Genomic DNA, 72,089 nt, shown 5'->3' on the forward strand with positions numbered 1-72,089 from the left:
TTGTGGACAAGGCGTGAATAGAAGTGTTATTAATAATCCCGTGTTACTGCAGATAGGGAAATGAGTATATATTCTGAAATTCCTGGAGTGAAAATGCGGGAGCGACACTGCCTAAGGCCATTGCTGTTTATTTTCTAGGAGCCGTAGCTGCAGATTTGTGTGTTCTTCAATCCCTGTGATCCAGCTTCATGTGACATTCCTTGAAAATACGTATCTTCCAACAAGTGCGGTTGAAGTGTCCATCTTGTCCTTTATTCTCGCCTCGTTTAATTCAGGGCCCAGCCAATAAAGTCCTTGCCTCGGGTTGACCCGTTTTGATATTATTCCAATATGGTGATTACAAATAATTGTCAGGCTGCTGACGGGTCACACACTTGTCTCCGAAACTGTGTACTCACGCATGAACGCTGTAACGCTGTAAAGGCACCTGGCAATTAGTGAAATCACGCTTAAAGGGCTAATTTCTTTGTACCTGTGTGGCGAACGCACCTTTGTCAGAAAAACGACGAAGTAAGACACCAGATAAGTAAAAAGTGGAAGGAAATGTAACTGGTTTGTGGGACTCCGTCAGGGCACCAGGACGGCTGTGTCACAGAGTGCATGCCCGCGCTCCTCTCAAGATGGCCGCCATTGCCGCAGCAGCAGCAACGCCGCTTGAACGGCGATGGGGAAGAGAGCTTCCCATTGTCCCGAGCTCGCCAGACCGGTTTGGTCACGTGTGTCGCCTGAGCGCGGCGGAGGGACGAGGCGGCTTGGCGAGCGGCAGAGTGGCTTGGAAGACGGAGGAGGGTGGTCGTGCACCGGGGGACAGCTGAAGATGTGGTCGGCAGGCTGAGATCTCCAGGCCGAAGTCTTCGCCGGTCGAGCGACAGACGGTGCAAGTCCGTCAGGATCTTCGGCAGCGAGGTACCAGCAGCCCGACGCTCTTCAGATCGGGACCTCGGCAAGCACGCCCCAGATAAGCCTCGTGTTCCAGCCCGCTCTCAGAACTTTCCGCCGGACTAATCGCGTTTAATCTTTCATTTGTTTATCCATCGCGTGTTAATTTTTTTATGTTCTGTTAGTGTAGTGTTTGCCGTATTTATTGTCGCGTATATTTTTCATTTGTGTCGCGGATTTTTTGTTATTTCGCGAGTGTTAATGGTTCCCACGTGGTGGGCTTAGTGTCGCGCGAGTGGCGTCAGGGCGTGTGCTGTGTGACCCGCACGCCTTCCGCGAGCTAGGACCCACTACTGGAAGTTTGCATATTTTTTTTTCCAGTATGTCTTGGACATGATTTTATTTTATTAAATTGAATGTGTGTGTTTTACGTCGCCTCCCGTCTCATGCCTCTGGTTCACGGTCGATCAGGCGTGGACCTTATCGCCGGTCAGCAGTCGAACCCTCACTAAACGCACGCGGGGTGGGGTTGTTGTCGCCCCATCCCCTCCTGTTCGGAGAGTGCGAATTACCCCACCATCAATCCTTGACAGGCTGATGGGAAAAGAAAAGAAAAGGACAGGTACCATGTGGCCGGAATGACAACATCGCAATACGGAACATAGAAGCCAGGACACCTTGATGAGAATGAATAGCACAGCGTCAGTAGTAAAACCGCGCTTCTGGACTAGAAAGCACTGACATACAAAAGAAAAAGAAATCTGGCGAAAAGCAAAGGAACAGCACAATGCGATAAGAAGCATGGGCAGGTTTAACGCTGTGGTTTCCCTATTACCTGCGCACAATCGTGCCCAGGATAAACTAAAAGATAAGGAACCACGTTTATCTCTGTAGGGAAAGGTACACAGTTTCGTGTCTCTCTCTGCGGAATTCTCTCGCCGGATAGTTCTGTGGGACCACGGCTGTCAGAACAATTACATAGTTTTCGACTACGTCTTTTGTCATTGCGCGTCTAGGTAGAGCTCCGTTGTCGGTCTCTGGAAATTTTTCGCAAGGTCCTAACGATAAGGGTGTTACCAGTGCGACAAGAAAATACCCATAAGGGGGTATACATTTTTACAGTCTAGAGTAAGTTTCAAATCATGCAGATGCATTTTGTGCTGAGCCATAACTCACAACTCTAAGCATGTAAAGTGCTGTGCCCGCAGAAAAGGACTAAATAAGTACATGTGACATAACAGGGTGATTATTTTAGCTGCACAAATTTGTTTAAAAATTGCCTGTGGCAGATAGCAAACTTGTAATCCTTCATCTAAATTACTCGATCAGGGGGCCAATACTTCTACAAGAAATCAAAATACTTGAATAAATGATCAGCGTAATTACGTTAGTTAACTGTTTAATTGTTTAATTGTTAACATTACGGTTGCTATTTCAATCTACGAATTATAGCCAGTAAGTTCGGAAGGCGCATTCACTTGGAACTAATTCTAATGACTACACCGGTTTCGAGATATCAATTTTCAAAGTGGTCGACAATATACATTGGCGTTCTCTTAATTTTTTAAAGAAAACGCTGTTTTGTTCATTGAAGCACAGAAGGAACTGAAACTTCTACAAACAATTTATTGGTAATGTATTTATTTATTGCATATTGCCGCTGTTACGTTTCGCGTACGACGCGCGGTATAGCCGGCGCGGATGCAACGGACGCCGGGGCTTCATTCAAAGCGGCGGACATTTTGGCCCGTTCAACGCTGCCGTAACGCCTCCTGCCAAGCGCGTCCAGGCATGTTTCAATGCCACGTGTATTCGTGTGTGCGTGTGTGTGTGTGTGTGCATGTTGGTGCCCACGCTTGTCAAAGCGCGGCAGCCGGGGAGAGGAGCTTCCCAAGTGTGAAGCGAGGAGGTCTGACCGGCGTGTCTTCGTGTCTCTCAGCCTGTCCGTGCCCCGCATCACGTGCGCCTCTGACGAGGCGTTCCTTCTTCCCCTCGACTCCGAGAGTATAAAAGCAGCTGCTCCCGGACGCCGAGAGGGGCTCCGATTTCTTCCGTCGAGTAACGTGCTCTCCCGTCTCTCCACTTCGGTCTACCTGACCGGCCGCTCTTTTGCGATGCTAGAATAAACAAGTTGTTCTGTTAGCAGTCGACTCATGCTTTGCCGGGACCTTCGGATGCTTCCAGTTGTGCCCCAGGCCGCCAGGCCAACGCTACCCTTGGGGCTTGCGACCCAGCTGCAACAACTCGTGCCAGCGGTGCGATTGCAACACCGCCATCTTCAACTAAGTTTTTATCAGGGAAATGGAACCCATGATTGTGTGATAAGGCGCAGAATGTCGTACGGTCACTGAAAGGTAAATATTGTTCTTCTCTTTTTAGCTCAAATGGTTTGCTCTGAAAGATATGAAAACACTAGTGCTTCCTTTCTTTTGAAAATAATCCGACCTTAGCAATGACAACTACGACATTCACGGGCTTTCGTAATGACCACAGCTACTTTATTTCTGCGGCCTAGATTGTGGGCGTATTCCGTTCTTGGAGGAGCTACATGTGGGGCAACCTACCTATTGTCCGATTCCTGGGCCACGCGTCGTACTTAAACTCCAGGTGATTCACGCTAGGGTTTTCGTGGTCCTTAACTGTAAGTATTTGATTATAAGCAGAGAGCTTACTAACATGTGTCTGAGATATGAGACTACTCATAACATCGCATACGTGCTCAAGCAGCAACAGCTCTATTCAAACTTCAAAAGCTCATGCACGTGTGTTTCAGTGAAAGGATATATGATATAATGCCGTCTACATGGAATGATACATGTAAGATATAGTACTAGAAAGAGATTCACCGCCGTTAGAAAGGAACCAAACTTTTATAAAATTCCAGATAAAATACAAGCAAAAATGGCATCGGCTGATGGCCTTATAAATATGCAGCTCATTGGACAGCTTATTTCACGGAGAAGTAAGATACGTCAGCCATAAAACCTATCTGACCATGTCCAAAATGCCCCCCTTTTTTCACCTTGGTAGTACAGGACAGGGATGGACGCTCGACGGCACTATTTTTGAGTAACTGAAAGATAATGGTCCCAGTTATATGCAAGACTAAGCAAAAATAGACAATGCGTAGTCTGCCGATTGAAACAGTAGCGAACATTCCTGAGGTATTGGTCTTTGTCATTTTATCATTTCACTATAACGTGTCACAGATTTGTTTTTCTTCGTAAGCGAACGTGCGGATGGACCGAACGGTACGGATGGTAGCTTGTGTCAATGAGGAAGTGTGATGTAGAGAAAATAGGCGAGAGAATTAGTGTACTCCCCTGGTATAGGGTTAGCGTTGCCTTCCGAGAATGAAAAAAAAAGCGTTAGGCTTGCTTTTTGAGAGAGAAGCTTCTAGAAAGTTGGCGCAAATCTTGTGCAAACCACCAGATTCTGTAGCCGGGTACGAAAGTCGGTCGAAATGTAATATAAAAAAGTGCTCACCATGATTTCACTGTTGGCAATGGGTGAGGGTCAAGTCTGAGCGCATAAGCTTCGACAAACGTTTCGGCCTTAAGGAAGGAGGCAATACTTGAACAGAGAGAGAACTGTTCGACATATACAGCCGTTTCTGTCGTGTTGCAGGACTACTTCCTCGAAATATCTAACTGATTAGTTCCAACTGCAATATAGGGTTCTCATAATCTACCCTGCCTCCATCGGCTCTGACTTCTTGTTAGGCGTAATTGATACAACCCAAAGAGAGAGAGAGAAGGGATGACGGAAAGGCAGGGAGGTTAACCAGACTGAACAACCCAAAGAACACTTAGCTTAACGTAGCGTGTGTCCTCTTGCCTGTATCATTTGGCAACAGCCTGCAAATTTATGTGAGTATTGTCCTCCGCAATGAAGTGGCATGCAGCTATCAGTTTCAGGAGACTGGAGGAGAAGGAAGACTCTGGCCTTTTCAGAACCACAAACTTAACTGGCAACGGTTATTGACCGTTCTAGTTCAAAGCGAGAGCTTTTCTTTTATGGCTGCTCCGACCAATAGCTCTAAGAAACGTCGCGACATTTGCGAAAGCCAAGGCGAAAAGTTCTAGTCCATAGAAACGTTCCATAAAAGTAAGTTGAAATATGAGAACGTGTAAGGTTTCCCAAGAGGTAATGCGGTCATTTCGTGAAGAGTCTAAAATTACAAATTTCAGCTGTGCGTTTCACATTTTTCCGAATAATCATGCAAACAAAATAAATATCAAACTTGCTAACGTAAAAATGGTCGGGAAGCATATAAAGTGTAAACCAGACATTTTTTGCAGTAGTTCAGAACTTCACTTTCAAGTTACACCACTACATCATATACAAATCAAGAGCGTCTTGGGCACAGTAAAAAAATCACTATTCTTCGTGTAAACAAGGAAGTTTTACCAAAGCTCAGACCTTCCATGATGTCTTTCGTTTGTTCTGCAGCTGCATATTTTGCATCCAAGGCTACCTTCCATAAGGAACAGCAGTGCATAAATTGTTTCCTATTTTTTACTCATGTTGAAAGTTCAGCTAAAGCCAGTGACACACAATGCCTCGAAGCAGCCAACGATATGTTTCGAGTGTCATTCGACCGCAACGAAAATTCTCTTCACTTCGCGTTCCGCTTCGCGGCGGTGACGTTGGAAAAGCTTTTACTGAGTCCTGTTTACACAGGAATCCAATTTCAGAGAACCGTTGCAACGAATGGAAAACGTTTTTCAACCGTGAAATGTCAAACCGTTTGCGGCACTTGTCCGCACGCTGTCAAATTTTCGTGTTCCAGGGAAACTGAAGACAAATAGTATTACTCATTCATTTTAGATAAAGCAGTTCAATTGCATGTGCCCGGGTTTAATCAAAACGCTGTTGCTTCTCTGTAATACGAGATACGTCTGACCGTTCTATTTTCATTCCCTTATTGACTGTTACTGTTTTCTTTGCTGTCGCCTATGCGTTCTTCTTATAGAGTGAAACTTGCCATTCCTCATAGGGAGCTTTTGCAAGCGTATGAGAACACAATATCAAACATAAAATTTGTTTTCAGACTTTCCCCGCCACGCACGTAAGAAGCGGTTAAAGGGACAAAGACAAAACAATTGATGTCTAATATTAAAAAAAAAAGATAACCAACCGTGTCACGCAAACAATTAACTTTGATGGCTTTATGAATTCACTGGAGTTAGTCGTTCTTTTCTTCTATCATGAATATTTGACGTGCTGTAGCTGTTTGATAATTTTTTTATTGATTACCATAACATGAAAATTTTAGCAACTACTGGCAGCCGGCCCTTACAGAAAGAGCATTAGGAAATTGTTTAGCAACGAGCGATTTAAGAACGATTTTATTGCGCCTTCTCTATGAAGCAATTCTTGAAGTTATGTTTATTTCGGTTGATTAAAGTATGCCACGCCTATTTTATCAAATTGTCTTCAGATAAGTATACTCTCTTTCTTCTTGAATCGTTGTTAGTGTTATTAACCGGACATACGGTAAAACCGCAACACTTCGAAACTTCTATATAAAATATGTATTTTGATTTCAAAAGAATTGCATGCAAATATGACACTCTGCTGGCAAGCTTGACATAAATATTTACTAGCAATTATACGGCGAAAACCTTCAATTGCAAAAACTACTTAAGCTAATAATCTTCCGGGCCCGTTGTAAGTGCTATATACTGATGAAATTATGTCCTTGTATATAATCAGAAAACTTCTGTTTCTTAAATCTGCCGATTTCGCGGGTTCAACATTTACGATACACTTTCGAGTTCCTTGAGCCGTGAAAGAATAAGAAAACGCAGGCGATGTACACAGTTCTGCACACGCAGTCCCCAGGCAAATATTGTTGAGAAATTCTCCTGTAAACGTTGGCTGTACAGTCTTTTATATCCTGATCTTCACTTCTTCCTTCCACGTTTCTTCCTTTTCGTGTACTAACATCGTCGTAATAGAATGCTGTCTGCCTTGAACTACGGTGTGGTCTTGTCCTGGCATTGAAGTTATTTCGTTAGCTATAACCATTCGCATCATTCTGCGTGAGCGGACGTTCAGCGCACGTGTTTTTCTATTACACAAACGTTCTTGTGCATACCAAAAAAAAATTGCCTTAGCCACTGCGGTGACGCAGTGGTTGCGCGCTATTTTCTTTGGAATCTTTTCCAATTGTGAATTTTTTTGAGGTGGTGGGGTGGTATTCTCGCTGTCATGAACACATGTCCTTGCCTTCCTTGTGGCCTTTTGGGGACAATGGCTACGTGATTTCTTTAACTTCAATCACTTCCTTAATGACTTCTTTAATTAACTTATTTAACGATATTGTCACCAATCTAGCGTGCTCCTCCAGGAGGCAAGCATCGCGCTTCTTTGCTAGAAAAAAAAAAAAAAAAAAAGATAACGAGGTCACGCTCTCTAGCAATGGCCTCCTCCTTTCGAACCTTCAGCGCTAAGGTTGCGAAATTTCAGACCGAACTCGCTTCTCCAGGTCCTTTGTTGAATATATGTGCGAGATAAATGCCATTCAAAAAAAAGGAAAAGAAAAAAAAGCAGCTCATGAGAAACGCCGAAAGGTATCTCTTGTATCTTCAATGCAAGTACTCTGTACGTTACTTCCAATAACGAAAAGTTTTCGCTTACAGCCTGGGCCCGGAAGTGCGTGTACCTATGGCGACCGGAAAGCTACCTTGTTGAAGTTTTGCTTGTATGTTGAGTCGTGCAAACGACGCCCTTAGTAAGAAATACGCAGCATTGCATTCTAACAAGGGTTGTAGGAAAATCCGGCCCGTTGTAGTTCGGCGGAAACGTGTCATACCACAAACGGAAGCTGACGTCGGAACCAGGTTTCCATTGCGGTTGTGAAGCTGCAAACAAACAAACAAACAAACAAGCAAACAAATAAACAAACAAAACAAACGTGTCCCGGAAAGAAGCTCCGAAAGAAAAACAGCGCCACGTTCAGGTGTTCAGATGTTCCATCACATGCACTCGAAAAGTAAACAAATTCCCAGTCAGCTTTCTACAGCACAGCTAGCAGTTATATAAGCAAGTGACGCGTGCCTTATGGTTATTACTGGAGATTATTGCAATTGAGCTAAGCTAAGTGAGCACCATGGCTTTCAGCATCAAAGTAGGTGTAAACGAACAATACGCGCCGAATCGTTATAATCGAACTGCATTGAGGTGAAATAGCTGAAATGCTCATAGACGTCCTAAAGTAGGTCAAAGGTTTCAGCACGAGCTTTGTAGCGATAGTGTCAGACAATATTTATGCTTCAAAAGTCAACAGACAATGAAGCCAGGCATACGAGAGACAATATTTAAACATTGATTTCAAGTACCAAGGAAATTAATGTTGGCAAGGTGACAACTCGCCGGCCAGTGGTAGTCGCTCCAGCCGAAGCCAGACCTAGTGATCTTTCCTGTTAACAGATGTATATCGGGAATAAAATCCTGAAGTCTGCGAAAGCATGCAGCAAATTTAGGCACAGCATTTCCGTCTTTTAGTAGGTCTTCTTTATCCTTTCCAGCCAGTTTTCTTTATTTTTAAAACACCTGTATCATCTTTTTTTTTCTGTGTGGTGGGACGGTTACATGACAATCTGTTCCTTTTCTTTCATTTCAGTGACCGTGCAGTAACTGTGACAAGCTCTTTTTGATCTTACATTACCACCGTTGCCAAATTGGGTTGAGTATTTGAACTCGCTTTCATCTTACAGGATGGCCAACACAGCGGAGATAAGCGATCTTCAAGAAAAAGCTTTTCTTCTGCGGAAACCTAGTCCCCGTTTAGAGGCCACACGCTTTTTGTCCTGCTCTCGTCAACAACAACAAAAAGAAAACTCTTTCCTTGAAGCCAAGAAACACTAGGAAAACAAAATGGCAAGGATACCAACGAAGAGGAAGGGTGCTACGGCTGTATGAACGGCAATTTCTCACGCAAAACCCGATTACTTGTGCACTCTCGAATACGGAGAACATCCATCCGAAAATGAGCCACCTTCGCTTTCGAGTGAACATATCGTCATGGCCGCAACGCTTCCTATATGAGTCTGAATACATCGTAAGTGAATCCTACAGCCTTTTGTGTTAACATGAAATGTCCGTGCTCACCAACTTGATCTAATCAACGGCGTGACGTTACACTGGCAGGTGGAGTCATGTAGGTTCCTCAAAAAGAAATGAAGAGCAGTCCTAGATTAATCTTGCTGAGTAAGGGCGCGGCAAGGCATTGATTACATAAAGAGATAATTGCGACCAATCTGCCAGTTCGTATTAGTTTTGATCCGAAACGTTAGCATGACCAGTACATTGCAACACAAATCTGAAGGCATGGTGCGGTATTTAGACCTATTTGGCACAAGAATAGTTATGAAATTTTGTCGTGTAAACATTTGCTGTAGCAATAGAACTACAGTCTATTGTTTCAGTACCGATAAAAAAATATCTAGACCTGAGTACACGACACTGATATCGGTAACGTCACAACGAGCTGGCGCCAGAACTTCCCAGACCCTGTAGACACGCGCATTTTCGTTTTTGCTTGCGTTTTTCTGGACAACTGAGCTTTCAATCAAGGTATAAAGTACCAGGTTGCTATCATAGAAGTGTAATAATGCAGCTGAACCTAATGTTCCTGTTGAGTGTTCCCTAAAATATCGTACTTTTCGGCAGTCATAAAAAAAATCTGGGGCACATTTTTATGGAGAAGCGCAATCAGCTGTACTGCTGTCACTACGGTGAAAGCGCTCTATTAAATCAAGTGGCGTGTAGCAGACACATAGACTCCGCTGACAACAAAACGAACTCAAGAGTGCACGCAATAGGCGGCCGTCTTTCCCCATTGCCGTATGAACAAAAACCAGTATAAGATGGGAAAGCGCCTTTTGAAATTGAGTAATATTGTGCGATATTAAGAGAGCTCCCACGATAACAAGAACGATATTGAAATGGTAAATGCTCAAGCGCTTTCGTGCATATGGAGCTGCCAATGAGCTAAGAGATAAGCCACACGAGCGCAGAGCAAGAGGAAAAAACGAAATGTCTTGTTTACAGTGAACTTCCGGAACATGTATCTAGGCCTGATATGAAAACATCAGTACGACAAGTAAAAGGAAGCGGACTGCTTTATTTTGGTGCTCGTGCGCTTTTATTGCTATGTGTGTTGTTTAAAAAGGAGCCATAATTAAAGCCGTTTCGTTGATTACTTCACACAAGAAGTTTGGCGACACAAAGAACTGACTATTTGAATATATTAGGAAAAGGGGCGAAAAATAAAGCGCACTGAATTACCTTAACGGTGTCAAATCAAGCCTTTATTGTATTAACATAAGCGTATCGATCACGGCGAAAACAGAAAAAAAGTGAAAAAAAAGTTACAGAAATGCACACGAACACCTTTTTCTGCTTACGTCCAAGTTCCCGTTTAAGCAACAGCGCTACAAGCTATGAACGGGGTGACACATATCTGCGACCAAGTTAAATTACACTCTTAACAAAGGCAAGCGAAACTTGTAACAAATTATTCCGAACAACGCATACCAAACCACGCAGGCGCTCAGTGTAGCCCAGAGACTTTACCGAAGTAGTGGAATTTCTCAGAGTAAAATGCGTCAGAGAAATCGTAGAGTACGACTTACGCACAACCTACAGACATATAGCATCGGAGTGTAATTGGAATATACGAAAAAACGTAATTCTGTTACACGGAAACTCAAAAACGAGCCCCGTGTCCAGCATTTCTACCGTTCATAGAGCGGTGCGCCCAGTTATTTGCAACACCATGCATCCAGGTGGCGCTCGCCTCCGGGCATCCGCGGCCCACGCAAGAGGCCGCGTTTCTGCCGGAAAGCTTTCCTTCGTGCATAGCGTTCGCCGCCAGCGTTTCCCGATAAGCAGTGTGGTTACATAAGCTAAACTGCAGTTGCCTGGAAGCGCGAGAAGCAGTCAGGGATCTGTGAATGCCGTCGCGCTCCGCTCTTAAATAAGCAGCTCAAGCGTCCTCCATTTTTTTTACTGAGCAGTTTAGAGAGCTTACATGCAAGCGCGCTAAGCTTCTATGTAGGCTCCTTAGAGCACCTATGCGCCCGCCACACCCTGGTGCCATATAGTGGCCTATGTGGAACGGACAATAAACTTCAAGCTACGTACCCAGCCCGCTATTCGCTCGGTCTCGTCTTGTGTGCCATCGAGGTGCGACGCCGGTAGCGCCGCTGGCGGCATCCCTCGTTACGCCTGCCTCGGGAGCCACCATCTGGTATTTATTTAGGCTCCCTGCATCAGCTATGCGAGTTGCTTTGTAGCTTTCTGTTTTGCTGTTGCTGCTCCACAGCAGGGGTAGCCTTGTGGGATGCGTCGCACAAAAATGTAGACCGCATGTGTTGTTGAGCGCCGTCCGATCAGGTTATTCGCAATGATCCGAGCATGGGACGTGCCGCATCGTTCACAGTGGACCTGCGCCTGTCACCACTAAATTGCCTAAAAATAATGTCTAGTTTCCAAAATGGGACGCTGCATACATAAGGAACGGCACAAGAGTTATGCGCATCAAAATTATTTCGCGATAACGGGGATTTGTTTATTGTTTCTGCTTAAGCTTTGTTGCGATAGTAGACAGCTTTAGTTCCACGTAGGCACAAACGCTACGTGCGTGAAAAACTTGGGCGCATCTAAATGCGCATGCGCCAAACGCATGGGTGGCCGTCGTGTCCGACGTTCGTACGTGAAATCTCTGCCCTTGCGTTGCTTGGCCCACGTATACGTGACGTGCTTTGCGAGCTATTTAGCAAGCAGTGAACGGGTCAACATCTATAGCATGGACGCCCAGTTCGCGAAAAGCGAGAAATACGCCTTGGCTCCGATTACGGCTCGTTTTGAACGAACTTGGCTGGAGTAGCGTTCCCGCATGCCGGCAGAAGGTGCCAGTAGGCCACACCGAAAGAGCGATGTAAACATTTGACAGGCCTACACCAGCAGGCTCTTGCGTATACGTAACTATAAGCGTCCCATGGGTGTGGCACGTAGCGCACGTAGAAGTCTCACGTTTACGTTCGCGAAACTTCTGCGCACGTCAAATTAAAACTACCTAGTTAGTCACATGTAGACGAGCCGCTTATGCGATAGTGTATCCATTATTGTGCTTGTGTATCACTGGGAATGCACCATAACGCAAACATACCACTGGGCGTTTCTGCGAAATTGGTATCCGTGGTCACAGACAGCGTTGGTTAGGTGAGGCAAGGTTAGGTTTTATGCTACTTCATTTCCTTCTCATGGCAAAACAAACGTCTGCAGAGTTCTCGTTTCTAGTCAAGGCAATAGAAAGTGGTTAAACTGCGAGGGACGCATAATTACATATGTGTGCGATTCGACAAATTGTTTCAGAACCGGAAACTAGTCAAATATTGAATGTTAATTATAAAGCCGCCGCGTGATTGCATATGCTGTGTCCACTTGCCGCTGTGCTCGTACAAGTAGGGCTGGCGCCATACATTGAAAAACGAATCATTCCTCGCTGAGCAGGGATGCCAGCGTAAGTTCAAAAAGAGATGGCCTTCGCAGAAGTAGCGTAGTAAATTAAAGCAGGAAAACATGACCTGGGGTTAAATACATAATGATTTAGAGTGCAATCAGTCACAGGTTTACACATAGCGCACAGAGAGGGCGCAGTAAAAGAAACGCAAGCAGATTTACTCGTTCAGCGCGTTTTGCGTAAAAAATAGAACACAACGTAAGCACTTTGCAAAATAAGCCCAGAAGAAAGAATTTACGAAACTACCAAGGCTAGAGCATCTGACGTAAAAAAATGAAATTCGACAAAGAGAGAGAGAAAGAAGTAGAACAAAAGGCGAGGAAATGGCACAACTGGGAAGCAACTGAAAAGATTTAGCGCGCTTAGTATCGCGTAACAGGATAGCATTGAGGGCAATTAAACAAGTCAATAGCGATTCTTCAGAGTTGGCCTTCTCACCAGCTCTTAAGATAGCTCATCCTTACTAGCAAAAGCTAGCAAAAGTGGTTATCCTACATTTGAATTCTGGAATTTTATGTTTGTAATCAATTGGTGCAGAAGGATGATAATGCTGAAACATGTATTGTGCTCGCTGGGTGCCGCTTTGTGAGGTCTGAATAGAGTAGAGAAAGTTTAAACGTAGCTCAGCCTTGCGATGTTCCTGGGATTTACAATGTGACATCCCCTCCGTGGTTCCTTAGTTGCTTTTGCGCTGCACTGCTTAGCAAGAGGTCGCAAGATCAGATCCCGGCCATGGCTGCCGCATCTCTATGGGGCCGAAATGCAAAAAAAAGACCGTGACCCTCGCTTCGGATCACGCTAAGGTACCGCAGGCGTCGAAATTAATCTGGAGTCTCGGTCGTTCGGCACGCCGAGGAAGCCGTACGTGTCCAAGGACTCGAGTTCGTCACCTAGGCTGGGGTGCTTACGACCTCACCCCGCCCAAATTGCCGGACATTTAGAATAAAGTTTTCACTCACTGCCCCACTATGGCGTGCCTCATAATCAGGTCGTGCGTTTGGAACAGAATGCACCAGAAGATATTTTATTTCTTTTTCCACGTCATTTCCTCTGAATATGACATGCTCACTTTCTTTCCGTTAGTTGTCTTACTTAGGGACATACCTGGCAGCCACGTTCCGAAAGCTTCGACATTCTTTGTTATCGAGTGCAAGCGGAGGGTCCCATCTCGAAGTGCCTGAAGTGAATCCTGTCATCTTCTTTATCTCTTCGTGCTCTTTCCTCCACACTTCCTGCAGAAGAGTCAACGTGCATGCTGCGGCCCTCTTGGCTCACTGTGCCTTTCCTCTCTCTGTGTATGCGGAGTTTTTCCTATGAAATATGTCTGCGTGGGAGACCTTAACACGTTTCTTTTCATCAGTATGAATAAACATTTTTTCGCTCATTATCAGTTCATGTATAATACGTGCTTCTGCGTAATCCCAAGGGAAAACACAGTATTCAAAGATAAGCCGCACAGTGACAAATAGCTCTTACGCACGCAATCTTTGTGAATGGAGTTTGCGTCGGAATTATATATAGACACTGAAGGGGGGGGGGGGGGGGGGGGTCTGATGACACGACAAGCGAAATAATCTCAAAAAGCTGAAATTGCGCAAACAAGCCAATAAAAAAAAAAGAAGACTAAACGGCACCATGGCGTGCAAAGAAAACGGTACAGAATGAAGGCGCTTTTCTATTCGACGCAGCGTACCGGATTCGGCTTTGTAAAAGTCTTTTTCATGTTCCGCTCCTTGGGTTTCTTGTTTGCGCAAACAGTCCCTTTCACTCTTTCGGCACGATATCTGATTATTCGGAGGGAATATATTAGCGCCTGGGGGCATGCGCCATGGTGACGGCTCGGTGAGAAAGCATTGGTATGCTGCAGTAAGAGAGCGGCAAATGAGCGCCGTGGTCCATTTTATGTAAGAGTGCAGATTAGTCTGTAACAGCCGGAAGAGACAGAGAGAGAGAGAGAGAGAGAGAGTCATAGCCGATCCAGTGACGCATGCGCTTCTTTATTTGGTATAAGTATCTGTCAATGTTCTTTAGCTTATGTTCCACTTGCCTTGCCTTGCTTTCTCTCTTTCTCTCTTTCCAGGAATTCCGTTTGAATAATCATGGACGTATTTTGGTTTTACGTGAAGCTGTTTAAGTACATTGTTTTGGTGTACATATATGACACTATTGTACGAGAAACATACAAGTACATGCATATACATGGAACACACGCAGAATTTACGTATATAACGTCAACGTCAGGCGCCATCTTACAATGACTAACGCCCCATCTGGCGCCGTGGTTGGGCCCATTGCACCATCATATGCATTTGGTGTTCATTTATATCCACTTTTGGCCTCACGAAAAGTATAAGAGAACATGCAAACTTCAGTGCACATTGTTTCTTGTTTTTAATAAGGACCAACAGTTACCCATAAAGTATCAAAATGCGCATTCTAATAGGAAAGGATGTCGTGTTTTGCAGTGCACTCGCATAAACGAAAAAATGCCTTCGGTCGTTGCTTTTCCTGCACAACTGCGAACGAGCGTGGAACAAAAAAGAAAAAAAAAGAGAGAAGTGCTTTCCCCTCTGATGACCGTCTTTTGCAACAATGCAATGGGCGGCAATCACGACGGCATATGCAAATGAGTCTCATCGCAATGCAGCGGCCTCCAACAAACAAGCACGGCGGAGCCTATGAAACAAACAATAATAAAGGCGGTGTAACAAGTACGTCCAGGACCGTACGCAATTCGCGAAGATCATAGGGGAAGCATCTCGGTGGATGGTGCACATATTTCTTCAGGCAGGGCACAGACCATGCCTTCCATGAAAGGCGTCGTACTCGTTGCTTTGTTGCTTCGTCGCTTAGGCACACAAACATAGTTCCTAGATCACCCAGAATTGTTTTGGAAAGCAATGAACAGCGTCCTGAAGCAAACAGCATGCAGCAGACCGCTTGACGTTACATGACACACTTCGCCTGTACCTCTCACAATGCTAAACAAGCTTGCTGCAGCAGCAAAAGTGCACACAAGAGGAAAACACGCCCACGTGAATATATTGAACCGAGTACGGGGAAGTGAGGCGCTACTGCCAGATAACAGGCATTGTTGACCCACCTACACGACCGTGTCAGTTGTCGATTCCGAACCTTCTTGTTCACTTTTTGTCTTGATATATTTGATTCTTCTTCAATTTTTATTCCACGTTACTTTCGCAGTTATATTTTACTCAAAGAGGTTTTGGAATTGTTTTATTTCTCTTTGATTACGACTGCCAGATTACTGGGCGGGACGATTTATTGTTTCATTGAGTTCACAAAGCGGGAGCATGCCGGTGTACATTTGCTATTTAGATGAGGGCGCTGGCCTCGTACAGACACAGAAAACAGTTTGCGGAATCCAACATTCCTGGAAGACGTATAATAACAACAGAGAGGTAGCACACTCGCTCTTTGGCCAGAAAGTCAAAACAGTAAGCTAATGCTAACTTTCCTGGCCGATATATGAGAACTCCCGATATCAGGCTGTCTGTCGTCTATCATTACTTTAGACATTTTCTTCTCCAAGCTAGCCGAGGTTCACCAATGCCTAAAATTTGCGATGGTTCTAATTTATTACGGTGTAAACAATTTTACAAAGCTCGTTCAGAGCTTTGTCCGCTCCATCCTCCGAAATACTTCCATTGCTCAGTACAACGTGATGTGTGTTTTTGTATTCATTGCTCGAAAGCTTCTGTTCCTGTATAGGGATATTATGGCTTACGTCTCTCAGACATATATTTTAAATTACATGATGCATGAGTTCCACATGTCCACACTGGAACAATAATCTATTCACCCCTTTTTCTTCTAATTTATGATGTCACACGTACCGCTTGACGCTTCAATATACGTGTTCCCTCTGGCCGCTTTATTATGTAATGTGCAGGTTGCAAAACATTTGGACCATTAGAAAATTGTCATGGTGAGCAAAAAAGGGCTAGGAAGAGGCGCGCAGCGACCCTGCTCCTCGTAGGAACTGCGACGCCTTATTTCACGTTCCTTGTTTGGTCAGATTGGTCGGTCAGAGTCAGTTGGTCAGATTCGCGTACATTTGTGAACAACGTTTACTAGAAATATTGCGAATGGTCGAGCCGCATTCACGCTGTCGGCGCCTGCGCTGTTGTACTGTCCGGCTGACGGCGCATGCGCGGTGGCTGGTGCGTACGGCAACTCCGCGCGGGCGCCGTATCTTAAAAGCGATCTGCGATGCGGACGAAGTTCGCCGAGTGCTCGCAGCTTCCTATGTGCTGTGCTTTCGACGCCTACTTCGTGTTTGAAGCGAGAGGCAGCCCGAAGGTCCATTCTCTCGCTGCTGCTGCTGCACGCGCTTCCTCACTCCAGCGTGTCGACAGCGAGTGTCCGCGGTCATCGAGTGAGAGGCGCTCGTGTTTACCGGTGCGCGTGTGACCCCGTACTTGTTAATTTAGTCAGTAAGCGAGTGTTTACAAGTTTATAGGGCCGACGAAACTGCTAGCCCATGTAGTGGTTGCTCAGTGGCATTTGGTGCTGGGCGCCCCCAACGAAATGCGGCCGCCGTGGCCGCATTTCTATGGGGGCGAAATGTGAAAACACCCGTGCACATAGATTTAGGTGCACGTTGAAGAACACCGGGTGGTCGAAGTTTTCGGAGTCCTCCACTGCAGCGTGCCTCATTATCAGAAAGTGCTTTTGGCACGTTAAACTCCATAATTAAAAGTCAAAATGTTTCATTCACAATAAATATGAAATAGATATAAATACAATATATGATTAAATTATAGCACTGTAAATATATTATATCATAATATATTATGATAATAAGCACATTATATTATTATATTATATATAGTAATAATAACATATATGTAATATAGGCACGCAGGCTCACCGCACAAATTTTAAATTAGTATTGCGCATGCTTTGCTCTGTATATAGCGTTCGTAATTTAACGGAGCAAAACATGCGCTGCTGAAGTTATATTTAAGCTACTACGAAATAATTATACGATAGAGGTGTTCAGGGACGTTATATTATCTGATGTTCTGAAAACAGAAAACATCCGTAGGCTTTTACAGAATACACCAGGGGGAACGACATGTTTAAATATTCTTTGTTGCCTCTGGCAGAAGCTGAATAAAACCGACTTAGGCGCCTATACCCAACATGGAATTGTTAGTATAACTTACCTAACAAGTAGAAGGAGTGGTGCGTAATTAAAATCATTCGCCATCGCATGAATCTGCAGAAATTTTCATATTTTGTTAATTTCGCATCCCCCTTTTTTTAACTAGTTTGCCTCGTTAGTTGCCGTTGTGTGGATATATGTCATGCTCCGTTACCACAATAAATATTTATTCCTTTATTTTAACTTTAGGATAATTGCTGTAAGTGCCATGTTCCGCACCATTTCCTCTCCCATGTTTCCTCCTCAGATATTTTCCTTATCTTTGTATTATATTTTAAGCGTCGGATGTAATCAATGCACCTATTTACACAACCGTAATACATTTTGACGCGTTACGTACAATCTTTCCGTTCTTTTCTATTACATGCGTAACTAGTTGCACACCTCTTTGCCGACGTCCACTTTTCGAGTATTGCGCTGGTACCTGTCATATGGAAACATGCATTAACATTCCCAAAGTCCGCGTCTTTCTTGTATTATTTTGTTTATCTTTCGTAATGTTTTCCCTTTTTAATTTAACCCTCCTGCCAGGTTGTTCTTTCACCATGCCTTGTACTTAAATGCTGCGTGCTTACATCAATTCATATAAACAGTTTTGCCCTACTGTCAGGCTCTCGCATGGGTGTAGCAGCACTGAAAGGAAACAAACAAATAAATAAATAAAAATTTCGTTGACGGTAGGACCCTGAAGTCGGCGATGTTCATGCTCAATCTCGTGAATTATTGAGGAGCGACGCTAGCTGCATCACTGGCGATGCTGCTCATCCCGTCCGCGTTCCGAGCCCCCCCCCCCCCCCCCAGCTGCCAGGAAGCTTTTACTACTAACCAACAGCAGTTCCTTTCCGTGCGTCAACGCCTGTAAGTTAGGACACCGTCGTATGTGTTCATGCTCCGGTCAGCTTTAGCGCGGGGTAGGTAATAACTCTAAGCGTTTCGAAACTAACACGATGCCACCTACGACCAAGAAGAGCCCTCTATAAAGCTCCAGCTACAACTGACATGCGCGACAAAAAGAAGATAATTCGGGCCATAATTTGTAACGGCTTGCATCCACAACACGGAACTTTCCCTCCGGCGCGTCTGTTTTTTTTTTTTCTTGCTACATTTCTGCAGAGTGAATCAGAGTAAAGAAATTGTCGTTTATTACTACAAAAATATGTAGGCCTAAACTTAGTACCGCCGACCCTTAAGTACGCGCTTGCGAACTTCATTTGTGATGTCTCAAGAACTGCGCACATGTGCGTCATGGATGACAATGAAAACTTTGACATCAAATTAGCCTTTCTATGCCTCGTATCGACTTTGCGAATCAGAGCATACTGCGCGCAATCGTGATTACAAACCAAACACATCCCGAGTTTTCAATTTCTACACCCACTTCACCCAAAGTTGGTGGAATCGGCCTGTAATGCTACAAATAAATGCGTGATCTATGTTGCGATCGCACCCCTGTCTTTTGGCAGAGCATGCCTGTTCTCATCGTATTAGGCCGCAATTTTGAAGGCGAAAGCCTTACATTTTTATGTTTCAAGGTAGCGTTGTGAAGCACTGAAGATATCACGTGATACACAGAAAGCCAGAAGCGCACCAAAACATGTCCAGCCGTGTATAAGGAATGGTTAATGATTAGCAAAGTTAATAAATGATTGATGTGTGATTGGATTAAGCTGGATTAGGGTGGATAAAGGAGGATTAAGGTGGATTAAGGTGGATGAAGGCAAATTAGGGAGAGTAAGGTGGATTATGGTGATTAAAATTTGTTAATGTGGATTAAGGATGATGCAGATTAAAGTGGATTAGGAAGAATTAATATCTATTAAGGGGAATAAATGTGAATTAGGGTGGATTAAGCTGCCTTATAGACGATTAACGTAGGTGAAGGTGGATTGGGGTGGACTAAGGTGTATTTAGAAGGATTAAGGTGGATTTACGTGAATTACAGTAGGCTTTACAAGGCTATCGCCTTCGGGTCTCTTAGGCGATAGCTAAGGACACACGGGATTTTTTTTTTTATTTTTTCTCATTACCTTTTAGGCAAGAAGACATTTAGCGCTTGAAAAATCAATCCATTGCTCGGCTAGAGTGTACTAATTCATAAAGCATTTAGAAAGGCCATGCCATCAAGTTCTTGTGACCGTCCCATGTTTCATTCATGTGCTTCAGGACGTCGCGTCTATGCATAATACCTTCAATGAAATTTTGCCTCGCAGTTCTCGCACCTTCTCTGTCATTCCTAACATACATACGCGGTTTACTACACACAAGCGCCTCTCTTGCCAAAGACGCTCGTTGAAACGCTTAGTGCGTCCATCACGTGCCACTTTCTTACATCATTTCGAGGTGACAGCGAGCGCTTTGAAATGGTGTGCTATTCTGTACGACCTGCATTGTAGGCTCACATTTTAGACAGCACTGCTTTCGGTATCGGCCCAACTTTTAATGCGCGAGCACTCTTTGCCAAGTATCCCAGCAAAATCTCTTTGTCGCACGAAAAGTGTAATGCCTTACATCTGTAGAAAAAATGTATAATTTGAGTAGTTAGGCTACTTAATTGTTATATTAATGTAAATGTCGATGAGTGGTTGCGTTATAAGAGTTAAGGAACAACTGAAACAAAAATAAATCAATAAAAAGGGTCGGAGAGAATACCGGTACAATCTGATTTCTGCATATCTATATATACATAGGGCTCCATCAAATATGCCCAGGGGAACTCATAGTAGGGGTGGGCCAACTTAAAATATGCGGGTGGCCCATCTGTGTTTTAGGGGTGGGCCAAGTAAAAATTTTGGGCTGGGGCAAATAAAATTTAGGGCTTGGCCAACTTAAATTTGAGTGTAGGCCAACTTGAAATTTGGGTGTAAGCGAACTTAAAACTTGGGGGTGGGCCAAATTGAAATTTAGGGGTGGTGCAACTGAAATTCGAGGTTGGGCCAACCTGAAATTTGAGGATGCGATAACTTAAATGTGGTGAATTCGACATCTTGGGGTGGGCGAACTTGAAATTTGTGGGTGGGCGAATCGAAATTTAGGGTTATACGCGTACTTAGAAAACTGCACTGGAGTTTCTGCATAATTTTTCTTGCGCGAGGTTCACCTCTAATATGTGGCATTAAAAAAAAGTAAAGAACCATCGACGATGAATGTCAATGTAAACGAATAGGCGAACCATTCTGTAGTCGGCGAAAGCTTAAGATATACAGTACCACGTGTATAGTAGTGCTGAAACGAAAGAGTATTCGCATAGAATGCTTTTTGTATAGAATAGAGTATAGAATACTCTTGTCCTTGTCTTCTCTAAGCGCTAAACTTCGGCTATTCGAGATGAATGAACAGCCCACTCTGTCTCGTATAGCACCTCTGTCTCGTATAGTAGTTTTCGTTGGGCGAAGAACGCACGCCTTACCTCGCTTGCGCAAAAGCAAGCAAACTTAGCATCGGCGCTTTTGATGATGTGTGGTGTTTAGTGGCGCAAGGGCCAGGTTTGGCCAAAGAGCGCCATGATAGGTGTTAATGTTGGCGATGTATTATGGAGGATGTGACTTGGCTGCAAAGTGGCCTAAAAATAGTCGGTGTAAAGTGCGTAAAATCTACATGCTATAAAATTATGGCGATGATTAATGACTAATACTATGACCATTAAAATCCGTCGTAGGAGAATGATGCAAAATGGAAAATGTATAAGATAGTAAAATTACTTGGAGCACTGCTGCCTCGCCAGAGCCCTTGAAACACAAGGGCCTAGAGGCGCGTGCTATACGAAAGAGCTATCACAGCGGTATCCTCTGAAGAGAGGACCCGCTATGAACATGTGGGGCTAATAACATGCAGGACAACATCTTTCAGGAAACTTAGGACTGCGTTGGTATCAAATAGCGGTTCTGGGCCGAGTAACATTGCGGGATGAAGGGGGATCTGCTGCCGGTATGCTAGGGGAAAATGCTTCTTTCTCTCAGATTCGGCTGCCCCACACTCCAGGAGGACGTGGAGGATGGTCAGCCTCTCCCCGCATCTACCGCAAGTTGGAGGATCATTTTCAGTGAGTAGAAAGTTATGCGTGCCAAATGTGTGTCCTATTCTGAGGCGACAGAATAGGACATTTGTTCGCCGTGATTTTGTTACGGTGGGCCAAGAACCTAACTGTGGTTTTATCACGTGCAGTTTGTTATTTACTTCTGCGTCCCACATACGTTGCCAGTGATTTCGCAGTTTCCTTCTTAAAAAAGGCTTGAGGTCTGTGACAGGGACCGAAGCAGCAGGATTAACTGTATGCAAGGAAATTGATGTGGCCATCTGGTCTGCTAGAACGTTACCCTCGATGCCCCTATGTCCAGGCACCCAGCATATAATGACATGCTGGTTAGACATATACGCTCTACAGAGAATAGAATAGAGCTCAGTAATTACGGGGTTTCTGTGTTTACAGAGTGACTTCAAGGCTTTCACGACGCTTAGGGAGTCTGTAAATAAAATTGTTTTTTGAATATTTGATTTTCTTATATGTTTCACAGCCGACAATAGTGCATGGGCCTCAGCCGTAAATATACTTGTTTCAGGGTGCAGTACACCGGATTCCGAGAAGGACGGACCAATGGCTGCGTAGGACACCCCGGCATGCGACTTAGAAGCGTCTGTGTAAAACTCTGTGCACGAGTACTTGTACTGGAGCTCCAAGAAATGCATTTTGATATGTGTCTCTGGCGCATGTTTAGTGACCTCTACAAAGGATGTGTCACACTCTATCAGCTGCCACTCCCAGGGCGGTACTAGCTTAGCTGGAGGCATTAGGCGTTGTTCGAGAACTGGGACATCCATTTCCGTGCTAAGTTCTCTTGCACGCAGTGAAAAAGGAAGTCTCATAGAGGGTCTGTTATGAAAAAGTGTTTCACACGTCAAGTCGTTAGCGATTGTGAAACACGGATGTTCCTTATTAGAGCGAACCTTGAGAAAATACGTTAAGCTGATGTTTGTTCTCTGAAGATGGAGTGGCCACTCATCTGACTCTACATATAGGCTTTCAACAGGGCTTGTCCTAAATGCGCCAGTGGCCAGACGGATACCCAGATGGTGAACGGAGTCTAACATCTTAAGAGCGCTCGGTGCGGCAGAGTGATATACTACGGCACCATAATCTAACCGTGATCGAACTAGGCTCCTGTATATATTCAATAAACACTGTCTGTCGCTACCCCACGTTTTGTGGGATAGGATTTTAAGTAAGTTCATTGTTCTAAGACATTTTTCTTTAAGATGTTTTATGTGAGATATGAAAGTGAGCCTGGAGTCAAGAATAACACCAAGGAATTTGTGCTCTTTGTTGACAGGGATTTGTTGTCCGCCCAGTTCTACACAAGGATCTGGGACCAGGCCTCTCTTTCTTGTGAAGAGAACACAAGAACTTTTGTGGGGGTTGACCTTAAATCCGTTTTCGTCTGCCCACTTGGAAACCTTGTTCAAGCCCTGCTGTACCTGTCTTTCGCATACTGTGAGATTGCAGGATTTGAAGCCTATTTGTATATCGTCTACGTATACGGAATAAAAAATGGCAGGTGGTAGTGAAGCACGTAGCGTGTTCATCTTAACGATAAAGAGAGTGCAGCTGAGCACGCCTCCCTGGGGTACACCAGTTTCCTGCGTAAAGGGACGTGACAGTGCATTGCCGACTTTAACTCGGAAGGTACGATTTGACAAATAGCTATCAATTGTGTTCAGCATATTTCCACGGATGCCAATTTCCGACAGGTCTCGCAAGATACCGTAACGCCATGCCGTGTCATATGCCTTCTCCATATCGAGGAATATCGATAGGAAAGACTGTTTATGTATAAAGGCATCGCGGATATTTCTTTCTATGCGCACAAGATAATCGGTCGTCGACCGCCCTTCTCGGAATCCACACTGATAAGGATCGAGCATATTGTTGACCTCGAGGAAATGTATTAGTCTGCGATTTATCATTTTTTTCAAAAAGCTTACACAGACAATTAGTTAGAGCTATCGGACGGTAACTTGCCGCCAAGGAGGGGTCTTTTCCGTGCTTCAAAACAGGGACTACAATCGCTTCTTTCCATGCGGATGGGAGGTATCCGGAAGCCCAAATAGTGTTGTATAGTGTAAGTAGTGTAACTTGTGTGTCAGTATGTAGGTTTCTGATCATGTCATACATGACTCTGTCAGGTCCCGGTGCAGTGCTTTTGCATGTGTTCAAGGCAGCTTTCAACTCGGCAATACTAAAAGGCCGGTTATACGGTTCATTCTGCCTGGATTTTCGTATGATTGGCTTACGTTCTATTATTTCTTTATGTTTAAGAAAGGACTGGGAATAATTGATTGAGCTCGACACACGCTCAAAGTGCTCCCCAAGTTAATCTGCCTGGTCTTGCAGAGTTTCGCCTTGTGTGTTTACCAAAGGGTGGGAGTATGTTTGTCGCCCTCTTATCCTACTAACCCTGTTCCAGACTTTCGCCTCATCTGTGTACGAGTTGATGCCCGATAAAAAGTTGTGCCAGCTTTCTCTTCTAGCCTGTCGGCGGGTTCGCCTGCCTTCGGATTTTACTTTTTTAAAGTTGATAAGATTTTCTGCAGTGGGAGAAGCGCGTAGCAAACCCCACGCTTTGTTCTGTTTTTTACGTGCGATCCTACAATCGTCGGTCCACCACGGGACGCGCCGTTTGCACGAGAGGCCATTTACTTGTGATATGCATTTAGATGCGGCATCTATTATAAAGGCTGTAAAATACTCCACAGCAGCATCAACTTCTAACGAGGAGATGTTATGCCATGAGATACCAGTAAGAGTTCGAAATTTGTCCCAATCAGCTGTCTCAATCTTCCACCGAGGTGCCTGTGGTGGATTTTCGTTTTCTTGAGGTGTTCTTAGTAGTATGGGGAAGTGATCGCTTCCGTAAGGGTTCTTTGTAACTTCCCATTCAAGTTCAGGCAGTATAGAAGGAGAAACTATGCTGAGATCGATTGAAGAAAAGGTTCTGTTTGCTAGAGAGTAATATGTGGGTTCCTTCTTATTCAAAAGGCACGCACAACAAGGAAAAAGGAACTGTTCAACAAGACGACCTCGCGCATCTATACGAGAGTCGCCCCACAGGGAGCTGTGCGCATTGAAGTCGCCAAGAACAACATAGGGTTCTGGCAGTTCATCTATAAAGGACTGAAATTCATGTTTAGTTAATTTGTAATGTGGGGGTATATAAAGCGAGCAAATAGTGATGAGTTTGTTTAGCAGAACAACTCGCACCGCCACTGCTTCAAGGGGCGTTCGAAGCTGTAAAGGTTGACATGCTATACTTTTATGTGTGAGAATCGCAACACCACCCGATGATGCGATGGCATCATCGCGATCTTTGCGAAACGTAACATACGTACGGAGAAAGTTTGCGTGTCTGGATTTTAAATGTGTTTCCTGTAAACACAGCACTTTTGGATTGTGTTGGTGGATGAGCTCTTGTAGATCATCGAGATTCCTAAGAAGACCTCCGACATTCCATTGAATTATTTGTGTATCCATATTGGAGAAAAATTTGATGCTGTGTTTACGGAGACGGAGGTGACGCCTTAGGTTACAGAGCTCTTTCGAGGCCCTGTAACGGGGGTTCTACCCTTTCTGGAGCGTTCGAGGGAGCCTCGCCGCTCCTTAGGCGTTTGGTGCGCCTTGAGGATGGGTGTAGGGTCCATTGCCTCTTGTGAGGCGCCGGACACGTGCTCTTGCGAGCGAGATGTTTCCCGAGAGAGTCCCGCCTTGGAGGGCAAGACCCCTGCGCCCACCAGCCCGGAGGTCGATGGGGCTCCCTGAGGGATCTGGCTGCGCCGGCTGTTGCCAGCGCTGGAAGGGGCCGGGGAGGTTGGGGCAGCCTCGGCTGCGCCCACCTTCGGGGTCGATGGCCCCGTCTGCTGTGTTGGCGTAGCAGCGTTAGCTGCAGCCGCCGAGGGGGCGGATGGCGTCACTGCCGCCTCACTGGGTGTGGGTCGAACAGCCGCCGGAGACCGTTGTGGCGCTGCCCCCTGACGCGCCACATCGGCAAAGGTGTGCTTTGGCAGGAAGGATACCCGCCTGCGTGCCTCTTTGAAACTTATGTTTTCTTTTACTTTAATTGTAACTATTTCCTTTTCTTTCTTCCACGATGGGCACGACCGCGAGTATGCAGCGTGCTCCCCTTCACAGTTTACACAATGGAGAGAGTTTTCACAAGTTTCAGAGGTGTGCTCATGAGCACTACATTTCGCGCAGGTTTGGCGGCCTCGACAGCTCTGTGAACTGTGACCGAAACGCTGGCATTTGAAGCAACGCAGGGGATTTGGAACATATGGGCGAACACGGAGCTTGATATAGCCGGCCTCGATGGACTCGGGCAGAACACTTGTGCCAAAAGTAAGTATCAGGTGTTTGGTCTGAATTTCCTTATTATCACGCCTCATCTTAATTCGCCTAACGTTGATGACGTTCTGCTCGCTGAAGCCCTCCAAGAGCTCAGCCTCAGTCAGCTCCAAGAGATCATCATCAGACACTACGCCACGGGTGGTATTCATTGTACGATGAGGAGTTACGGTTACTTTGGCGTCACCAAATGAAACTAGATTGGGTAGCTTTTCATACTGTTTCTGGTTGCGGAGTTCCAAGAGGAGATCGCCGCTTGCCATCCTGGATGCTTTATAACCTGTACCAAAAACTTGGGTAAGAAACTTGGACACGAGGAATGGTGATATTGTTCGCACGGGTTTGTCTGGTGTTTCGGAGTGCACTACATGGAAACGAGGAAAAGTTTCTTTTTGACGGGCAAAAAATTCGAAGACATCATCGGTGCGCCCCCTCTTGAGGGAGCGATCAGGTAAGGGGGAGAAACAAGAAGCCATAAGAGATTGTAATTTCGGCAGTAACGCCAGCCACCCACCGTGGAGTCCTACAAGGGGACGTTGCAGGACCTGTGAAAACACGGCCTGCAAACGCCAGCTGTACATTACCACTATAACCAAATATGATATAACCTAGGCTGGCTATTCACACAAGGTTAACCCTTGCTGCCTGGAAAAATTCGAAGTAAGCGGAAGCTAGGAGAAGACAGGAAAGATGAAAAGTGAGAGAAAGACGAAGACTAGAGGAAGAGAGAGATAGGAAAAGGCAACTACCGATTTCCCCCGGGTGGGTCAGTCCGGGGGTGCCGTCTATGTGAAGCAGAGGCCAAAGAGGTGTGTTGCCTCCGCCAGGGGGCCTTAAAGGTCCGCACACCCGGCATCGGCTCAACCCCCAGGATCCCCCTTTCCCCAGACACGGCTAAGCCGCGCACGGTTACACGCGGGAGGGTCCAACCCTCGTGTGCTCGGGTCCGTGGTGTCGCAACACACCAAACGCCTGCTGACGCAGACGCCCCTGCGGGGTATCGGCGCTTTTCTACTGGCGATAAAAGTAGTGCAAACTCCGACCACCATGAAAGCGGACAGAAGAGGCATGTAACAGAGTTATTTGTATTGAAGCGTTATAGGGAGTTCAATATGCTAAAAAAGCAGATGATCGCGTGCAAGGCACCGTGCCTTCATGAGCAAGGTTCGTATCGCCCATGCGCACCGCAATCACTGCTTCACTCGTGTTCACTGGAGCATGCCAGCGGCTCCTCTCGTTAAGGTTAAGAGGCCATCGACCAAGACGGGATCGTCTCTCGGTCCACACTGTCTACATCGCACCGGCGACAGTCAACCTACAGAGCCTCCATTATACGGGGCTATGGGCTCCCTGGCGTACCATGCCGATACCCTTGATAGCTATGCTGCTGAAGTCGGGGAGGAAAAACTCATTTTCATGATGAATATTTCGGGAGGAGAACGACGGAAAATGAATGGATATCGTCGCCATAAATGCAACAGTAAACGAGCGGATTTGGCTTCTTCCTCTCCTAGCCACCAACGAGAATCACATCTTCGCTGGTAAAAGTTCCCACACCTTTATTTTGCCGTTCTTTTCTACCTCATTTTCTCGTACTTGATTTCCATTCGGCTCACTTACGTATCGTTGTCATCACTCCTTTGCTGCAGCCAATGTTCGCCGAACAGCAATTACAAGTCAGTCAGTAAGGAAATGAAACTCTTTCCGTCGATCGAAAAGACGGCATATGAAAGGAAACTGGAAAAAAAAATGTTTCCGGGGCCACAGTGCTGCGCAAGGGGGTCGATTTACGGTCATTTGATGGAAGGTGCTTCAACTTCGGCTTCCAATTTTCATTCACTGTTCTGCTCTATTGTGAAGTGTCGCTCACCGTAACCTTTAAACGACCGTTCAGGGGCATTCCGTGTCACTCTCATCAATAATGCACCTGTCCTCGCGACACCACTAACTGGCTGGATGAGTTTTTTCTTACTACATGATTCGGGAGTTTTTGTGAATTGTACATTGCGAACGCAAAGGTGTCACATAGGCGTCTTCGTTACACTTGGTCCAGTGAGTACGCGCGGAATGCAAGAAGAACTAAACGTCATTCGCACATTCTCGGCGTGCAGAAATGTATCCCATAGTTGTTCGGTCCTGGCGCGTTGCTCTAAGCAGCATGTTTGCGTCCTTCTTGCCTGCGATAAAAGCTCGTTCGTCACACTGACAGATGTTATGTCGCTGAGGCAGTAGAAAAGTTCTCTCTTGCAAAGACAACTGTGGCGCCTCTACTGGGCGACTACTTTATCCTTTCCAAGGGAAGCTGCTTATTGTTGATTCGATTTATTAAATTTGTTTCATTAATAAAGAGGTGGAAACCAAGAAGGGCATCAAATACAAATGTTGTCCGGGAGATGCATTGTTCTGATTGCTTCATCTTTTCGATAAGCCCGGATTTTACTATAACGGCTACGCGACCACCAGGTTCACTCATGAAGAAACTCATTAAGTTTCGGTTAAGGTGATAGCGTGAACTAGAACACTTAAACTAGAACCTCATCGCTCGTCCTTCGTGAGTGAAAACACAACGCGCGTCTAGAGCTCGTGACGCCACCGACTAACCATACGAAGAAAACGCCACTACATGTCTGGGCCACGTTCGCATGTCGAAATATATTGCCGCAGCAGCAATATTATTTCCGCACCGGCCATATGCATTAAGATCACCGAACAGTGCTTTAACGCAAACTCTCAAATATTAAGGCTAAGCATCGTTTTCCAACCTTTCAGCGATTGACGACGCTACTATAGCTTCAATGTTGGCGGTCGGTATCTAGTCATGTATATATATATATATATATATATATATATATATATATATATATATAAAGCTTATATGTGCGCCGAACGAAGATGTCATTGTATGCTGATTGACAAAGTAGTACACGATACCTCCGTACCTACGTAAAGCCTAAACTAATGATGTCAGCTCACAAGTATCTAATAAGCGCCGCGGATCTTTTAACGGCGTATTTCAATATATTTCAGGAATTTTCTTATTTATTTCATTTTCTTTCCATTTAACCATTCAATATGTGCCACTGGTTGTATGCCCGTTCTTTGCCAAATCCTCCAGAGGGGATACGTGTTCTTGTGGCAATAGAAATAGAGAATGTTTGGCTGCTGCTTGATATGCGTCATACTGTTTCTGCGCATACACCTCTTTTCACCATTCTTCCCATGACAAGCATTACGCGCCGCTTTCACCCAGTCAGAGCTGAAAGAGAAGATTTTAATGAATAGAGGGAAAGAGGAATCGTTCTGGAGAATGTGTCTCTAGCATGATGCCCCACACTGGTCTAACGTGAAATGGCAGATAGAGGAATAAAATACAGGTGAATGGCAGGGGGTGACAATATTGTACAATGACCTACTAAATACACGTTGTCCAATACGTGGTTGTACACTGCAGATACACGACGCGCAGATGAAATGTGCCCAAACAAGACATCATTGTACAAACACATTTCGCGCATATTTCATGCAGCCCATGTTTTACATACGCGCATGTATACAAACGAGTGTGTAAACCGGTCTCACGGGCCAAGTTGCAGCAGTGACCTTACGGTGCGTTGCACGTGGTCAACTTCGTTCATCCATGCGGCCGGCAACTTCTCCCCTAGAAAGGGGCAGGAGTCTTAGCAGTCAACAGTGAACTTAAGTGTATTTCCCTCAGGCCCATATCGCGCTTAGCCAAAGTACATCTGTAATCCGAATAGCAGCGCTAAAGTATCCCCCATGCTTCAAAAAACAATGTCGTTTGTGGCCAGGAAAATACGGTGCCGTATACCGTGCATCGCTTCACTACGCAGAACAACGTTTTTAAGTCTAAAGGAATGATGTCTTTTGTATGCATGAAAGGTTCTGGCAAGGACCTCATTACTACCGCGTCGTTGTGCCTTATACTGTAAAATGAGCTGTTTTTATGGCATGAAAGGATTTCTGGAGAAATACAGGCATATAACGAAAATTGTTCCGCAAGACGTATCAGCGAAGACCCACTACTATGCGTGCATGTTCAGAGCCTCTTCGGACTGGGAGCGCTTGCTACATGCGAGGCAAACTTCCCGGCTTATGCTGCTTAGAGTCTGCCAAACCGTTCGTATATCACAAAGCAGTGCTCGGCTCTTTCGGGCGTTTTACTGGCATTACGTTATTTTTGATCCCACCAACTTTTCTGAGCGGAACAATATTTGCAAGAAAATGAAAGAAACGTCTGAAGGATAGTGAGTTCGTTCCTTTTATTTATTTATTTATTTATTTATTTATTTATTTAATGTGTGCGGTGGTGGAGCTTTATATCTTCCCTGGACAATGCCGCAATAAAGAGGATTGCTTTACGGAGTCGCGCGTAGGTTAAAAAGAAATTGAAGCAGATATACAGTTTGACATCATCAATAGTGATGGAAAGGAGCAGGCGCCGGTCAAGCAGAAACAAATTAAAAAAAAATCATGAGTCATTCCACTCTGTGAAGGCGGATGACCAGCGAAGCTGTTTAGCATACGACACAGAGGTGACATAGAATGTTGAACATAGGTACGGAGACAATAATTGTCGTCGTTATATACATTCGCATGCACAGCGGGACCGCCGTCTCGAGCAGCAGGAGGAAAGTAGACACGCGTGACGTTTCGACGGGACCTCCACCACGGGGAGTGGAAGGAAAGGAAAAGAGATATGCAAGCGCTTGGAACGCCGACAAAGAGAGGGCGGTGGGAACGTAGACATGGCCCACGCGGGTCAAAGTGTAGCATCTGTTCTTACCAACATGATATCTGATAGGGGTTATATTTTGACCCAAGATGCTAAATTTATTTTTGCAAGCTGGCGAAATGCTTGAAGCCAGCTTCACCTCCACCGCGGGTCACCCGGTATTGCACCTGCTTCGGGATCGGGCCACGGGTTTGGGTCAAGTGACACCTATTCGCTGGAAACTAGCCATATACGGCTGCTCTGTAAAAAGTAACTGGTGTTTCGGACCCCACCATGGCACTTCACAGTATATTCTGCGCAACAGTGTGAACGGCCCCCATGTGTGTTGGCCGAAACGTGATTCTCTTTTTTTCACCTTTTTCGGTCACCGCAGCTGGCACCGCGTGCCAAGCTACATTACCGTGTGGCATCCCCCATAGTGTGTGTTATCGACCAGCGCAATAAACGGAGGATTTTCTCTTTCCTCGCCTAAAGCACAGCTCGTCGACTAAAATTTTCCGGCACGCATCCGCTTCTCGCTCGTATGCAGTGTGGCCACAGTCGGCACCTGTTGACGTCTTTTTCGGCATGACCCTAGCCGACCACACCATTTTTCGTGGGACTCTTTGGGCATCATCAATGCAACTGCATGCTGGCATGACTCAAAAAGGGTGCAAGGGATCAAGCGCTCAAAAACAGGGTGCTGATGAATGAGATAGGAAGAACAAGTGGGAGAAATTCTGAGTGTTGTCTGAAAGCGAGACGATTTGCTTGATTCAACGGCGCGTATTGTATCAAGTGAGTGAATCCACTTGAGATGACTTGCTTTTAAGTCTATCAGCATAGCGGAGTATACGCAATGAAAGTTGTTTCACTATTATCAAGTTTGATCTTGTCAAGTGAAACGGGACGGGGACCAGATAAGAAAGTGGTAGCAAAAAAGAACGTCAGACGACTAGGAAAACCTATCGATGAGCCATTTACATTATTCGCGAATAAGTCAAAAGTTCTGCGCAGTCTGTGTTATGTAGAAAAGCCTCGGCATTTGTTGCTCTACCACACACAGACTGAAACTCATAATAGAGCAGTGAGGCTGGGAACCCCGAGTGCTGTAGAATGTCACCACTAGTTTTGCGAACTACATGCCGAGAGTGCGGTAGGCCGCAAGTTAAAATCAGCCCTTCAGGTTTGCCGCCTAGCAGACCACAACCGCAGCTGCTTGCAAGTGACAACTTACCACCGCGCCATGCTGTAAGCTCACTACAGAGCACGGGTCGATGCAATAACAATGAAAACAAATGTGTTTTTAAATCAGAACCATTGCCAGCCACCAAGGTTTGTGGGAATATTTCCTACTTCGATTTAGCGAGGATGAACACGTTCGGGACGGACATGGGGCAACCTTCTCTCACTGGCAGGGGCAAGTTTCTCAGAAGCTGTTTTTTCTAAATCATCCCTATAGCTGGGCCACTTCAGCAGGCGGTTAATAATAGATGCGCATTTCTACTTAACTGGGAGGGCGTCAACAAGTGATCACTTTTCAGGGGTTCCTAGATCAGAGTGATGGACGGTGACTCAGCTATTTTTCCGTAGCGTATAGACTGCGGTTTTTAATGCGATCTACACGCACAGATGCCCCCATTCTCCCAGCCCGTTGTTGTTGCCGACACCACATAAACTGCATAGAGTGGGAGTTGCGAGATGGAACGGTGATTGCTGACTCTGGCTGTCAACGGTATTACATTGCCGTATTGGAACACCTGCAATTTTCAGTTACGGTGGGGGTGAACAATTTGTTATAGTAATCGTAAGTGTTAGGTGGTATGCCTCTGACCGGAGGACGCGACAAATAAACAGCTTGCTTTGCGTGTGTTAGTTACGCATCGCTACGTTGCAATGCACAATCCTGTATATCTTTTATTGATATCCTGTGTATTGAATGCATGAAACGAAGTTTCGCTCAGAAAGTAACTGGAACGCCAATGCACTTATTCGCAAAGTTAGGGAATTATTTCCTCGAAACTGGTGTCGCCCTTTGAATTCCTTCCGAGCGGATCAACCCTGTGAACTCCACGGATAGAATTTGTAAATTGCAATATGGGCACTAAGGTAATTAGTTCGAAAATCGATTAGTTAAACTTCGTTAATTAGTCGAATATGCATTTGAATTTTTTGTGCAAATAATGTCCGCATATTGAAGTAAGTAACTCACGAACTAGAACTGGGCTATCTACACACGCAACCTTTAAGAATTTTTTAGTGTTCACTGAAACACCCGGTACATTCTGGCATTCTAAATTGCTACGCCCAATATAATCCGGCTATTCTTTAAAATATTTGTGACGCATTATTACTCACCGATTCATAAATGCCTGTTTGCCCCTTCTATATTCCAATTCCATAGTGTAAGCGAGTATGGCTTCTACGCACGTCACTCTTGCAAAATATTTAGTGAGCGATTCTTGTGCGCGGCTTGCGTGTGTGAAAAAAAGCCGTTGAAGTTACTCTATGTTTTACACGCATAATGTTTCATACTTTTATTTGATATAATTCCAAACATGAGTGGGAGGGGCATTCACGTTTTGAAGTTATGTATTTAATAATTAATCTGATTTCATGTTCTGCGCTTCCTTGCGATTGTCTTACCGCTGAGAGAATTTTATGTTCTACGTGAGCACGTCAATAGAGTATTTTCTGCCAACTCGCCATCGAATGTCAAACCGTTGAAGCTAAATAATAAATTTTAACTCAGAAGAATTTTAGCTCAGAAGAAAGATAGCCGAGATCAAGAAGCCGATCGACGAGCAATGCCAAGCCCTCTCTAGGCAGCAATGGGACGAAATTTGCAATTCAATGGATGGGCAGATGCGCACGGGAGGGAAGTGGGATCTTCTCAAACACTTGCACGACGACTCCGGCACCAAGTCAAACCAGAGAAGTGTCCTCGCTAAAGCGCTCCACGAAGTCAAGAAGTCGTCTTCGGAAAAGGACGTGCTGGAGATATTGGCTAAGAAGTACCTGCCACTCAAAACTGTGGCCAATAAGCCGGCATACCTAGTATACAAAGGGAAGCCGAGCTCCGCGCTGGAGGAGCCTTTCAAAATTAGTGAAATCCGCCTTGCCCTACGCGACCTCAATGGTAGGTCAGCACCCGGCCCGGATCACATTAACAACAAGGCTCTCAGAAATCTAGAGGACGCATCGATCGAGTTTCTCACAGATGAGATAAATCGGATTTGGGAGAAGAGTATCGTACCGGGAGAATGGAAGTTGGCGAAGGTCATACTAATCCCAAAGCCTGGTAAACCGCCGAGCTTGGACAACCTCTGCCCCATCTCACTTACGTCATGTGTGGGGAAGGTGGCCGAGCATGTCATCCATAACAGAATTGCCGGGTATATTGAGACCAACGACCTGTTCCCTCACAACCAGATAGGTTTCAGGCCAGGCCTCTCCACCCAGGACGCCATGACGCTTATCAAGATCCAAATGCTGCAACGCTGCACTAGGGACACGAAAGCCATCCTTGGTTTGGACCTGGAGAAGGCCTTTGACAACATCCGTCACGAGTTTGTTCTCGACGCCATCGCCAAACTCGACCTGGGCTCGTCCTTCCATGCCTTCGTCAGGTCTTTCTGGAGCAAACGATGCGCCATCCTCAAGGCTGGAGATTTGGAATCGGAGAAAATGGAGATGAGCAGAAGAGGCACCCCGCAGGTGTCGGTCATCTCACCGCTCCTCTTCAACATCGCATTCGTCGACCTCTCAAGATACCTAGGCAAGGTCCAGGGCATCGGTCACACGATCTACGCGGACGACATCACTGTCTGGTGCGCGGGTGGCAATGACCGACAAGTCGAAGCCGCTCTCCAGGAAGCTGTCGACACTACAGAGCGCTTTCTAACCGACACGGGACTCCGGTGCTCCCCAAATAAATCGGAGCTCCTTCTCTACAGCCCAACTAGAAAGGGCCGCAAGCCACAGAACTGAAAACCCCCCACTGAAAATGTCACTAATCTCTAAAACCAAGTGCGGAGATCCCATTCCCAACGTCGTGTCCATTCAAATCTTGGGAATGACACTCCAAGGGGCGGGCAAGAATAGCATCACCATTCACAAACTAGCCAAGAAGACGGATAGCGTCATCGGTCTAATCAGGTGGGTAGCTAACAGAAGGAGAGGCCTGAGCGAAGAGAATCTGATAAGGCTAGTCCATGCTTTCTTGTTATGCCATTTTACGTACGTAGCGGCCATGCACGTCTGGAAGAGGGCCGAGCGAGAAAAGCTAAATGCCATGATAACGAGGTGGATCAAGAGCGTGCTCGGACTACCAAATTTCACACGCACCAACCGACTCCTGCAGTTGGGTATTCATAATACCCTGGAAGAAATTGCAGAAGCACAAGAAAGAGCACAGATTCTCAGGCTCTCCAGCACCAGGGTGGGCAGACGACTCCTAACTGAGATGGGCGTCCCCCCGGCCACTGTCGAAGACGCCTACCAGGGCCTTCCGAAAGAGCAGAAAAATAACATCATCATATCACCCGCCCCACGCAATATGCATCCCCAGCGCAACGTAGAAAGAAGGAAGGCCAGAGTGGTGGTGCTCCTACGCCGCGCGACAGAACTCCCTGGCGGCAGCTGCTTCGTCGACGCGGCCCAGCATGGCAACAGCAACAATTTCACGGTAGTGTCGATCAACCACAGGGGTTCCACCGTTAACGCCGCTTCGGTACGAAGCACGTCGTCGCGTGCGGCCGATCAAGTGGCCATTGCCTTGGCCCTCCTGGACGACAAACATGCCAATATCTTCAGCGACTCCAGGGCAGCCATCCGCGCCTTCAGCGTTGGCGCCGTGTGTAAGGAAGCCTGTCGCATCGTCGACGGCAAAAGCATCGCCACCCTCACTCTCACGTGGTTTCCCGCTCACATGGGATCTATCATGGGAGGCCCCACAAACCTCAACGAGCTGGCCCACTCCAAGGCGCGAGGTCTCGCTTTCCGCGACCATGGAGAACTCCAACGCCGGCCCGCAGTGGTGGAAAACAGAGGTCAACCGCCCACATAAAATGAAGTTGCGCAGCACTTTTATCTCGACAGGAGAGACTTTCCCCTTCCACACAAGAAGTTAAATGGAGCGCACGCATTGACCCTCAGATTATTGCAAACAGGCTCATATCCCAGCCCAGCTTTATTCCACAAAATTTATTCCGACACCTATGCCACTAGTTCTCGCAGTCACTGCAATGACATCGTTAGCCTAGACCATATGCACTGGCGTTGCCCATCGTTACGAGGCACAGAACAAATCAATGAGGACAAGTGGCTCTCCGCTATCAAGAGCCCTGATTCCGGGGCGCAATTATGGGCTGTCCAGAGGGCCCACGATGCGGCGGTCGGGCCTGACTGTCCCAACGTGGGAGTGGCCCGCAGCGCGCTGAGTCGCGTACCTCAGGACCTTCATTAAAGTTTTGCATCCATCCAACCATCCCCCCCCCCCCCCCCCAACGGGAGAAAGCCGTACTATTTCAACTATTCTTAGAACCGCTGACAATCTCGCACAGATTGCCTCCCGCAACCATGCATATTTGACATATAGGAAAAGTGTTGCAATAAAAAGCCGGAATGCATAAAAAAAGACTGCCATGACGCTGCTTCAAACATGCTTCACGGCTGTTCAAGGCCCTCAGGCAACAAATCGGACGACAAAGCGCTTCTATCATTACCACACAGAGCGTTTCTCAATTATCATGCGCAGCGAAGGCGCCCAAGCTTAACCGTTTCTTGCTCACTTTACAACCTGCCAAATAATATATCAAGGGCCGAGAGCCAACAGCTACCCGACTGCACACAACACTTCCTTCTCCACCATCATCTCGCTCGGTAGGTCCGAAGTTTGCTATAACCTCTCGCTCCTCAAACTTGCAAGCAGCACCATGATTCATCCGTTCACTGCTATGCAGTGATCTTTCTCCAACGAGTCATGCAAAGCAAGCGCGTTCGTCCAAAGCCTGACGCGCAATTAGAGAACGGCGGGTCGGCAGTTCGCTGTTCTCTCGCCAGCGAGAGCTCCGCTTGGTCAACCGTCAGCGCTATTGAAAAAGAACGCGCACGAAGCCGCTTTAATGAGGTCGGACTCGTATTCCCTTTATGCCAGGCCGCCCCGCTTCGCACTAAAGCACAGCCTTCCTGTTTTCCATTGAGCCCAGTTTTGTCGAATAAGCACGAAGTCGTCTGGCTGTTCATTAAGAGGGAGAGTCAAGTATGTTGTTGCCTATTGCTGTGGTGTCGTCCCGTATGCAGATTTTACATCCTATTCCTTCATACCCGTCCACAGATATTGCCGAGTCGGCAAGGTGCGCTGTGACCTAAGATTATATATTTGGCTCTTCCTTGCTGAGCACCTTTTCTGATTTTTCTGAACTCATTTTTTCTGCCCCAGAAATGAGCCCCGCATACAATAGAATGGGTGTTCTCTCGTTTCGACAGGCAACTAGGAGGAAACGCCCGCAACCTAAATTATTAAAGCTTGCAATTTATATATTTCTGTTTACGATTCGTCCAAAAAGGTATCACCAACAAAATGTGTCTGGGAAGAAGCTCAACTGTATTGTTCTCGACTCCTTTTATTTTGTCACGTACTTAGCACTGCCCTTGGGTCCAGTGCCCCAATTGAGTCACGTGCTCTTCTGAAACCCAACTGCTCAAAAGACGCACACGCACACACGCCGACACACAAACAAAATATAAGTGCAGTTTACAGAATAACGTCCATGCAAAGAACAGAATAATATTAATAATTTGAGCAGGACTCATCTACGATGAACAGCCGAGACACGCAATCTATGAAGAATGCACTGCACCGGGACTCGTCTCTCGCGCTTTCTTTACACACACTGCTCCTTCTGGCTTCACCGCCGTGAACTCCGCGTATGCGCTGTGACACCTGCTTAGTGCGACGCAACGCCTGGTGCCAGTGGCGCACACCCGGCGAAAGATGCACAAAGTTATCCTCAAAGAGGTTCATTGAAGAGCGGCACACAGCTAGTGCCACATGAGCAGTAGCACATACCCACGTGAACAGCCCGTATTTTAGGATGCAGTACCTTCGGAATCTGTCACCATGTTTATTCAGCACTTTCTCCGAGATCGACCTGTATTTTTCGTGAGATAGCTGCAAAATAGTATTAGCATTAAAACAAGTGGGAATATGTACAAGGTACGCAATCTGAAAGAGAACCTAATGACGTAACCAGCACTGGTAAGGACTAGAAATGATGCAGCGTTATGTTGGCGTAATTTCTACTTCCTTGTAACCTGGATGAAACCACCATTTCTTTCTTGCGTGAGCAAGTAGCCCATTTCGCTGGAATTACCTTCCGGATTATAACGACCGCTTGGTAACGTGTACTTACGTGCACTCGCGTTCAGAACTTGATGATCCCCTATTAAGGGGCCTGGAGTACAATAAACAGGGGAAAAATGAAGAGAAGATGATTACAAGTTACTGCATTTAGGCATCAGGGGAAGTTCCGACCGTTCTTTGAATTCGTGTGATAAACGGCTGGGTATACCACAGTCCTAAATATAAAACAAGGCAAATGGCTAAAGCAAACAATCAAAAGAGTATAAATGTGTGCACTCTGGGCATTTTGCAGCAAGGATCACCGCGCTATGCTACTGCTTGCTCCCAGCATCCGCTACGGACTGCATAGAACGGCTGCAGGGTTGGCAATAGCAGAAACGGATTTTGTTATGCGTCCACGGCTTTAGAAGACGTTGGTGATACAACACGAAGATAGCGAAACAAGAAAAATTACTGCGACAAGACAAATCTGCTCTAGAAATCAATTAAGAACGCTAATGACAGTCAAATTTGCCTACTTCAACTACACATACGAATAGAAACAAGGGTGAAGACGTATTTTATTCAAAAATTTCCATAAACGACAGATGAAGGAAGCAGAGGCACATTTGCTATGATATTAATGGGTCTGAGCCCACTTCATTACGAAGCACCCGGTGCCTTCCGTGTGCTCCACTTAAATGCTATTCTTAGAAGACCACACATAGATCAAGTGACACTTCGCGTGGGTTAAGGGAAATTGGGGGGAGGAGACTAAATGTAAAAGTTGTGCATGTTCAGCTTTAGCTAAACGTTAAAGTGAATATGTTATTGCCATATATACAGTTTTGTTACATGCTTGTTTATACTGGCCGAATACTGTGAACGTGCTTTGACGCGATCCACGATCGGGGGGGGGGGGGGGGGGGGCGAGCGATATTCTGAATAGATATAAGCTCGAAGAAAGCAAAAAAAGATTACGCATCCTATAACTTTCCTAGAATGAAGTCTGTGACATTCGATATAGCAACATTCTGTAGACGTAACTTTCAAAACCTGCGCACTTTACGTTGAAGCAAGTGTCAGAACATTTCAGAAAAGTAATAAAGCGAGAACCATAAATTCGCGCATCTGCATTCGCATGCCATACGTACTTTGATGGGCTGCACATACGAATATAGTATTTTAGTATAGCTTACGCTTCACTCCGGGCTATACATTTCCTGTGGAAATTAAAGCGTCAGATAACATATCCATGTATAGAACCGACTGCAGGTGACAGAAGCATACCTTTAGACAAACATTTGTACAGAGTCCACATATAAGGTGTCAGCAGACTCAACTCACTCAACTCAACTCATAGTCTTACAAAACACTTCCTTCGGGAACTGCCGTTACCATCGTGCAGGCGTTGAGCGAGACAACATGACAACATAAAACGTCCTGAGTGGAAAAAAAAAAGTCTTGTTCCTATCGCTGAGGCGGAGATCCTATCAGAAGCCCGAGGAAAGGGAACTCAGAGATCAGTTCAAGGAGTTCGACTGAGAGGAGGTCGTGCTTTATGGAGTAAAGATTGCGAACAGCATCTTGTCCTGCACAAACACGCATCACTCAAGGTCAGAGTATAATTCTGTCAATTTGTTAGCCCGAGGGAGTAAGGGATGAGCCAAAAGGATTGGAAATACTTTGGCATTGGTCTTGTTCCCGCCGATTGACTCATATTATTCTTATTCTTGCGGCTCTTATTCACGTGCAGTGGAGTGGAAGGTGATCGGTAGACTCTTGCGTAAATGAGGTAACTGCCAGCATTGACGAGAGCGTGTGAAAGCGTGTAGCCACCACAAAAAGGCAAATGTGAAAACATCTCACTGAGGTAGTCTGCACATCGACGTTTAAATGAAGTAACCAGGACGCTTACAGAGAGCGTGAAACTTCCAATAGGAGTGCGACTGCTGAGCTAAATCTGTGGGCCCTGTATGCTCTATGTTTAGTGACCAGAAAATGCTTCTTGAGTTTTATTGTATCAGTATAATACTACTTCATCATTACTATAATAATAAATATTAAGCTTATTAAAATAAAACAATATAGAATACAATTTTACGGCGTAAATTTAGACGCGAACGAGCGAGAAACACTAAAAATGCCGTCCTTCGACTGCCCTTACCGTAAAACAATATTAAACCAGCCTAATGTCGAGGTGGCCGCAAGCACACTGCCATTAGGCATATGAACACTAAGCACATTCGCAGCATTCCCCACGCAAACGAGGCATCATCTTTTTTTTAAAGCTCTGACTCATCGACAGGGCAACACACACCGTGCTGATACGAAAATCGTCTTAATGCTCACGCGATAGAACTCCAACAATTCTCTCGCTCATTGTGCAGAGTGATTTTTTTCACGGAGACCTCACATTTGAATTGTTGGCGCGGTTAATTCATCATTACACTTCAGTGCGGTTTCTTTCGTTAATTTTATTTCACGACAGCTGAGTTACCCCATCAAGCCACCCTATTCAATACAAAAATTCTCGATAATGGTTTCGTCTTGCGAAAACCATCATTCCCGAGAGCACTTTCTCTATTGCTGGCCCTAGATGTTGCACTAGCGTAGTGTATCACTAGTGTTAGAGGTCTAGCAAAGTGCTATAGCGCTAGAGTACGTTCTCTAGTGGCAAGACTGAGACGCAAGAAATGCGAATTCTTAAGATGCAATTTTAATCGAAACATTCAAACGACAAGAACCAATATACACCCGCCGTGGTTGCTCAGTGGCTATGGTGTTAGGCTGCTGAGCACGAGGTCGCGGGATCGAATCCCGGCCACGGCGGCCTTATTTCGATGGGGGCGAAATGCGAAAACACCCATGTACTTAGATTTAGGTGCACGTTAAAGAACCCCAGGTGGTCGAAATTTCCGGAGTCCCCCACTACGGCGTGCCTCATAATCAGAAAGTGGTTTTGGCACGTAAAACCCCATAATTTAATTTTGATTTGTAGGAACCAATATCTATGAACGATTTGTCCAAGGTTCTTATATTCATGCCAGTCCAACACAGAAAATACATTCCCGAAATTAGAAGAAAGCGACACACTTGAGAACATATGAAATACCGTAATTTTTATTACTGGCTTTGCTTGACACGTAGTCGTTGAGAAAGACTGCTACATAATTCGCAGATCACGGAAATTGGCACATTAACAAAAGAGATAAATCATACTGTCAACAAGTGCACTAACAATTCGTGAAAACTATATCTTTTTATAGTAGAAAATGATATAAAATTGTGAAGGTGATTTATATAAAACCATGTAAGCTTGTCACATCACTTAAGCATTCGTTATACGTGTGGCGACTTATTGTAGGAAATAACTGAAAACCGACAAAAAAGCTATAAAAAGTTCTACAATTGCTTTACTAAAAAATGTGAAACAAAACGTAATGCCCACCTATTTGGCAATAATTTGGTACTCACAAGGCTACCGAATATTTATACTTTCTTTCTGGAATATCTGTTTGTGTACTGAATACTTTGCCTTTATAATATCTTGCGTAATTTGTCTGCTACTTGGAGAAGATATTCAAGTTTTTTTTTTACAATTTACAATATATTATACCTTGTACAAAGCAAAGTTTTTTTTGGTGCTAGAGGAATCACAGCTGAAAAGTAACGCAGTACATAGGCTCCCTGTAGCTAAATGAAGGAAGATGATTACCATAAAGTATAGGACATTACATAAAAAATATTTATAGTGCTGAATCTTAAGAGTTCTGACTTTTTTTAAATTGGGGAGTACCTAAAAATCTCGACAATGGTAGGAAAGCAAATGAAAAACGTCAGAAATAGCCGGACAAGGATGAATATAATGTTTGCCGAAGTTTTACGGAAGATCCAGAAGTTTCGAATATTTGTTGTAAATAGGTCAAACAAGTGTGTTTTATTGTAAAAAAGAAATACAGGTGTGACGGTTGCAGGCATCGGCACTGTCTCAGATGTCGGTGGGTAGGTGTATTGTCCCTCCGATGCAATAATTAAAGTTAAGAAAAGATAAATGTTGTGACCAAATATTTGCTTGCAAGAAACATGTAATTTCTGATGTGGACATCTTAAATTAAATTAAATTATTGTGTTTTACCTGCCAAAACCACTTTCTGATTATGAGGCACGCTGTAATAGGGGACTCCGGAAATTCGGATCACCTGGGCTTCTTTAACTTGCACCTAAATCTAAGTACATGCGTGTTATCGCATTTCATCGCCATCTAAATGCGGCCTCCGTGGCCGGGATTCGATTCCGCGACCTCGTGCTTAGTAGCCCAACACCATAGCCACCTAGCAACCACGGCGGGTTATGCGGACATTTTAAGGCGGAAATACAATAACAATAAATGAAGAGGTTAAAAATTTTGTGGTTCTTAAACTAGGTGCTTCGTCTTCTTCAGCCAAACTGTGCATCTTTACTTTCCCCCTGTAAATTTCACATTTCATTTTTTGCACGTACACCGGCAAACTGAAATTGAAATTGCTTTATTCATAATGTTTCACAAAAGGATTTTTCTTTCCTCGCCAAACACGCACACATAAAACAGCACCTGTTACACAAACACGAGTACTTCGTTATTTGACGAGCATAAAGATGAGACAGAAATATAACGACTAGCAGATTAGAATATTACTCAATATGTCCAAAAGATGACTAGTATGTTAGGAAATTTTAAGAACAACTATTTTAGCATTAGCTTCGATTACAGTAAGTTAATTTTGTAACCTTCTTCTAATCTTCCCTTCTGAGCGCACGCCAAACACATAGAACACTTTTGCTTGCATAGGATAGCGAACGTTTCATTCATAATTTGATAGCCTGCAGCTGATATTTTATAGCGCATTCACTGGTGGTGTGTTGGGTAGATGTGGCATCTGGCAAATTTTAATATGGTGAATGCCCCGAAGAAATGCAGCCGCGAACTTCGGCTCATAAATCAAAAATTATTTCAGGAAGCCTGCCTGGAATTCAAAAACAGCATCTCTAAAAGCATTGTCATAGTTCAGCTCACACTAAAAGTGGTAGAGCCGCTTTATGTACATACTGTCATCTTCAATCGACAGTATTTCTGGAGCAGTACACAACGAAAATCGAGACGAGGCACATAGATTTTTGATCACAGAGAACCATGAAGACAACAGCTTCTCTGGCAGCATCATACCGCAATGTAATACATATTTTTTTCTGTTTAAAGTTCCCAGCGGGAAACTACAATAGGTTTATATAAATAACTTCATTGCAAGTTATCAAAGTTTGGCCAAACGCGTCAATTCGCGGTTCTTAATGAGAATCGCTTTCTTTGCCTGTTTTGCCCGTTTTAACGGATTGTGGTTTGACTGTCACTGCCGATACAGAAGCTTCGGTGAAAATCACGCATGTTCTCACAGAACCAGCTTGGGGGCTCGTTTGTCGACAAACGCCTTTGAGATGCGCATACTGTCACGGGGTCCTGTCATGTTTAGACACTGTGTCACATCCGTTCTCTACTGCTGCCGCTACTACTCCTGCGGAGGCTGTCGAAAGCGGGTGGAACTTCAGCGAGAAAGTAGAATGACCGTGACCACCCACGCCTGTGCTCACGCCACTGGCGACAACCCAGACATGACCACTCCGCTTATATGTTGCAGCCACCAATAACACCGAAGTCATTAGACGTGCGGTCTAATGACTGTTTGCCACGGAATTAGGGAATCAGACAAGCGTTTCCTAAATATTCTCACTATAAGAGTGGACCCAGTCCCACGGAATGTCTACCCGGAACACAATCTGGGAAGAAGAGTGGCCAGGGCCAGAGTTCGCCTACACACCCACGGAGACGTTCTTTGACGCCGCGGAATACGCAGAACGCTCGCGATTCGCGGTTGCGGTCATTGACGCGAGTGTCCAAACGCGCATATCGGCAAGTTAGCGTGCCAGCGCGCAGAAGCAGAGGAAGCAGCGGTGGCACTCGCCCTCACGGATACGACGTGCACGATGGTTCTCTGCGACTCGCGACAAGCGGTCAGAAATTTCACCAAAGGGTGTATCTCACGGAGAGCGCCCCAAGTCCTGAGCAATCGCCAAGTCCAGCGGGAGGTAAATTTTCAAACCAGAATCCAGTGGTTCCCGGCGCACATGGGTGAAGTATCGGAGACACATCGCAACCGAAATGAGATGGCACACGCCAAGGCCCGCTAGCTCGCGAACCGCGCCGGCGACCATCGTCCAAGGGACAGCACCAAAGACTGCTTGACCAGCTACAACGAAATTATCAAGGCCCTCGGCCTGGCCCGCCGAAACTTCCCTCCGCCCAGCGACAAGCTAGACAGGGCGCAGGCGGTGGCCCTCAGACAACTTCAGACGCTCACGTACCCTAACCCGGCACAATACCACAGGCTCTGCCCCGGTGCATACTCGAGAAATATATGCAAGGTCTGCCCCACTTATATAGGCAGTTTAACTCACATGCTCTGGGATGGTAACAAAAACCTGCACGGTGCTGACTCCGGAACCCTTCCGCCGCGGTGGGCCGCTGCCTTACGCAGTCCGAGCCTCGGCGACCAACTCTGGGCCGTCCAGCAGGCCCACGAGGCGGCGACGAGCCAGCACCTCGACGTCCCCACGTGGGAGACCTAAGGCCCGCTCGGTGAAAGCTCTGCAGGACTATAAATAAAGTTGTTACCAACCAACCAACTATTATGGCGTGCACTGCTCCAACGTGCAGTGAACAAGAGCAAATGCCATAACGGCACAGAAACGAAAAAGTAAACGAAGCTCAAGTATCAGTTTTCGCAAATAGCTCACAAGTCGTAAGACACAAACCAAGATTTTACAAGCCAAGTTCACACGCTAGATTGCAAGCCAAATACGCTCGATATAAAACTGGAAGAAAACAAAACTGAAAAAAAACGTAGAGTACAGGATGACACCATGCACTACAATATAGTAACACTCAGAGAATAATGAACGTACTAGAACATACCTCGCACGCAGTCATGGGCTCATATGTAGCCCATCTTCCACACAGCCCTCAGTACGACTACTACTCGTAGTCGTGGCCAGTATGCACATGGGACATACCAAAAGGCAGCATTACCCGAATGTATTTGTTACTCTGCTACTTGTGCTCATGATATGTCCTTCTCTTGTTTCTTCCTTCAGTCTTATTCGCGACACCATAGTCCAACAGTATGTTCCTGAACAGAAACGTGCTGTGCGAGAAGCTCATTTGGAAAACCTTTCTTTTCTCCATCTGCATTTATTGAAGCCACCACATCGATCGGAACTTTCCGCTGTTTTCGCTGTCTGTAAAAAGCAGTGCTCGGCTTCTACTATATAACCGGAAAACAAAGGTATACTTAGGAAATGCAAAGAGCTTTGCGAGAACAAGACCTGGGTGGTCTTGTTAGCTCGGCAAATTGGGGTTGTCTCAGCACTTCCTTAGGGAGCAAAAAAAAGCTTCTCACCAATAAGTTCATTAGGGCCCGAATTTGGGGATGTTCGACAAGTACTTCTTCTGCTGCAGGGTTTCCTGTATTTTTACCTCCCATGCCTTTGTTTCTCTCCTCTGTGTCATGCAAATAAGGTGCCTTTGAAGTGCACGTTGAGTTTTTGTTTCCACATGTGTGGAGAACACCAAATTTCAATACGCTTATACAAGTTCACCCAGTACCTCATGTAGCTAATCAGAACATATATTCTTGTGAGCTCACAGACGCTAAATCTTTTTCCCGGCATGTAAACGCATAGGGACGAAAACTACTGTAGTGTACGATGAGTAAGATTTTTATGTTCGTAGGGCTAGAATAAAAAGCTTGGACAAAAGATGAAGGAAAATTATTCTTCCTTTACTGACGAGCGTCAATTGCCTATAGTCAACATACAAGAAAAACAATATATTGATGAGTTTTGGTATTGAGCACGAAGTCTCTGGCTAAATGTTTTCGGCCAACACTGAATATCATCAGTGAGTGTTATTTGTTGGTTTAGAGCAGGAACACAGCCCAAGGAGGAAGAAGTTTCTCTCACTTTCCTTCGTCACTCGCTTTCCTTCGCGTCACTCACTTTCCTTCGAAAGCAGCAGAAAGGGCCCAATAGGGTAAAAATATTCCACTCGGTTTTTATTCCGATCTCCTGACATCAAATTTACGTAACTCGCAACGCAAGCTTCGGCTGGTGGCCGACAGCGTTGTTTGAACGCTACGAACGAAACGCTCTCCTTCTTTAGAGAAAGTCACTTTTGTTTGCTTTCAAAGCGAAGAGCTTTGTCAATCTTGACAGGTTTTCCTTATCTGACTGGCTGACCATGAGGCCAGAGGCACGCAGAACAGGAGAGGGTGTCGGTGGAGATGGGGAAGCGCCGCGAAATTAGATAACGGGATGAGGAGGGTAGTGCTTGCGTCGGCGATTCGTCGGATTCTCCTAGCTTAGCTTTCCGGTTCAGGTAGAAAATCACGGCGACGCCCAACGGAAGGGTTCAGATTCCACTAAAACGTATCCTCGGCAAAGAAAAGTCGGCATAGCGATGTCGTGTACGTGCTTAAAGGTTTCGAGAGTGTTATCGGCCATACAAAAATAACAGTTATGCACAAATAAGTCTATTCGCCCAGGCTGCTCCGAGCAGTCACTGCAAGAGCAATCGGCCGGCAGCCATATTCTATTCATTTCGGAACAGCGCAGACTCTGGCTGTTGCTAAAAAAGAAATCGATCCAGTTTTGTTCGGCATAATAATGGCGTCTCTATTGCGTACATTTCACTTAGACAAGGATATTTTTCCTGGTTTTGGCACGTCGCATGACAGACAGACGAAGTAGGCGCAGGCGGAAATCTATTGACCGATAGCGCCGGGCTGACAGCCAAAAAGAAACGAGTAAAATAAGAAACAATTACTTTTTCTTTGTTCGGTCTAATTATGCATACAATAATCAATGCGCACACGCCGTATGAGTTGAGGAGTTATCGCTGTTTTTCTGATGTCGCGTGATAGACAAGTGAAGTGGGGGTGGCCCGAAAATATTTTGTCCAATCGTCGAGGGCTGATTGGAGAAATGGAAATGAAGTGTTTGAAATAGCTTTGCGTTACAGCTTCCCTTAGGAAATATACCGAGGAAAGATATACAAAAGCAGTAGCCTCACACGAGCATAGTAAAGCGTGTGAGGCGTGTGAAGGGTGTTGGCATGTGAGGCTTTGGGGCATGCACAGATAATGTGATTGAGGTCAACGCGGGCCTCGTACGCTTTGCAGAGTGGGGAGTATGCATCGGGGTAAATGCGATGCTATAGAACGGGATTTGGGAGAATTCGCGTCTCAAGTAGTCGCAGAGAGGTGCTGGTGAAACAGAATATAAGAGAATAGTGTATACGATAGCAATAAAGTAGTCCTATAGTCCTATTATCTAGTGCATGAAGTGCCACCCTTCGCGCAATACCTTTTTCCTTGGTACGTTATTGTAGAAGATGCATAAGTAAACATATTGAGAACATCATGGGACCAATTAAATTGCAAGGGGCACGCAAGCAACGGGCTATTTGGAGCATACGCGAGAGTTCTCGCTTGCCGGTTAACACGAGGGAAGCCGACTGCAGAAGAGATTGTTTTATTAATTGCCAACCATTGGTGAAAGTTTCTTGGCGGCAAGCACTCATCAATCATTTCTCGATATACACACGACCACACTTCAGAATAAGTATAGTTGAGACTCCTATAGCCTATGTTTGGCATGTATAAAATGAGTGTGTGAAAGATTACAGTTCCTACATTTTCGTGCTGTGCGTCACGTTGATATTCCATGCTGCTTGTAGGTTGTATATATTCTCCTAGCCACAAGAACCAAGAGTGTTGACGTGAAGGCATTAAAGACTGCGTCATTCGTAATGCCCAATCAAGTGGCAAAAAAGAAATGTTTCGAATGAATGAGATTCCGCACAACAACGGCAAAGTTGGCAAGTAAGTATAAATCATTGACTTGTCGTTCGCTGTTTTGTAGAGACCTAGTCACACACGCCGTACTCCTAAGCGAATTTCATTTTTTCTATAGCCAATTAACACTATTTTAGGCCAGCAAGTTGTCTAATTGGCAAAAGCATGTCGAGCGAGAATGAGGACTACTGACTTATAAACTATGTCATGACCAACAAAAACACCTTAGATAAGTACTGTCGAATACCAGCTCCAGCAGACGCATTGTTGTGCTATAGTGTTGTAGTAGGAGAGTGGACACAACAGTGCAAAAAATTATCACACAAAGATGGTCTCTAAAGCCAACTCTGCGACAAGAAATTGTTTTTCGACAAGGAATAGTTTTTTCCTGGGATTTCACTTCGTACTGTCAAACACAAGGCGATTTGTCGAAACGTTGGTTGCCGTAACATCGCTTGTTAGGTCAGTGTTGATAACTTCAAGATAACGTTTCGTTTAAGAGTGTCTAGTGTGAATGAATATGAAAGTACTATCTTCATCTTAGTGCGACGTGGCACAAGTGACGCATGCCCGTTGCGTAGAACCAGTACGTTGTCGAAAACCACCGCGGAGAACCAGGAAGACCAGACTGCGCGAAACCGCGGATACAGTCGAAAGTCGAACACCTGCAGGGTTTAGAAATTTTAGCTACCAGAGCTCTTCAGTAACAGATGATGCTAAACTTCTCGTGGGCCCCACGTTTTCCAATTTCCAACAATAGGCACAGTGGGCAGTGAATAACCTGATACTCCGTTGAACGTTACTCCACGTACGGAAAACTGGCGTTATAAAGTGTGTTTGTCGAGCACAACAAGAAGCATATACGCACGCATTGTAAACAAAATCAAATTAAGGATGTTTTAAATAAACACCTTTACTCTCAATCATATTATCAATTCGCATCAGTATCTCTTACGTGGCCGTCGTACCGCATCCCATTTAAAGTACAGTGTGGTGCACTGTTAAAGGAAATACTCCAATGTGCGGCTCTCACTCTGTTGGCGAAGCAGCTGCATGTACATTCTGAAGCTATGTCAATGCAATCCACCTGTGTGTAGAAAGGTGCCAGCGCTACCAACCACAAATCATCTGCTACAACGCGGGGTGATTGCACAGTTGCCAGAGCGGAAAATTCGCACGGGATTGACATTCCTGTGTTTCCTGTACCAGCAGAGCGCACTGTACATTTTGTAAAATTGCCACCCTGTACTTTCGCTCTAACCAGAGGCAGCAAGCTGTCCAGGGACTGTCTTTCCGTGGTGCACATGACGGGGTCTATAAGGAATGCGTATGTTATGAAGTAAGCCGGCCTGCACGAGCCTGCTTGATTTAAAAGAAAAGAACGTGTTTTATGAATTGATTTAACTCGTAAGCCGGCGGCTATGTTCGATTTTAGGATCCGTTTTTTTTTTGCTGGCTTTATTATGTTGACCTATTGTTCTATATTGACGTTGACTCAGTCATTCAAGTACTTTTTAGCCGATGATTGGTGGCGAGCAGTTACAGCTTATTGCTAAGTAGTGATATGTCAATGAGTGAAGCTACCCCCCCCCCCCCCCCGCCCAGAATGTAAGGAGTCAAAAAGAACAGTGAGAAAAACATTCGAGTGCTTTCACCAAAGACGCTTGAAAGTTTATGTGGAAGTGCCAAGGGGCTGGAAGAATGCTTGCTGCTGCTTGAGAATGCCTGCTAACCTTTTTTTGTGTGTGTGACAAAGAACGTCCGGGAAGGATGCCGCTTGAAAACCCGCCTCCATGTTACCTGAACAGTTTCTGGGTGGCTCATCTTCCTATGCTTAACCTGTATTTCTCGTTCCCCAAACCCAAATACACACGACCCCAGAGTTGAGTGGCAGGCTAGACTCACATCACTCGTAGTGGCATCTCCGCCTTTCTTTCATAAACGTTCCTTTCTCTCTTCTCTCGCTGCATGTTAGAAGCTCACTTTAGTGCGTGCGGTTTGCTTGAGGTGACTACAAAAAGAAACAAAATTCTCTCTCTCATAGAAACAAAACAACACAGAGGTTCCAAGGAACAAGGAGACATGAAATGATCAGCAGTATAGTGTAACAATAAAGATGATGCCTCAAGCCAACGGTTCGACAAGGGCACTTGCCTTAACCAAGGCTGTGATGCAGGGGAGTACGTTTGTCACAGCGATGGCACCAGAGGCGATTGTTCACTAGACCATTGTTTTTCACCGAGAAATATATCCCTGCGCATTCGTGTTCCACTCCTTTTTTTCCAATAAACGAAACATTTTGCACACAAAAGCACTTTTGTTTTTACATGCGTTTAAAATGAAGTCGCGAATAAAGCGACGAGCGAGATGGGGAAATGCAAAACGGAAACGGTGTGCAAAGCCGTCACACCTCATTCTTATGCCATATTTTGATTTGCAACGAGTCTCTGATCAACGATTGCCTTTGTCGCCAGAAACACAAGCTATCCAGAGAGTAAACAGGGTAACACGCTTAGCATTCCAATATGTGTGAGCAGTCCATTCATGCATGCGTGCATGCCTACAGTGCAGTGCACGCTTGCTACATATATATATATATATATATATATATATATATATATATATATATATATTATGGTAAAGAAGTCCGACACGGTTGTGGACGACACGAAGGACGCGGACAAGAAGACGCAACAGCGTAGGCTTAGCCAGTCAAAACCAGGAACAGCGTCTAGCCCGAGCCCCACTTCAGTAGCGCTGGCGATCCGGCTGCGGAGCTCGGCACGGCGCACTTCTTCTTCCTTACAACTTCCCCCCTCGCTGAAGACGGAGCCGCACAGGAGGCCTAAGGCGTCGTGAGGACGAAGGGCTCGTGATACGGCTTGAGCCGATCTACGTGCACAATTTCCCGGCCTCGGCGGCGCAGGTCCGTAGGGGGCGTCAGGGGTTCAATAACGTAGTTCACCGGAGAAGTTTGGCGTAGAACCCGGTAAGGTCCATGATATCGGGATACAAACTTGGAGGAGACACCTTGTGTCGAAGTAGGAGGCACCCACAACCAAACAAGAGCGTCAGGCGAAAACTGGTGGTGGGGGCGCCCGTCGTCATGACGAAATTTCTGTAGCGCTTGTTCTTCCGTTGTAAGGGCGCGAGCTAGTTTCCGACATTCTTCTGCATACCGGGCGGCTTCGGAAGCCGGTGTACCCTCTGATGAGTCGGGACGGTAAGGGAGAATAGTGTCAATGGGAAATGATGGTTCACGGCCATATAGAAGAAAGAAGGGAGAAAAGCCCGTCGTTGACTGGGGTGCCGTGTTGTAGGCGTACGTGACATAGGGAAGGATGAGGTCCCAGTTGGTGTGGTTGGAGGCGACATACATCGAAAGCATGTCGCCAAGAGTTCGGTTAAAGCGCTCTGTCAATCCGTTTGTTTGCGGGTGATATGCGGTGGTACAGTGATGAATGACGCGGCATTCAGCGAGAAGTTCTTGAATCACGTCGGCGAGAAAGACGCGACCTCGGTCGCTCAGGAGTTCGCGGGGAGCGCCGTGACGTAGAACGAAGCGGTGAAGCAGGAAGGAGGCAACGTCACGAGCCGTCGCGGCTGGTAGAGCGGCCGTTTCTGCATACCTCGTGAGGTGGTCTACAGCTACAATGACCCAGCGATTACCAGCAGCTGTGTATGGCAGAGGTCCGTATAAGTCTATCCCAACCCGGTCAAAGGGCCGCGAAGGGCATGGCAGAGGTTGCATTGGTCCAGAAGGGCGGCAAGGATCAGACTTGCGGCGTTGGCATTCTGTGCAAGAGCGAATATACTTTTGCACAAATGTGTACATACCACGCCAATAAAACCTGTGGCGTAATCTGGTGTAGGTCTTGAAGAGACCAGCGTGTGCGCACTGAGGGTCGGCATGGAAAGCGGCGCATACATCAGTGCGGAGCTGCCGAGGTATTACAAGCAGCCATTTGCGGCCGTCGGAACTGTAGTTACGGCGATAGACAATTCCGTCGCGGATGGCGAAGTGCGAAGCTTGTCGGCGCAACGCTCGGGATGGTGGGCGTGCAGGTGAATTAGAGATGGAATCTATCAAAGATGCAATCCAGGAGTCCTTGCGCTGCTCCAAAGCCATGTCGACAGAAGCGAATGGGAGAAGTGGGTCGTCTAGCACAGACACACTGACAATGTCGGTGTGGACAGGCGAGCGCGAAAGAGCATCGGCATCGGCGTGCTTCTTGCCTGAGCGGTAGACAACCCGGATATCGTACTCTTGGAGCCTCAGTGCCCACCGGGCTAGGCGGCCGCAGGGATCCTTGAGAGACGACAACCAGCAAAGTGCGTGGTGATCGGTAACGACATCGAAGGACCGGCCGTACAGGTATGGGCGAAATTTTGTGATGGCCCAGATGATCGCGAGACATTCTTTTTCCGTGACGGAATAGTTCGCTTCAGCTTTCGTCAGAGTACGGCTTGCGTAAGCAACAACATATTCTTGGCAGCCGGGCTTGCGCTGCGCGAGCACAGCGCCAAGACCAACACCGCTAGCATCCGTATGGATTTCCGTGGGGGCAGTTGGATCGAAATGGCGCAGTATCGGTGGTGTTGTGAGCAGGCGACGTAGCGTCGCGAAGGCATCATCGCAAGTCGGGGACCACGCGGAAAGATTGGGGTCTCCCCGAAGAAGCTCTGTCAGAGGTGCCATAATCGAAGCGAAATTGCGAATAAAGCGGCGGAAGTACGAGCAGAGGCCAATGAAACTGCGCAAGTCTTTTAGAGACGTTGGCTTGGGGAATTCTTTAACAGCGCGGAGCTTAGCGGCATCAGGGAGAACGCCGTCCTTCGACACGACATGTCCGAGAATTGTCAGCTTGCGTGCCCCAAAGTGACATTTTTTCAGATTTAGTTGGAGGCCAGCGTCACTGAGGCAGCGTAAAACCTGCTCCAAGCGATGAAGGTGAGTAGGAAAATCTGGTGCGAACACTACTACATCATCCAAATAACACAAGCACGTGTTCCATTTGAGACCTCGAAGAATAGTGTCCATCATCCGCTCAAAAGTCGCGGGCGCGTTGCAAAGTCCGAATGGCATCACACGAAATTCGTATAAGCCATCTGGTGTGATGAAAGCAGTTTTAGGCTTATCTTCTGCAGCCATAGGCACCTGCCAATAACCAGAGCGTAGATCGAGGGAGGAAAAGAACTCTGCACCTTGTAAGCTGTCGAGGGCGTCGTCGATCCGCGGCAATGGATAAACATCCTTTCTGGTTATTTTGTTTAGGCGACGGTAATCCACGCAAAAGCGGATCGAGCCATCCTTCTTTTTAACTAAAACAACTGGCGATGCCCATGGGCTGTCGGACGGTTCAATGACACCACGCTTTAGCATGTCACCTACTTGCTCATCAATGACGCGTCGTTCTGTCGACGAGACGCGGTAGGGTCGCTGCCGTAGCGGTGGGTGAGAACCGGTGTCAATACGGTGACATACAGTCGTCGTTCGGCCCAGAGAAGTGCTATGGCTGTCAAAAGCAGGGCGAAATTTCTCGAGGAGACGGAGAAGGTGATGGCGTTGCGTGGGGCTTAAGGCGTTGTCGATGACGTGGCTGAACACGTCTTCAGGCGATGTGGCAGGAACGGGACTACAGGAGAGGGTGTTGACCTCTGACGATCCAACAGAAAGTTCCGACGTGGTAATGGTGTCGTAAGGCTCCACAGAGCCGAGAGATTCGCCGCGAAGCAACGCAATCGGGAATGGGAAGTGGTTGTGTATAGGAAGGTGAGTAGCACCAGCTTGAAGGCTAAGCAACGCAGTTGGGAGTGGTGAGAGGTGGCGGTGAACAAAAGCAGTGGAAGGCGTGAAGAGTACGGTAGAGTTGGAGGCAGCGGAACAGGATACAGGTGCCAGAACGGATGCATGCGGAGGTATATGGATGTCGTCAGTGAGGGACAACTTGGTTCCGGAAAGCGAAACGTCATCAGATATGGCATTGCCAAGCGAAGAGAAGGCGACTTCTGCACGGGAGCAATCAATAATAGCTTGGTGACGGGAGAGAAAGTCCCAACCTAAAATGATATCGTGGGAACAGTGGGGAAGAACGACGAACTCGACTGTGTAGAGCACTCCTTGAATTTCAAGTCTGGCGGTGCACGCAGCCACCGGCTGGACGTGCTGTGCTGTGGCCGTGCGGAGTAAAGGACCGAAGAAAGGCGTCATGACTTTTCGTAATGAGCGGCATAGTTTTTCGGCAATTACAGATATGGCGGCACCTGTGTCAATGAGGGCAAGCACAGAGACTCCTTCAAAAGCGACATCAATAACGTTCGGCGGCGAAAGAAGAGGGCTTGAGCGTTGTGACGATGACGCAGTTCTTGCCTCTGGAACTGCGCCACTTAGTTTTCCGTCTCAGCGGTAGAGGGACGTCGACGCATCGGGGAGAGCGAGCGACGACGAGGAGAAGGAGAACGGCGGTCGGAAACTGGGCGAAGGCTTGGGCGGGGAAGGCGTAAATCGCGGTCTGGAGCGTAAGACGACGAATGGTCGTACGCGGCTGTGCGTGGGTCGTCACGTGGATGAAGTGGACGGCGGCGGCACAGGCGGGCGACGTGTCCGGGATTACCGCACGAATAGCAGATGGGCCGATTGTCCGGTGTGCGCCAGGGATTAATTACTCGATGGGCTGGAGGTCGTGGTGGCGTGGGGGTAAAAACAGGGCTAGGCATCGGAGGCGAAGCCCGGAAGGTCGGTGGTCGTGGTCGTGCGACGGCGTCGGCGTAAGTCAATGGGGCGGTGAGTTGAGGCGCCCGTTCCAGAGGAAGGACCTCGGACACTTGTTCTTCTATAACGTGTCGTAGGGTCGGACTAAGAGACGAACTGGGCTCCGGTGGGTTGGAGATCAGGGAGAGCTGGCGAGCAACTTCTTCCCGGACGAAAGCCTTGATTTGCGAGAGGAGGGTGGCATCTGGAAAAGGAGAGGTCAAGCCGGACAACGATTCCTGATGGGGAACAGGACGGCGAGTGAGGAGGCGTTGACGGCGGAGCTCGTCATAGCTTTGGCACAGTTCAATAACTTGGGCAACAGTAGAGGGGCTCTTGGAAATGAGCATCTGAAACGCGTCCTCGTCGATGCCCTTCATGATATGCTTGATTTTATTGCCCTCAGCCATGGATGCATCGACGCGTTTACAGAGATCGATGACATCTTCGATGTAGCTGGTAAAGTTCTCACCAGGCTGCTGAGAGCGCGACTGCAGACGCTGCTCGGCACGAAGCTTTTGTACAGCAGGGCGGCCGAAGACCTCGCTGAACTTTGTTTTGAACACCGTCCAGCTTGGGACTTCGCTCTCGTGGTTCCGAAACCACAAGTGGGCAATTCCGGTGAGGTAGAAAGGGACGGTGGTCAATTTCGTGATGTCATCCCATTTGTTGTTCCGACTGACGCGTTCGTATGAGGAGAGCCAGTCGTCAACGTCGTGGTCGTCAGTGCCGCTAAAGATAGGAGGGTCCCGCTGGCGGAATGTGCCGGGGCAGACGGTAGACTGGGGAGCAGGTGGTGGGAAGCTCGTGGCGCTTTCGGTGGTCATGATGGCAGGGAGAGTCCGGCTGCGCAATTCCAGGATTGCAGGAGACCCAGCAAACCTCCACCAATTATGGTAAAGAAGTCCGACACGGTTGTGGACGACACGAAGGACGCGGACAAGAAGACGCAACAGCGTAGGCTTAGCCAGTCAAAACCAGGAACAGCGTCTAGCCCGAGCCCCACTTCAGTAGCGCTGGCGATCCGGCTGCGGAGCTCGGCACGGCGCACTTCTTCTTCCTTACAATATATATATATATATATATATTCTTGTCCTTCGGGCACCGTTCCGCGATCGAATTTGGTGCCATATATTTGTGCTTCAACCATGAAAGGCTTCACGCTGAGAAGAATGCGAGTATTTCCCAATGCGCTAGCCGCGAGGCCGTAGCTACCACCACAACAGCAAGGATAAATGTCACCTTAATCGACTTTTTTACACAATAGTGCTCCTCCCCATAAGCACAGACGTAAATCACTGTCGCGTGTGCACACCCCACCAAATTTGCATAAAGGCTGCAATGCACATGCGCTACTGTTTAAGAAGAAGAAGAAGAAAACAAAACAAATTCTGGCGAAGCATACTGAATGTGTTTTGACTGCATTCATTTAGTAATCAAACGCTGTAAAAAACCCAGATAAATAAACATCTAAAATATGCAAATCATTTTCTTTCTACCTTATACTTTAGCGATGAGCAGCCTCTGTCAAGTTGTAGGGTTCCCGTTCTGTTGCACATGTTGGCATTTTAAGGCCCCCTAAATATTCTGGTACGGTTTGAAATTGTATTGTGTTGTCTTTAGATGAATGGTGCCAAACTTATTAAATGAAAAACTTTGGCGGTCCCAAGTAATTTTCGCGGCTAATTGTCAAATCGAGAAGTTTCTGTCCTTGGCAGGCTTTTGTTCTGTTTCCTTCGCCATTATAACAGAAGTATGAGATTAGAGGAAACGGGGAAAACAACGACTTCATTTTGATCAATAAAGCACGGCGGCGCTCAATCATTGCGTACGAACAATGCTACCTACCTAGCACATTGGAACACTGACATTAATCCCAAGCTTTATGAGTTCTTTACAACCTGAAGGGATCGAACAATCGCTGCCTTGGCAGCGAAAATTTACGCTAACGTTTAGCATCCCCTATTGAAGCGTTGGCTGAGTGAAATTAATTAACTGAATTATGGGGTTTTACGTGCCAAAACCACTTTCCAATTATGAGGCACTTAGTAATGGAGGACTCCCGAAATTTCGACCACCTGGGGTTCTTTCACGTGCACCTAAATCTAAGTACACGGGTGTTTTCGCATTTCGCCCCCATCGAAATGCGACCGCCATGGCCGGGATTCGATCCCGCGGCCTCGTGCTCAGCAGCCCAACACCACAGCCACTAAGCAACCACGGCGGATGTTGGCTGAATAACCATGTCTTTTTGGACTATATTGATAAATTCCAACCTCCATTTTTTTCTCAACCTTTCCCATCTAGAAACCATGCAAGTCACTAGCTTGCATGTCATATAACGCGGATACTGGCACTGGGGAGCCAGATAACATCGTTTAACGCAACTTGCAGCATAAAAATAGGAATGACGCATGAGGATTTGTTGAGGTTCATGCTGGGCTATTAGGGTCTAGTGAAGAACTTCAAACGAAGGCCTTGAAGGCGTAACGCTTCGTATCTAGTGAAGCTGGCTGCTAGAGTCGGAGTACGTCATTTGGCACCTCAAATAGAGCAATAGCATTTACACTTTAATGTGAATGTCCTTTGGCGAGAATAATGAGCCGAATTTCGCTACATTGCCCTCAAAGCTGGCTCATCATATTCCTAGCCCTCCTGCTCAACCAAGTGAGAAAATCTGGCAAGAACAACAAAAGTACTAGAGAAGGTTCGCATGAAGCATTTATTCCGTGCATTCCGATATCATAGGCGGAGGTACGATATAAAACAGTAATGCTTCTTAGCCTTCTTTCGAGCGTCAGGGGCTATTCAGATGTCTGGAATTCAATTTGTACACATCAGAGAACAGCTTCCATAGAAAGCCGATGGTCTCTGCCCGCTTTTCTGCGAAGGTAACAAGTCGCGAACATCGCGGCGCTGACAGGAACCAGACACCGGGATTTCGTTGCCAGCTTGGGTCTGTCATCGAAGAGCTACTCAGGCTGCGAAGTGGCAGTGCAGGTTCACTGAATAAGCGCCTTGTTACAAGTGCCCACGTGACTCTACAGATGAAGCCCCTTGTATTGAGAAACCTGGAAAGAGCCTCGAGTGATTTACATTGGCACCGCGGGCACAATAGCGACGCCCTGGGTTTTGCAGCGGGGGATACAGGACGGACACTGAGGAAAGGGGTTAGTGCGCTTAGAAACGAGTCATATTCCTCACAGCATCTGGATTCGCTAGAAGCTCTGCTCGTTAAACCTCCATTATGCGAGACGGACTTGTCGGGACAGCAGCCACTCTGGCCCAAATTGAGTTTCATCAGAAGAGTGTTTACAATTTAGATGAACGGGCCGCCGAAGACATTTTTTTACCCTCTACGCCGACAGAAATCCTTCCACGCGATGGGTCGAAACAACCATTCTGTCAAGTTTTGAAGGCTTGACCAAGGGACAATGTTATATTTCAGGGAAAAAGAAACTAGCAGGAATGGCAGCACGCAAAACAGTTGTTTTCTCAAATGTACGATGCAGACATGCGCTTTTTGTTCGCAGACGTTATTCAATGGCCATCCGCCTTCAGTAGTGGTATGTCATCCCGATTGGTTGGTGTTTGCACTTAACCACAATCGTAGCGTAAGAATTGTGTGTTTTTTTTCTGAATGCGGGTCCTGCTTTGCGTGGAACCTACGCAAACCAATGGTAATAACTTCCCGCGCTCTCAGGTAACCATCATTCGACCCCCCCCCCTCCCCCCTTATATATATACTGCTCTGCGGACAAAGGAGAATGCGCAAACATTATGCAAGGTATATTGTTGTTTTACACTGCAAAGGAATGATGATAGTGCTTGGAGCTGGAGACGAAGGAAATTTTTATATTTTTCCATATCTTTAATTTCTCATTGAAACAAGTATTTCCAGCAGTTCACGAGTTCCATTGTGTAGTTGCATTGTGCAGTTGCATTGTGTAGTTCCATATTGCGATGTCCTTGTTTTCTTTATTCCAGTTGAGCTTTGTATGATGTTACCATTTTTCTAATTATCTAATGGTGTTTAATTTCATATGTGTTTGTTATACATGGATGATTATAACAAAGATGCCTTCCAAGTTAGTTAAATTTTCAGGACGAACGTCGTGATAAGAGATTTCTCACTACGTATTTCGGCTACGCTACATCCTATTCTATTGATGCATACTTCGTGAGTGTAAACTGTCATTAACGAGAACGTAAACTGAATTCAAATGAATACTTAAGCAGGAAATAGAACGCTGTTTCAGTGAGCCCCTCACATACTGTTTTTCTGTTGGAGCATTCCTCTTTCTAAACACATTAACACTACTTTGATCAAAGAATGGTCCAAATGATGATGGCTACAGTACGGTGCTGGAGTACATGCTCAGGCCATGTAGCCGTCATCAACCTTGTTTAAGGCATGCTACAAGACGCTGTCGTGAGTTAGACATCCTGTTGACAATACGCGGGAAAAGCGACAAAACACTCCGCAGCACATGGAACACTTGGCTTCTGAAGGCTCGGACCACGCTCTCGTTTCGGCCTACATGTCAGCGTTAAATTCAAGGTTCATTACGAGTCCCGATTTCAGCACGTCCGTGCCACCACTGCGACACACATCATGGACCCAGTATCCACGAGCTGCCGCCAGCAACCAATGTTCTCTTGACAGCGATTAATGAAACAACACCCGCGAAGCTCGTTTACCCGTTCTTCAAAATAAGAGTCAGTGAGTGGTGTGGCTTTACGCTGCGCCCCTATTTCGGTGGCTCTAAGTCCCATGCCAGCAATTCTGTCACTGTCTCCTCCGGCAACCAGTATATTAAACTATCATGCAGCTCCGGCAGCCAGTATTTTTCAAGGCTAAGACCGCTAGAGGGTAGCTACACACTCCCCGCTGAGATTCTGAAGAAAACGTTAGATAGTTGCAAGCTGTAAGAGCATGACAACTCCTTATTGCGTCTGCAAAGAGAATACCGCAACAACCAATTTCTCCAACAAGTTGTCGGCGATGCTGTACAATACACGTTAGCGTCGAACTACCAATTTTGGATGCCTCAAATAGCTTACCCGCACGTAAATGCTGCCAGTTACGGTGGCCAAGTAATCATTGGTTGATGGCAAGGGCTCGCTATAGGTGGTGATTGCATTGCAATAAGACCAGGTGAGGTTCATTCCGCTTTCTCGCATCAAAACCTGTAGTCAGCCAAAGCCATACAACATTGTTGGGAAAATCTCCAGCGGGATTATGCTTTTTTGACCATCAAGTAATGTAATTTCTGCACAGCATTTATTATATAATACGCAGAGAACCTATACTCTTCTGCATCCACGAAAACAAGAAACACTGTAATCGGAGGAGTGAATCCGAAGAAATTGCAGCGCTTTCAGGTGCGATTTACTCGTCGATTCTAATCAGACCACGCCAGTGGTAGCACACACCATAGCTTAGGCAATCGAAGCTTGTTGACAAACTGACCCTCGTAATCATCGCAGATGTTTAATGTTGAGTCATTGCGCCGACAGTCAAGAACTGGGGCAACTTATCAGAAAATAGCAATCAAAATCTACCATATCCTAAAAAGTCACGTGAGCCTCGAATCCAATATTACATTATCATGTAAACATAAGGATTCCGTAATAATTACATGTCTTTTCCCATAGATGATTTGACATTGACAACTTTCTAATTATCGCGTTTGTGTGCATATTTTACTAAATCCATGTATGTTGGACTCTTGACTGCTTATATAACTACCTCAACACAAACGTTCGAAACTCTGCGCGCGCGCATTAACTGTGCGCGGCATTTGCAAAATGCTGTGTGATAATTGGAAGTCGCACTGCACAGCTGACAAAGCACAAATGCTGCCACCATCCCCATGCGGGACCCACACATCTGAAACTGTGTTCCAAGTGGCACTGTAATTCGAAAAGCTCCTAAGGCTAGCGGTACACCCTGACTGTCCAGTAACCTCTCTTAAGAGTAGAAACGTAAAGGTGCCACTAAAGGTAGTTGAAGAATAATAACACGGCATCACATTGCACCTAACTCCTGTTCTTGTTGTTATAGGATGAATGCACTGATTCGGCTGAAGTCCTTTGCTTCAATCAAGTTCATTATATGAAGACAATTCTATCTACTACATTTCAAATAAAAGTCGAAGGTATTCGCACGCCGCAAGGGAGTAGAATAAGGACAGCAAGATGCTATTTGTTTTGTTATTTACAATCACATTACCGACTAGAATCTTTCTTCATTGTAATAAAAAGAAAGGTATTTCCGTTATGCTTTCTCTGTCCTGGTTTCCTGTTCACTTTGTGTGCTTTTAATTAGGGAAAATGAGGTTCTCGGTTCCACTTACTTCTCTAGATTACTGCATAGCGACACTCTACATTGTGGCAGTTTTCATGACATGAGGCGCCATACAATGAAATAATCACCAGTTACCTGATATAATGTTTATATACAATATGACGCATGCGGGTAAAAGAAGGTTCTAAATTTGTCACCATGGGCTTCAGAGGCGCTGTCTACCACATCCAGCGCTACATATAGCGCAAATACACACATTTTTTTCAGAAAGTGAGCGGGAGCCTAATGCCGTCGTAGCTCATCTAGTGAGATGTGTTCGCGTTTGCGCGTGCGTGCTTAACTTTATAGCCGCAGTTCATGTTGGCATAAAATTACATAACGCAGAAGAAACATGCTGTTTTCCTATGAAGGCAGCAGGAAATTTGAAATTAAATTATAGGGTTTCGCGTGCCAAAACCGCGATCTGATTACGAAGCATGCCGTAGTGGGGGATTCCGGAAATATGTATCATTTGGGGTTCCTTAACGTGCACCTTAATCTATGTACACGGGTGCTTTCGCCCCCATCGAAATGCGGCCGCCATGGCCGGGATTCGATCCCGCGACCTCGTGCTTCGCAGCCCAAATCCATAGCCACTAAGCAACCATGGCGGGTAAAGTAGCAGATGTGACAGCAACAGAGAACATACATAAAAAGGTACTACAGTATGCCTTCAACTCCTACCATACGGATATGTACATAGACAACTTCTGCACTGTAAACAAGTTTTATAGAAACATTTGATAGGCACCGCCATAAGCTGCGGTAAGAAGCTTGACTGGGTCAAACCAGCGAGCGCAGTGCCATGGAACAGTGTGCAAGATTACACCAGATACGAAGGGAGCGTTCACATTTGCAGTCGACATTAAAGTTAAACTCCTTTGCCGGAAGTTTCAAGCGTGGTCAGGAGAAAAGCGTACAAGGAAGTCAAAATGGATGACACTTCTCTTCGGGCGCTCCACGTATGGCATGGTTCCTACGCAAACGGAGCGACTATATAAAACCTCGTTAGCACGCCAGCAAGAAGCTTAGTTCTCCAGGTGCGAGGCTTCGAATGCATTAGCGCTCTGTTCCGACTGCCATTTGCTTATTCACAGGAATGTGACTGACGACTGACGCGATATTGATTTGTCTTGCTGACACGTTGCACGGCCGTTCTCGTGCTGTAGGACGTGCGATGGCTTTCTCGCACAGAATGAGAATAAACAATTCGTTGATGCGAATGCCTAAAGCGCTGCTATAATTTCTTTATTTGCAAATTTTCTGTAAAACCGCTGAGGCATGAAAACAAGTTAGCGCAACTGTTTCGATTGCAGGAGCTCATTTGTCGCCCATGCGAAGATGCTGGGAAGCAGAAGGAGGGAAGGCGGATGGATGCAGGAGCTTTTTTTTTTTTTGCGGTGCGGTGCGGTGTTTATGAACATATTCGCATGCATATTTCTCTTTTTTTCGCAAAATTTCTGCGGCGTCCAAAAAGAGGGCACGTTTTCGATCGGGTAGCGAATTGACAGGTAGCTGGCACCGAAAGCTTTGCGCATGCGCGCTGCTAACGCTTGATTAAATCGACGGAAGATTCACACGCACGCCATACCTCAATTTCGTCTAATTGTTCAGGCTGAAACATCGATCGCTCCTGCAATTACTAGCACGCCAGGCAGACTGCAGACGTTTCTCTACCCCGTGTGTATTCCACTCGTAAGGTCTATACTCTAATGCGCTGCAGCTATTGTCGTGCATACAACTACTAATAGCTGAAATTAACAATACTGCACAATACTGGAGAGTAAGTAACGTGTATCGACAGCACTATGTCTTGCACGTCCGTTTCTTTCCTGCATTGTCATTTATGCCTCAGCATTAATACATACACTTCATGAGCCCAACTACATAGTTTCGTTTTTATAGTATACACTGCAACACGACATAGCCAACCAGGTATTTTTTTACCGCCCATATTGAGCTGAAAGCGAATATACGCTTGCACTGAGACGTTTTGTGCGGATAACGGATTGCTATTCAGAAATTCTAGCGTTCAATTCGACTTGGTTTCAGGCAAAGCATTTCAGACGTTGAGCACCTGATTGCAACAAAGGAGTTTGCCCAAAAAGCGCAAAGCAGCCGAACTTTTGTCAAAGAGAAGAATTTTCATCAATACCGGAGAACAGAGCAGGAATTTCGCAAATCGTTTTTAAAGCACTTAGAACTATTTTTAAATCAGGTTTCTCTACTGACTCCGACATAGAAGCTTGCGCCTAATGTGCTGTGCACAAGTGCAGCACACCTTCTAGAAGAATTAAGGAAAGCTTAGGTAGGCTGAATTACACGTCCAAAAAGCAAGGTTCATGTTTCAATGATCAACGGTATGTTATGTGCACCAATGAAAACTTTCCTGTCTATTATATGCGTTTGCTAACGGTTATATACAGTGTAAAATATATAGCATGCTGTCGAAGATATATGTAAATTTCCACTTAACTTATTATAGATTCTTGTCGCCCTTCTGTTATGTTGATGTTTATTGCTTCATTTTGTCGTATATGTTGTCTTTTATTTTTTTAAAACTTATTTTTCACGCATGCATACGCCTTGTATATAAGCCTGTTTGGCCGCAATCACAAATGATGCCATTCGTGAAAAGAATGCAATGGAACGCAATTCACGAAGCTCAAGGAATAGTGGAGGCCACAGTATGTGTGCTATACAGGGGATCACAGTTAACTTTAGCCAGGGTTCTAAAATATGCCATTTAACGATTCGACCAAATGCATGTTGCTGACTACTGTGTGTAGTAAGTCGCCCTACAATATTTTTGGTATTCTGCTTAATTGCATATTTAGTCAATATTAATTAACAAACTTTTGGAGCAACGAAGTTAGCCAAACATTTTCAATTAGAAAGTTCTGGAGAGGTTTGCAACACGTCCGATTAAACGGTTAATAACGTTCTATCTGTTAAGTATTAGTTTTTTCACGCTTACTGCAGATGCCCGCGAGAAGGAAATATACCACAATACATACCTGCTTGCGCGCCACGATTGCAGTCCTCACAAACGTTCCGCGTTTTGGAGCGAACGCCCATAGCACTGTACATTCAAAACACTTATAAAACCGTTGTGACCCTCAACGATGTAGCGACTTACATGGCTATGTGAAACAAGGAATCAAATAGCTTTATTTTCACTTGTTCAATGGCCATTCACCAACACTCCTTATCATTTTGCAGCGACAGCATGACAAGATTTGCTGTACGGATGGCCACAATTTCAAGATACAGCACTCACATTATTTAAGCAGCAATCAGCTTTGCTATCTGAAGAAACGTTAAATATGTGAAGTCGCAATTGATCCATCAAGCCAGGGGTGTGTCATGTTTCAATGGATAGCAGAATTAGCATCGTTTTGTTTGGAAGAAAAAGAAAAGCCGTAACTCTATGCACGAAGAAGCAAAAGCGCTGGTTTTAGTGATTTATTCGGCAAACAAAAAAGGCGCCTATTTCACCAAAGAAAAGTGATGCGCGCTAGATCTTACATGCATCTTTGTAGTCCCTGCAGTCTAAACAAACAACACAAAAATAAAGTTGTGAAAATCAGTTTTCTCACGTCACTAACTTGTTACTCTGAATTACCGACTAGCCTACGCTCAGATGTTGCGCAAATAAAATTCACTTTTGAACGAGTTGTCCGATTTCCTGGAATAAATGCTGGGCTCTTTTCCCACTGAACCCTTCCTACGAGTCTGGAAAGGATCTTATCAAACGAGGCACTTGATCCGAAGTCACCATGTGCCCTTACGAGGCATCTCTGCGGCACTGCCGTACGTTGGGTCTTTCGGTTTATTGAGATTTTTACGCTCAAGCGCAACTGTCCAGGTCTTCAAATCGGCGGTGTCTGACGGCGCCATGCAAGCGAACGAGGAAGGCACTTGGAGGTGTAGAAAATTGCGCGCCGGGTAATGTACAAAGGAGCGCGAGCGCGCGAGCGCGCGGTAAAGTAACGCCACCTAGAGGAAGATATAAGCAACGTTAAGCGAAGGCAGGAAAGACAAGAGAGGCGAAACACCGCGGAGGACGAAGGTAGGCACAGGCGCGCCCACGGCGCGCCGGATTCACCTCCCCTGGCAGTTGCTACTGGTTGCTGCATGTGTCGTTTGCAATACAGACGTACTGGGAGAACGTCGTCCTCGCGCGCCCTACGCTGTGTGTGCGAGAGAAAGGGTCAGACGACGATGTAGCCTCAATCTCGCAGGTGCAACGGGAGGAAACGCGTCGTATTCCGTCGCGCGCATAACAACCGGGGAGGGAAGGGACGTGGCACGTTGTACTCCGGCAGGGTGCGGTCGCATGGGCTCTATATTGAAAGCGAGTTGCTTTGGGGGCACAGTCTAGGAGGACCGACGGCTAGTAATTTTGCGTGAGCTGCGTCTTCACATATCGGTTTGCGTTGAAGCGTAACAACTTCTCTTGCTGCTGCTGCCGCGATTCCTCGGCGGTCATTGGGTCATCGCTCCCGCGGTCATCGAGTTTGAAGTATTCATGTTAGCCTGTGCACGCTGACACAATGCTGGTTAATTTAGTTAGTAAGCGAATCTTTAAAAGGGGGCATTATACTTCAATGGCTTCTGCGCATGACGCAGCCGCTCGAGCCCTGTCTTGAATACAATGTGCAATGCGGACAGTGTAGACATGTAGGCGCAGCGAAAGGCGATATCGCCGTGCGCGCTATAACACCCATACGCTTGCGCATCACCCGCGTTCACGAAGTCAAACGTCACTATAGGTTTTGAGTTTTCTTATTCTCACACGGCCAGTATACTTGTAGCATTTCGCTCCCTAGCCCCGTGGTTTCAAAGAGTGCAATTACAAAGCTTTACCTCCCTTCATCAGCTCTTTAGCATTTTCTTCGTCTCCATTACCAGCAGGCCCGTATCATTTCGCTATATCAATGCAACTGCGCTTGTGCTGATGTACTGCTTTATCCGGCCGATCTCTCTTGTGAAATAACCTTCACTTTTTTTTATAAGTTGAGACGCACCGCAAATTGCTTCAAGCAAAATACAGCGTATTCCAGTGCCATGACAGCGATGACCTCCTTTTAAAGCAATAAAAATGTGGGTTTGGTAAATTTCCACATAGTCCCGAGTTAGTATTCTAGTTGTTGCTTCGCGGAAGAACTGTTCTTCTCCGTCCATAGTGGCTCTGGGCAGTTTTACTCTTGCTACGCACGAACGAAAATTCAGCGCATGCCTCCTACTCCTCTCAAAACAATTAGGGTAGCACATGTTCGAATCCCCCGCACGTTTTGGCCTGCACCTCTCAGAGCTTTCTTTGTGCATATATTCTTCAAGCGAGAGAAGGTGCTCCTAAAATATAGACGTGATAACTTTTTAACCTTTACTTATGGTTATGCTGGAGCGAAATACAGACCTCAGGTTGTGCTGAGGCTGCACCGAACTGAGCGTCGTACAAAAGGAGCTGCAACAGAATACAGACGTGAACCCTGCGCTCCTGTAGGACTCGTGGTTAGAAATCCAATGCAATTTACCTTTGGCGTCCCGGGCCACGCTTGTCGACCACAGGCATGCATGATTCATGCGGGCTTCGTTTTATTTATAATATTGCGGGGCCAGGCGGTGGCACTTCAAGGAGTCCCGATGAAAGAACTGAGGCAGAAAGCGAGCACGAAGCGAAAGAAAGCAAAGAAATACACACAACCGGCATTGATGTCACTGAGACTCCACGGAGAGTGACTTCTAATTCGTTGTGCACCGTTCTTTCCAGAGAGTCTCTTCTTCACGAATGGTACTTGACCTCGCACGCCGCGTTGAGGCGTTACCACTTCTGTATCACCACCTCTTCAAATAGAAGGGATACGCGTGTGTATCGCGGCGAGACACGAAGCAAAAGAACCGTGCACTGAAGAAAGCGCTCCAGCGGAGTGAAGGTGTTCTTATTTGTTTCGCAAGCACCTCTTTCAGCAGCACCTAGGCGTTGGAATCAAGAAAGCACGACGAACACTGTTCTGGGGGCGCTTTTCCCTCTCCAAATGTGTTGGCTTTGTGTGCCTAGTACTTTGTACATAAATACTTCGTGCGTGTACGGCATATCATGGCAAGATGTTATCATGCGGTTACCACATCAAGTGCGCGTTTAACCTTATTCTTTTCTTCGTCCATTCCTCCCCAAATCAGGTAGGCCATTCATATTCTGTATGGCCACATCTACCGTTGAGTAGCTATACACTTCCTCATCGTCGGCGGTAGTCTGTACACCAGCCGACGCAATGAGGATATTAGTGAAGCCGACGAAAAAATGAAAGATGTAAACTAATAAGTATCATATGATGCGGCATCATCAAAATAAAAATGCACGTGAAGTCCATATTATTCTATAGAGCCTCCATTAGCAATTTCATCGTCCACCAGACGATTATCGCTTGATGAGAATAGCGTTCAGATTGCGAACTTCTGGGGAGGCGCAAGCCGTTTCTTTTCCCAGATATTTTATCTATCGACGTTCGAACGCAGACAGCCACGGGAACCGTCGATCTAGCCCGGATGTTCTTCTGTCCTGCAATAGCTCGAGCGCAGGGAGCTGCACAGCTGCAACTTCGTCATCGTCGTCCAAGCGCCGACACTCGCCATTTACTCAATTTACGCTTTGTCGCTGCATTCGCTGCATGCATTAGAAAATTCCTCCTAATGTAAGATGTATGATCGTCTTAGGACAAATGATTCTGATTTACACTAAAATAAGAAATGAACCGCTTTTGTATTATTTGAGGGAGTCTTGTCAGCGTAACCGCCATGGCGATTCTCTCTCATAGTTGACCCGGAAGCTCTTTGAACGCGCAGGCTAATGTGTTATAAATATGCGCCAGGCGGTGCAATACGACGATTTGCTTACCGCGGTGACGGGTTTACACCACTACCCATCCTTCCTCTCATTGTTTTTGTCCATCCAACAGGTGGCTCATACCCAGAAATGCCAGCGGTCGGGGAAAAAAGAACAGAAATTCTGAGAATTGCCTACTAAAGCGTAAGCATTGTTTGGCTCGGCTGTGACTTCGTTTTTGCTTAGTGTTGCTTACTGACCTTCCCTAGCTTATGCGCGTGTACTCGTGGCCTTTCAGGTGGCAAAGAACGCTTAGGCTTTAGCAGACAATTGTCAGATTTTCGCGCCGCATTTGACCCCGTCAGTGCAATTCTACCAATGGAGCCGGAACGCCGGGCACGAGCGCGCCTCGACGGAGCAGCGTGGTCGAAAGCGAATGCCAGCTGCTGCCGTAGTTGGTGAACCGATGCGTGAGGGCTGAGTGCATCGCCGCGACGCCATGTCATCCCCGCTGTCGATCACGCGAGCCGGTGTTATGCGCGTATTCCTTGTCCACACAAGCTCTCGCCTGCGCTCTGACTGCGCCTCGGTAAGGCCCAATGAAAACGCGCTCGCGGGCCACCGAGGTGTTCATAAGACTGTGCGGACAAACGGTCTCGTGCCACACGTTGCAAATGGAGAGAAGTGTGGCGCGACTGCCTCGCTAATTTGGAGAGTTCGAGAGCCAGCACGCGGGTGACGCTTGGGCGCGATTCACAGCAGCCGCCGCCGCCGACAGACCTCCCAGACGGCGCGAGCCACTCTGGCGCCATCTCGTAGCCATCGTCACCACACTACGCTTTTGTTCTCACGCTTCCGCCATTCCCTTCTCCTCCGCTTTCCTCCTCGCGTCTATCATTCCCGGCCTCGCTACGCGTTCCCTCTACATAGCATCATTATCCTTCATTTGAACCCCTATATATATATTTCATTGTGCTCATTCGCTCGGTTTCGCCGACGCCGACGTTTTCCGTAGGAATAAGCGCCTAAGAGCTCCGCTCTAAATGGAGGGGAGCGAAAGTAAACGTGCCATATGCCGATGTCTTGGTGCGTCTCTGAGGGAGTCTTTGGGCAATCACTTTAGCCATCTGCTCTGTCTGATCCAGATCCCTTAACAATATTCTCACTACGAAGCCTTTCCCTGAAGACTTACAACATGTGTGCTCGTCAACGTCTTCTATGTGACAGGCCACGAGAGGAAAGGCGCATTCCTTTTTTTTCCGCTAAGCGGAGAGTGCCCTTCATGGAGCACTGTTGCTGTACGTATGTTAGTATGCCTCTGATATTGACATGTAGGTTCTATTTGCAAAAAAATTCTCTGGCGCCCTCTAAGATTGGTTTGAATGTCCTTGACACCTTTGGGTGGCGTCAGGAGTGTATAAGGTCAAAAACCGCATGCTACGCGAGAAATACTACTGTGTAGGATTATATTCAATAGATTTCTTTTCTCTGCCTACCACAGATTTTTGGTGTGGCTAATGGCTTCATTGTGCAAAGCGAACCCTAAGCATGGTGCGCACCACCAAATTTCCTGTGAAATTGAGAAACATCTTAATTTACGGTGACTTCGGCAAATCTCAACTACAATCATGCTGTTGACCGGGTTGTTGCACGGCAGAGTCCTTCACGTCAGCATCAATTGCTCCGTCTCGAACAACCTCCAATTGATTCTCGCGGCCGAGAGCAGGTCTAACAACTCCCCTACGAGCACAATCATATTGCGAAATACACCCCAGAAAGAAAGGTGCCTGCTTTCTTGCTTGAATAGGAAACCATTATATGCCACACTACGCGAAAGTCTGGCGTCGTCAGTGTCGACACCGAGCGATGCTACCAAAAATGGCCGACGGCGCAAAGACTAAAAGACACGTTAAAAATGCTCAGATTGACGTCAGTTTTATCAGGGAGATTCCTGGAAACAAATCATATCAATGTATTTGAATGGAAAACTTGGGGCTCGGTGGGAATCGAACCCGGACCTCCGGGGAGAGAGACGAGCACCCTTCCCCCCCGCCACGGTGGCTCCATGGTTCTGGTTGCCTATAGGTGTGCCTAGTGCGTGCGCCATTGCATCCGTCGCGTCAAAGGTTGTGGCCTATAGTGCATGCATCATAGCGCACGTGATGGCGCAGCCAATGGGCAGCACGTGGCGCCACGTCATGGGTGTATAAAATGAGTTTTTCGAATAAAAATCAGTAATATCAAATTGAACGTCGCTGAGCGGTCCATCGAGCTATGGAGCATTTATAATTCAGGCGAGAACTCGCGCAGACAAGGAATACGCAAAAAAAAAAAAAAGTTTACCAAAGTGTCTCCGCCCAATTTAGTTTTCCCTGTGTGTGTTAATTTTGGTATGTGTAATGCCAGTACAAACACCCAAGCTTTTAGACGTCTATATCTCCTTATCGCAAATGTGAGTGGCAAAACCGGTTTGTAACTACGTCACCCGTAACTATACTGGCATACTATTCAAGAAAATATTGTGCTGTCGCAACTCTTCGTTCAACAGCATGTATGTCTAATATGACGTTTCGTATAGAAACACCCATAAAACACATAACGCAGGCAACCCGTGTCGCAAACGCTTCATTCTTTCCGTTAGTTTCTTGTAGCTCTTCATCTCTTGTGTATCTGCTGGCGATTTGATGTACAGAAAAAATCGCTGGCGGACATCTTGTCACAATTTGTCGTTGGACCATTAACTGAAAAGATTCAATTGGGACCTTCTCCTGATTCTCGTCATCAGCCTGATAGTCTGAAGGCTGTCAACAAATTTTTGTGTCAGAGCGGACGGGACAAGAGACTTTGAAGAGTCTTGGAGCGTGCAGGATTCCCGCCAACATCTTCATCCTCCATAATCAACGTCTTCTCTATTCTTTCTTTCTACACCCTTTCCCTTTCATCCAACGCCTAGTAGCTGGTCAGAACATTGACTCAGGCTGACCTCTACGCTTTTCTATCACTTCTCTCTGTTCCTCTAGCTGATTCATATCGGTGTCTACAACACATGTACAAGAATTTAAAACACAAAGGGGGGGGGGGGGGGCAGAATTTGTGGTCATATGTAGGGATAACTGTACGAGCTACTTTTTGTTCATTCATAAATGCACGCATATCTCGTAACGCAAGGCTCAACTTTAATGTTTCCGTAACAGGGAGCCTATACCAAACGAGCACTCTAAAAAGAAAGAAAGAAAACCCTTTTCCAGGCACCCTAATATAACGATGTTTAACCGAACCACACTTCCAGTCCGTTCAGACCGGACTATTAAGAGATGTAAATGTCATCAGACCTTTCTGCGCGGTCGCCAGACGCTACCTAATAAAGCTAGACCAGGCCTCCATAGCCTATAGTTTTTTTTTCTTCTCCAAGACAAAAATAAAGTTTCAAACAAGAAAGCATGCGTACTGCGCTGCTAAACACAAATGAACACCAAACGGCAAATAGGGACGGGCGACTACGACTGCAGCAAATGACACGTCAACTCGTAAAAGGCTCAGGTCGTCTTAACCGGCGTTCCCAAAGTTCCTTATCCATGAGACGGAAACAAAAGAACGAGAAGTTCACCGTCTGGCCCGAATCCCTTCAGACGAGGAGCGCTTAGACGCAGGACGGGAGAGACAATAACAGGCGGTCCGAAGAATAGCAGCAAGGCCAGTGTAAGGACGGGAGAACTCTTGATTAGAAGGAATGAGAAAGCCTCGGGGATAAATGTGAACAGACAGCACTGAACCACGTGTAAATCAACAGAAAAAACGAAAATAATGGGGGCAGGTAACAAATAAAAAAAAGAACAAAATATTACCGGAAGTTAAGTGATGCGGCTTTGTAATTAGCTTCCCTTGTCTGTTAACCGTCCACACGTCTTCATGCTTTGCACAAGACGGAAAAGAAAGGATTAGCAAGAACCTAAGAAAGAAGGATACAGGCTCAGAACAGACCTCTTGATGAGAAAACAGATCAGAAGCAGAAATAATGATCTCGCTGCATATATCGAATGCATCTGTGACAAGTTCTGGTGAACTGGACAAAGTGAACAAGTATTCATGCAACTGTAATTACCATCCACACAAACGTTGCACCACGTTACAAGTGAGAGAGATT

At 46.1% G+C, this 72,089-nt stretch overlaps 1 pseudogene; it reads left to right on the forward strand.

Moving 5' to 3' along the window:
• The first annotated feature begins 30,759 nt into the window (after nt 1–30,759).
• LOC126535016 (U2 spliceosomal RNA) lies at nt 30,760–30,940 on the forward strand (annotated as a pseudogene).
• The last annotated feature ends 41,149 nt before the right edge of the window (nt 30,941–72,089 follow it).

This window comes from Dermacentor andersoni, chromosome 7, assembly GCF_023375885.2.
Source record: "Dermacentor andersoni chromosome 7, qqDerAnde1_hic_scaffold, whole genome shotgun sequence".
Taxonomy (NCBI): domain Eukaryota; kingdom Metazoa; phylum Arthropoda; class Arachnida; order Ixodida; family Ixodidae; genus Dermacentor; species Dermacentor andersoni.